The sequence below is a fragment of the Prionailurus viverrinus genome, chromosome B3 (assembly GCF_022837055.1).
Source record: "Prionailurus viverrinus isolate Anna chromosome B3, UM_Priviv_1.0, whole genome shotgun sequence".
Classification (NCBI taxonomy): Eukaryota; Metazoa; Chordata; class Mammalia; order Carnivora; family Felidae; genus Prionailurus; species Prionailurus viverrinus.
Window position 1 is genome coordinate 130917361 of NC_062566.1, and position 57487 is coordinate 130974847.

Consider the following 57487-nt stretch of genomic DNA (forward strand, 5'->3'; position numbering starts at 1 on the left):
GTCAGTTAAGGATGTGGGAGTTAAGAAAGGGAGAGGCAGCCAAATCCAAGGTGGATTGGATACATGAATCTCCTTGAGTAGAAAGGATCATCTGTTGACTTGCAGTTTTTGTAGTGATGGAGTCTTGGGACCAAGCAAAAAACAAAACAAAACAAAACAAAAAAACATTGAAGAAAACAGCATGTTAGAATTAAAGCAGTTGAGGCCCCTGGGTCTCAGTTGGTTAAGCGTCTGACTTTGGCTCAGGTCCTGATCGTTGTTTGTGAGTTCAAGCCCTGCATCGAGCTCTGTGCTGACAGCTCAGAGCCTGGAACCTGCTTCAGATTCTGTGTTTCCCTCTCTCTCTGCCCTTCCCTGGCTCGCACTCTGTCTCTCTCTCTCTCTCTCTCTCTCTGTCTCTCAAAAATAAACAAATATCAGAAAAAATAATAAAGTGGCTATAAGAATGAGAAGTCCAACAAAGAGACCCTTAATAGTTTACCTTAGTCCTCCCTCCAAACCAGAAACTTAACCAGTCATTAAGAGAAAGGGAAGGATTTTGTAGAGCCTCAATTTGAGTATTCATATCTTTTAGTAGTCCTGTGACATTTTTATGATAATCTGGGATGTATACACAACATTCTGTTTTAATAATGGCACATGTACCTCCCTGTGCCATTTGTTTTGCAGAACTGCTTTGCACATTTGTGCAACTTCAGTATTGAGTAAGGAGATGCTGGTTTGTGAATCATTGGGTGCCTTTATGGTATATTTGTTAAGGGCTTCCACATGCCAAATTATACTTTCTAACCCTGCAGATGGTGCAAATGTGGATGCGAATGATCATGCCAATGAAAAAGAGACCACATCCATCTTTGTTTTAAATTGGGAAGATTAGCCAGGGTAGTGATGGTTTTATTAACATGCCCATGAATCCAGGCAAAAACCAAGGTATGATGACCTATACACCCTGGAGAAAGCCAAGGCCATTGATTAGTTCCACATAACCAGTGGGTTCTGTTTGGAGCTAGCCATCTGACTCCAGGTGGCTGTATTCAAACAGAAGCAAACCAGTCAGCCTGGAGTATAATGGTCCAAGAGCATGTTTCTAGAGATAGCCACACTAGATGTCATGTGCCGTTTGCCCAGGTGTCATGGGTATGATTTCTTTGTCCCCAGCATAAAAGTGCCTTTTGACTGAGCTGTCCAGTAGTGGGTGTGAGCCATAAATATGTATCCCAAATTTGATATATACCCTCCTCAGTTATAGCAATAAGTAGGATTTCATAACTTAAGACACTCACTGGCAGGCATCAATTTGTGGGCTTGCAAAGTCAGTTAATATTTTAATAGTTTGAGGGTCTGAGAAAATCTGGGAACGTCCTGGTAAATTCCATGTCTTACTGATCATGAGCCAAGGAGAAACATTCCCATTAGTGATAGATTTATCACAAAACAGGGTATCATTCTGTATTATTTCTGAAGTATAAGTACGTAGAGAGTGCCGATCAGTGCCCTGTAATGGGGAAACCCACCAGGGTAACCTGGATGTACTTGACACGGGCAAGGCTCCACACAGCCAATAAGTGGTTTGATTTTGTAGCTCAGCGTAATGCTGTGTCCATTGTAGAAAGGAATTGTCAGTTCAAATAGGTGAACAGAGAACAAAGAGAAAATATACAGCCTTCCTTGTCATTTGAAGAGGAGTTTGAGGTCTCCTACAAGTTCACGGGAGTAAGAAGGCATGTTAGTTTGCTCATTGGTTTCCTGCGAAGGAGGTACAGCTTTTCTTCTAGTATAGGACTCTGGGAAGGGTGCCCTTCTAATTTTACTGCAGCTCAAATACATATGACCCAATATGGACCTTTCCATTTTGGATTTAAGTCCCCTGCTGTCCTCGATTTCCAGTTTTTTAAATAAACCATGTATGTCTCTGGAGCTTACACGGGTGGACTTTCAGTTACAGTTGAGTCAGGTTTTGGAGGCATGTGTTAGGTATATTCATTAAGTAACTTATGAATTAGACCAGCCTCGAGTGAAGAGTTTAATAGAGCATGGTAATCCTCATCTAACAAGTCCACTGTGACAAGTGGCTTTCTGTATAACTCAGAAGGGCTAAGTCCTTGGAGCAGCTCTCATTCTGAGAAGTCCTACTGTGGCAAGAGAATAACCCAATTTTCCTCATTCTGTAAACTAAGTTTAGTTATGGTGTCATTTACATTTTTTTTCAATGTTTATTTATTTTTGAGAGAGAGAGCTTGAGAGGGGGAGGGGCAGAGAGAGAGAGAGGGAGACACAGAATCTGAAGCAGGCTCCAGGCTCTGGGCTGTCACCACAGAGCCCAATGCAGGGCCTGAACCCACAAACTAGGAGATCATGACCTGAGCCAAAGTTGGATGCTTAACTGACTGAGCCACCCAGGCGCCCTGTTTTTTTTTTTTTTTAATTTTTTTTAATGTTTATTTATTTATTTATTTATTTATTTATTTATTTATTTTTACTAATTTTTTTTCAACTTTTTTTATTTATTTTTGGGACAGAGAGAGACAGAGCATGAACGGGGGAGGGGCAGAGAGAGAGGGAGACACAGAATCGGAAACAGGCTCCAGGCTCTGAGCCATCAGCCCAGAGCCTGACGCGGGGCTCGAACTCACGGACCGCAAGATCGTGACCTGGCTGAAGTCGGACGCTTAACCGACTGCGCCACCCAGGCGCCCCAATGTTTATTTATTTTTGAGAGGGAGAGAGGGAGACACAGAATCCAAAGGAGGCTCCAGACTCTCGAGCTGTCAGCACGGAGCCTGACGCAGGGCTTGAACTCACGGACCGCGAGATCATGACCTGGGCCAAAGTCAGACGCTCAGCTGACTGAGCCACCCAGGCGTCCCCAGGCGCCCCGTTTTAAAGCATGATCAGCTTATTCTGCCTTCCCATAGGATTGTGGATGCCGGGCTGAATATAGAAAATACTTAATTTTTAAAGCCTGTGCTTTCTGTTGAGTTATTTGTGCAGTAAAAGTAGGACGATTGCCACTTTGCAAGGATTGTGGAAAGCCAAATCTAGGAATAACTTCTCGCAACAGAACTTTGATTACTTCCATGGCCTTTTCTTTTACAAGGAAAGGCCTTGATCCATCCAGTGAAAGTATCAACAAACACTAGTGGAAACTTAGAGCCTTTGCAAGGAGGAATTTGTATAAAATCAGGCTGCCGGTCCTCTCCTGGATATGTTCCACGCCTTTGGACCAGTTTCAAAAGTGGAGGAGGGTGAGCTGCGCTTTCTGGATTTACTTGTGCACAAACAATACAGGATCGGCAGACCTGTTTAATTGTGGTTGTTAAATTTACCCCATCAAATATATTTTTAATTAGGGGTGCCTGGGTAGCTCAGTTGGTTAAGCATCCGACTTCAGCTCAGGCGATGATCTCACAGTCTGTGAGTTCAAGCCCCACATCGGGCTCTGGGCTGACAGTTCAGAGCCTGGAGCCTGCTTGGGATTCTGTGTCTCCCTCTCTCTCTGCCCCACCCCTGCTCATGCTCTGTCTCATTCTCTCTCTGTCTCTCTCTGTCTCTCTCTCTCTCTCAAAATTAAATAAACATTAAAAAAATTTTAAATATATATATTTAAAATTATATGTCCTAAGGCATTTTTGCCCAAATGAGTAGCCTGGTGTAAACCCTCTATTACCTTCCATTGGTTATTTTTGAATATAAAGATTTTTCCTGGGGCACCTGGGTGGCTCGGTCGGTTAAGTGTCCGACTTCGGCTCAGGTCATGATCTCACGGTCCGTGAGTTCGAGCCCCACATCAGGCTCTGTGCTGACAGCTCAGAGCCTGGAGCCTGTCTCAGATTCTGTGTCTCCCTCTCTCTCTGCCCCTCCCCTGTTCATGCTCTGTCTCTCTCTGTCTCAAAAATAAATAAACATTAAAAAAAATTTTTTTAAAAAGATTTTTCCTTTTAACAAGCCGGTCCTGTGCATTTTTGGATATCCCCATTCCTGTACTATGTGAGCCTCTTGGTCTGAGTAGGCTGGAGTTATGGACTTTACTGGAGTCAAAACTGATATAAGACTTAATATTTATTTTGTGCTGCCTGCTTGGCTGCATGGTCTGCCAAATTATTTCCTTTAGATTCTAAAGTAGGTGTACTGCCTCACGGAGAGTAATGATTTCAGGCCCATATTTGATTGGGTTGTTATGGCTTGATAATAATCCCCTTTCTTTCCAGATTGCCCCATGGGCATGTAGTATTGGGAAAGCATATTCAGAGCCTTTTGCTCCTTGAAGAGCACAGGTAAGTGCTATTAATTCAGCCTTTTGAGCAGAAGTATTTATTGGAAGAGCTTCTGCCTTAATGGTCTTGATTAAACTAACTATAGCATATCCAGCTTTTCCTTCTCCATTATCCAGGATGCTACTGCCATCAGTCAACTAATTGTCATCTGCATTTTCAATAGGGGAATCTTTTTTTTTTAATTTTTTTTTTCAACGTTTATTTATTTTTGGGACAGAGAGAGAGACAGAGCATGAACAGGGGAGGAGCAGAGAGAGAGGGAGACACAGAATCGGAAACAGGCTCCAGGCTCTGAGCTGTCAGCCCAGAGCCTGATTCGGGGCTCGAACTCACGGACCGCGAGATCGCGACCTGGCTGAAGTCGGACGCTTAACCGACTGCGCCACCCAGGCGCCCCTCAATAGGGGAATCTTTTAATTCAGGTCTGCCAGAGTAAATAAGAGCAGTAATTTCTGAGCAATTATGTTCTAACAGAGAAGTATGATGGCCAGGTCCAGGCTTAAGGGTAGCTGGATTTAAAGTCTGAGAGGTTTTAAGTACTATTTCCAGTGTGTCTAAACGTGTAGCCTCCTGTTTAGTAAGTTGGCCTCCCATCATCCATTGGTGGCCTTTGGTCTCTGAACACTTTGAACCTGATGTGGAGTCATCACTGTCAAGGACTGTCTCATAGTAAGTTTTGAAGCTCCTTCTACCAGGAGGACTGTGGCAGATATTGCTCGAAATCAGCCACTCTTGAGCTCCATTATCAAGTGACTTTGCAAAATATCCCACTGGCCTTGTTTCATTTCCTAACTTTTTAAATGTTTATTTATTTATTTTTGAGAGAGAGAGAGAGAGAGAGAGAGAGAGAGAGAACACAAGCAGGGGAGGGGCAGAAAGACAGGGAAACACAGAATCTGAAGCAGGCTCCAGGCTCTGAGCTGTCAGCACAGAGCCCGATACGAGGCTTGAACCCACAAACTGTGAGATCATGACCTGAGCCGAAGTTGGACTCTTAACCGACTGAGCCACCCAGGCGCCCTCTCATTTCCTAATTTTTGAGTGGGAATTCGCAAAGCTTGTCTCTGTTTTTCTGCTACTTATAAAGTGAAAGGTTCTTCTAAATTTGGTAGAGCCAAAGCCAGGGCTGTTGAAAGTTTAGTTTTTAGTGTTTGAAAGGCCGTCTGCTGGGCTTTTGTCCAGAGTAAAGGTTCTTCCTCGGGGCCTTTAATTGAATCGTATGATCGTTTGGCTAAGACCCCAAATCCAGGAGTCCACAGGTGATAAAAGCCTACCATACCCAGGGAAGTGCAGAACTGTTTCTTTGTAGCTGGGGGGGGTCCAAGATCTAATATAGCCTTTTTTTCTGTCAGTAGACAAGGTACGATGTCCTGGTGTTAGTTCATATCCCAAATATTGCAATTTTTGTCTAGATATTTGTGTCTTTTTAGGGGCGACCCAATACCTCTGTCTGCTAAGAAGTTAGGCAAAGTTGTAGAATTACTATCAGACGTTTCTTTACTGGGACTACAGATTAAAATGTCATCCACATATTGAATTGTAGTCCCTTGTGGTGAGGAGGTTCCACGGAGGTCTCTGCCAAGTGTGGCCCTGAACAAAGGAGAATTTTTTCTAAACCCCTGGGGCAAAACTGTCCAAGTCAATGGAGCAGCCTTGTGGGTTTGAAGGTGAAGCCTGTTCCAAAGCAAATGGTGGCTGTGTTTGCTCACTTAGAGGGATGCAGAAGAAGGCGTCTTTTAAACCAAGTACTGTAAACCAGTTGGGATCACCAGGGACCTGGGTGAGAGTGGTATATGGATTTGGCACTTTGGGATGAATGGCGCTTAAATCTTGTACCATTTGGCTTCTTTTACTGGTAAAACTGGAGTGTGATAAGGAAACTGACAAGGTGTTTGAGAATACCTTGTTTGAGAAATTTGTCAGTAAGTGGTTGTAGCCCAGCTTTTGCCTCAGGTTTTAATGGGTATTGCTTTTTTAAGAGGTATAATGCCTGGGTCCTTTAAGGTCACTTTAACTGGCTGGGCTTTAAGAGCCCATCCTGGGACATCGCAATCCCAGACCTGTGAATTTACTTCCTTCCAGATATTAGAAGGGATACCAGAATAAGGTTTTAATTCCCCAGATGTAAAAGAGAACAAGCTGTCCTCTTCTTTAGTAAGAGCAAACCTGCTTCCTAGTTTATACAGTAAGTCTCATCCAAGTAATGGAGTGGGACAAGATGGAAGGACTGAAAAACATGAGCTACCAAGTGACAGTCTTATACTTACGAGTTAAAGGCATTGTTTGGCGGCATGTTTTAGTTTCCCCCTCTATGCCAACAATTTTATGGCTAGAAAAACAGGTAGAGCCAGAGTGCTGAATAAGAACACAGCTCCTATATCAATAAGATATGGCTCCTATATCAATAAGAAAATTGACAAACTTACCTTCCACATCCAGGGTAACCCGGGGCACAGTCATCTTGATGTCAAAGGGAGCCAGACCAGCCCCAGGGCCCCATCATGCCTCATCCTCTGGTTCCTGCTCTCAGGCAGGGAAGCGAGTTCCTGCCTTCCTCTCTTCCAATGTCACTGGTTTTTGGTTTTTTTTTTAATTTTATTTTTGTTTTGTTTTTTTACAGACAAGACATGGCCCCGGGGGAGAGCCTTTGTTTGGACATTCTTTTTGTTTGTTTGTTTTTTGTTTTTCTTTAAGTTTATTTACTTATTTTGAGAGAGACGGCTACAGTGCAGGAGCAGGGGAGAGGCAAAGAGAGAGAATCCCATATAGGCTCCGTGCTGTCAGCGCAGAGCCTGATGCCGGGCTTGAACTCACAAACTATGACAGGGCTCAGACTCACAAACCGAGATCATGCGTGACCTGAGCCAAAATCAAGTTAGATGCTTCCCTGACTGAGCTACCCAGGTGCCCTGTTGGAACATTCTTTACTCCAATGTCCAGTCTGGCCACACCCATAGCATGGGAACTTACCTGATTCTTTGTCTGATACCGGTTTTTTCTTTGACCCCTGGTTAGTCTGATGTTGTGGGGAACACGCGATAGTGGCAACCAATATTTGAGCCTGTACTTACCCTGCAATTTAGCTCTCTGGTCCTTTCTTGCTTTAAGACCACATCTCTATTACTAAAGACTCCGGTGGCCACCCCTAGTAGGCACTGGGTGGGGGTTTGAGGGCTGAGAGCCATTTTAGTCCGTGTTCAGCAGATGTCAGGTGCCAACTGACATAAAATGCGTGTTTAGTATAGCTGTTCCTTCAGGTGAGGTTGGATCCAGATTTGTGTATTTATGGATGGCTTCTATTAAATGGCCCTGAAATAGAGCTGGATCCTCATCAGTTCCTTGAGTAACTTCTTGAATTTTATCATGGTTTACAGGTTTAAAGAATCCTTCTTTCATTCCTTCTATTAAACAAGTGATCATATGATCTCATCTCTCCCTTCCCAGTCTACTCTCTTGGTATTTCCAGTGTGGCTCGGTGCTTTGGACAGCAGCGCCACCTATTGGATAACGTTCCCTGTCTCTCATTTGCCAGTTCATCAGTGAACTTTTTTTTTCTTTTAACTTGTTTTATTATTATTATTTTTTTTTAATTTACATCCCAATCAGTTAGCATCTAGTGCAACAATTATTTCAGGAGTAGATTCCTTAGTGCCCCTTACCCCTTTAGCCCATCCCCCCTCCCACAACCCCTCCAGCAACCCTCAGTTTGTTCTCCATATTTATGAGTCTCTTCTGTTTTGTCCCCCTCCCTGTTTTTATATTATTTTTGTTTCCCTTCCCTTGTTTTCATCTGTTTGGTCCCTTAAAGTCCTCATATGAGTGAATTCATATGATTTTTGTCTTTCTCTGACTAATTTCACTTAGCATAATACCCTCCAGTTCCATCCACATAGTTGCAAATGGCAAGATTTCATTCTTTTTGATTGCTGAGTAATCCTCCATTATATATGTATACCACATCTTCTTTATCCATTCATCCATTGATGGACATATGGGCTCTTTCCATACTTTGGCTATTGTTGATAGTGCTGCTATAAACATGGGGGTGCCTGTGTCCCTTCGAAACGGCACACCTGTATCCCGTGAATAAATGCCTAGTAGTCCAATTGGTGGGTCATAGGTAGGTATTTTTAGTTTTTTGAGGAACCTCCATACTGGTTTCCAGAGTGGCTGCACCAGCTTGCATTTGAGCCCCTGCCCAGATATGGGTTTTTTTTTTTTTTTACTCCCAGGTCCAGCAACAAGTTAATATGATATATATATCTTGTCAAGTCAGATCAAATATAATAAATACTTAACCCTCAATAAATTGAGAAGGGCTTTCGGAATATTGTCCTAATTGTTGTTTTATCTGAGCCAGATTGGCCATCGAGAATGAGACCTGGACTCTAATTGTGCCCATTTCTCTATTAGCAACCTCCCTAAGAAGATACGATCCAAATTTAGTGAGGCTCCTGGGAGACAGGGAGTTCCACTCCTAGTGTGTCCAGCTGGGCTGGGAGCAGAGGGGTCTTGGGGCTTATAAAGAAGGGGGCTAGTGACAGGGCCAGTGTCCTGTTTGTCTGGACTGGCCAGTAATTCCTCCAGATTTGTTAGGTGGCATGGGTCTATTTAGATATTCATCATCCAGTATGTCCAGACGGGGGTTTGTTAACCTGGCTAGTGGATAGACACATTCTGCAGGAGGCCCTCAGGTCTGGATCCTGATGTAGGGCCGTGAAAGCCTGGACATAGGGTACCTCAGTCCATTTGCCCTGTTTCTTGCAGAAGAGATGTAACTGATAGATTGTATTAAGGTTTAATGTTCCACTAATGGGCCATTTTCCTCATCTTCTAAGGAGTACTGAGGCCAGGCAATATTACTAAAGAAGATCAGGGTTTGTTTGTTTTTTTTTTTCCTTGGATCATGCAATCCGAATTGATTCCAGTGGGTTAAAAGGCATCCCAAGGGAGAGTCCTTGGGGACTGAAGAAGATCCCACATTCCTAGAAAAGCAGAAAATGTCCATGACCAAAAAATCCCCCCTGATTCCCAGGTGGCATCCCACACAGTATATTTAGAGGTTCCAGCTGTCAAAGGCAATCAGAGGCGTCCTTTGAATATAATCGCTACTGATCACCATTCCAACATAAAGACCCCACGGGAGGGATGCCGGCGTCCCCCCTACCCTGCCCCATTGCATCCTGGGCTACAAATGGGTGCCTGGTGAATGGAGCGAAATACCATGCCTTGCCTTGCCTTGCCCTGAAGACTATGCCATGCCATGCCGTGAAGACCGTGCTGTTTTTAACCCATAAAAAACACTCAAAAAGTTTTACAAGAGGAAATTATCCAATTTGGTAACCTCAGTAGTGAGTAGGGGACACTGATGAAAAATAGTAAAGATAGAAGTCCATCATGTGGACTTCTAAGTGACATTCCAACACATGGAGTCTGTACAGCCAACTTCCCTACGAAATGGTCCCCGATTGGGTTTTAATTCAGTCCGGTACTGGTTTCAACAGACTCCCGGCGGAGGCCCCTCGGCCAGAAGCTGCTAGACCAGAGGTGGAGGGGATCACGTTAGGCCAATGAGGAGGAAACCTCACAAGGGAGTCTTTAAGATTAGCAGCCGTCCTAGTGACTTAGGTGGCTGTCCCGTGCCCAAAAGACAGCTTTGTATAAGGACAGGGAGAAAGAGGGGGCATCAAGTTTCTGGGTCTTACTACCATTCTGGCCAGGGTACTAACTTCCAGCCAAAAAGCAGGCTTTCTCCTCCCCATACAGTTAAGTAGCCACAGGCTGGAGGATTGCAGCCTGAGCACTCGACTTGAAAGTGTTCCAATGAGACCACACTCCTTGAAAAGCCCCTGAAGTGAGAGTAAAGGAAGAGGAGAGAAAATACTCACCAAGTTTGCACCGAGACTCAGAGTCCAGATAAAAAGACTTGAAGCCCTATGTAAAGGCACCAAAATGATGAAGTTATAAACTGAGGTTCATGGGCAAATGGCTAAGAAAGAATTCTTGAGACGTTTTTGGTGCAAAGACGTGATTTTATTCAAGCACAGGGACAGGACCCGTGGGCAGAAAGAGCTGTACGTGCAAGTGGGAGGGGTGGCTGATGATGTAGTTTAATTTGTGGAGGGACGGGGGTAGAGGTAACGCAGGTTACTAAGGAATTTTTGTATGCTGAAGCCAGGGTCTTACAGGACCTTTTAGTTTTTAGTGAAGTGTAAACATTAAGACATTAAGGCAGCCGTGAACTTCTTTTTTTTTTTTTTAATTTTTAAAAAAAATTTTTTTTTCAACGTTTATTTATTTTTGGGACAGAGAGAGACAGAGCATGAACGGGGGAGGGGCAGAGAGAGAGGGAGACACAGAATCGGAAACAGGCTCCAGGCTCCGAGCCATCAGCCCAGAGCCTGATGCGGGGCTCGAACTCCCGGACCGCGAGATCGTGATCTGGCTGAAGTCGGACGCTTAACCGACTGCGCCACCCAGGCGCCCCAAGGCAGCTGTGAACTTCTTGAGGAATGCCACGCACTGAGTGTCTCAGGTATCAGGGGGCCGCAAGCTGTAAGGAGATTTACTTTAAAATACACTTTTCTTGTCTTTGTACTCCTCATCAAGACCATGACCTGAGCTGAAATCAAGGTCGGACGCATCACCGACTGCACCATGCAGGCACCCCACAAAAGCACATTTTAAAGCAGACTTTTAAGTATCAGTCTGATCTTTCCCTCTGAATTTCTAAATAAATGATGCTTAAAATTGCCACTTTCTCATTAATTTTAGACATTGTCTACTGACTTTCTATTATGGAAAGTAAGAGATTTAGTACTTTTGTACTAGCCTCTACCTCTGATTTCCTTTGAGCTCCCAGGACAGTGATATGGTAATTATCGGTAAATTGGTAATTGATGTTTACCTTATGTAACCACATCAGCATTGTTCATCACTGAGCCAAGTGGTTGTATTAAGATTACATTTCTTTAAAAAAAAAAAAAAAGAAACAAAAGAAAGATGGGGCACCTACCTGGGTGGCTCTGTCGGTTAAGCGTCCAACTTCGGCTCAGGTCACGATCTTACAATTCGTGACTTCAAGCCCCGCATCAGGCTCTGTGCTGATAGCTCAGAGCCTAGAGCAGGCTTCGGATTCTGTGTGTGTGTCTCTCTCTCTGCCCTTCCCTGCTCACAGTCGGTCTCTGTCTCTCTCAAAAATAAATAAAAATAAATAAAATTTTTAAAAGATTACATTTAAAAAATTTTTTCAACTCTCTATTTTTCTGAGGTTAACAGGTTCCATATTTTTAAAAATGTTTATTTATTTATTTTGAGAGGGAGAAAGAACAAGCATGAGCAGGGGAGTGTCAGAGAGAGAGAGGGAGAGGATCCCAAGCAGGTTCCACGCTGTCAGCACAGAGCCTGAGGTGGGGCTCCATCTCATGAACGCTGAGATCATGACCTGAGCCGAAATCAAGACCCAGCCACTCAACTGACCAAGCCACCCAGGGGCCCCTCCATATTTTTTAAAGTTTATTTATTTATTTAATTTTGTCATCTCTACCCTCAGCATGGGGCTTGAACTCATGACCCCAAGATCAAGAGTTGCATAATTTTCTGACTGAGCCAGCCAGGTGCCCTTCCCCATCAGGTTCCTTATTTTTAATTTGCACATTTTTCTGTTACTACAGAATTGCAAGTCCTTCTAGAACGCATCAGGAGCATTGTAAAACATGCTCCTAATTCTGTGTGCAAGAAAGCATCAAGAATTCTATTTGCTTAGACTCAATCTCTCTACCTAGAGCTCTGTGTTTTCCTGCTCTATTTTTCTCTGATTATTCTCTGTGCCTTGTTTTTTACCTCTGATGCTCTGAAATTAATGAGTTTGTTTGTAGTGTCGTTCATTATGTCGGGCATTCGGCAGACCCTTTCAAAAGCCATGTCTTTAGTTCTGCCAGTTTTTTTTTTTTTTTTAATTTTTTTTTCAACGTTTTTTATTTATTTTTGGGACAGAGAGAGACAGAGCATGAACGGGGAAGGGGCAGAGAGAGAGGGAGACACAGAATCGGAAACAGGCTCCAGGCTCTGAGCCATCAGCCCAGAGCCTGACGCGGGGCTCGAACTCACGGACCTCGAGATCGTGACCTGACCGAAGTCGGACGCTTAACCGACTGCGCCACCCAGGCGCCCCAGTTCTGCCAGTTTTTAAAAGGTTTTTTGTTTTGTTTTGTTTTAATTGATGAATGCCTTCTTTTTGGGGAATCTATTTTCAGAGACCTTTAATTAATCCTCCTGATTTCAGTCCACATCCTACCCCCACCTTTCAAGACAGTTGTTTCTTTAGTGTGTACTGTTGGGTGTACTTCTCTTTAACAATTCGTATTTAACTTCCTTATTTCCTTTCTTTGTCTATGCTCATTCCTGTATCAACTTTCCATCTTCCCCCAAAATGCTACATCTTGCTTTTGCTGTTGCCTCACCTGGCAGTGACTGCTAATTGTTCCTCAAAGTCTGTTCTCCCCTTCGTGCGTGGTTATCAGACCCTAACTTTTTGCCTGGATAGATGCCATCGCAGAAGATGCCAGTGCCCCCTCCTGGTCCTTTCACCCCTTTACCACTTCTGTGCGTACTTCTTCCTGGGCTGCTTTTGCTCCCGACAACCAGCACCCATTTCTGTCTGTCAGAGAGGATTGCCTTCAAGCTGCCAGAGCCCCCACCGCGTGTGTGCCCAGAGAGCTGAAACAATCTTGTTTAGTAGTATGTAAAATGACGCAGATCCCCTGCCCACGTTGTGACAGCTCTGAGGTGGTCAAGATTTCCTCTGCCTAACAGCCAATCGGAATGCAAGAGCCATGAGGGCACGGTGTCTTGTTCATGACTGTTTCCAGAACTCAGAACCATGCCTGGCACATGGGAAGTGCACAAATGTTTTGTTGAATGAGTGAATGAATGCCACAGCAATTATTTCTCTCTAGCAGCCAGAGACAAAGGGTAGCGGTGGTTCCTGACACAGAAAGAACTGGAACAATCTTGGGGGAGAGCATGGCACAGCAAAGGTGGGTAGTCCCAGTTGAAAGAGTCCTCATAGCAGGGGATGGCCAACACACTTCAGGGGCAGGAATATGAAAACAGCAAAGGGAAGGGGGCAAGGAGAATGTGATAGAGCCCCGGGGGCAGGGGAGGGTGGGGAGAGCACAGATTATTTGAAGACCCATAAGGAGGCCTGCTAGAACCACAGTGTGTAAAGGGGGAATGTCAAGAGGTCAGCCTGACCCAAATTACTTAAAAAATGAACTTGTGAGCATTTGGTGACATAGATACAAAATGGTTAAAGTGTCCTCAAACATGCAAATCTTCAGGATAAAGACAACCCTCACATTCCCTTTATAAAAGATAAAGTTAAAAAAAATTTTTTTAATGTTTATTTTGGGGGGAGAGAGACACAGAGTGTGAGCAGGGGAGGGGCAGAGAGAGAGGGAGACACAGAATCCGAAGCAGGCTCCAGAGGCTCTGAGTTGTCAGCACAGAGCCTGATGCGGGGCTCGAACCCATGTGCTGTGAGATCATGACCTGAGCCAAAGTCGGCCACTTACCTGACTGAACCACCCAGGCGCCCCTAAAAGATAAAGTTTTTAGCTGATATATAAAGTTTTAGCTTTGAATCAACGTATTTCTTAGAGCCCACAAGTAGGTGTTGGTGAGATCAGAGCCATTTGGTGGCATCCAAATTCAATGAAATGGTCCTTCTAAGCATTAAGCTATGAAGTTTTGCTAAGATGTAGGTGATCAATTTGAAACTTATTTCAACATTTGCACCCAACCGCAATTAAGGATAAAATGGATATACTGCCCTCATTATGATTTGAGGATTCTAGAATTCTTCATAGGTCCAAGTGGATTCCCACCACTACAGCTGGATTCTGGTGTCTAGAATTGGATAAAATGAAGAAAAAACAGTACTTTTAAAAACTGTTATTAATGTGCTTTGTTTGGCCCTCAAGGTTAAAAAACAATTGAGAAACCACTTAAAAATCAGATTTCAAGTAAAAATTTGGAATTCTTAGCGTCCCTTGGAAAAGACCAGAGGATCCCGTAATAACGTGCCCTTCGGCAGCAGTTAGCTGGAACTGAGTGTCAGTGCCAAGCAGCCCACAAAACAGCGCCTCTCGAAGTTGAAGCTCTGTGAATTCCCTGGGGGATCTTGTGAAAAATGCAGGTTCTGACCCAGTAGCTGCGGCCTGAAGCTCTGCATTTCCGAAAAGCCCTCAGGCGTACAGAAGCTGCTGGTCCCTCGGCCACGCTTTGCATAGCGAGACTGGGAATTAACAATCAGCACAAACGGAAGCAGAAATAAAAAAGCAAACATTATCTTTATTTTATAATCTTTGATATTTAAAATACAACTCATTGAACATCCACATTAACAAGAGAACCGTCAGTGTTCAACAGTGCTTTGGAAGCCCGGCTTTTCCGAGGACCAGAGAGGAAGGCCTGTGTGTGTCTAGTAACCGCAAGAGAGCTCAAGAGGGAGGAACACACCCCGAGGGCCGCACAGTTGGGTCCTGAGCAAACGGCAGTGCCTCAGTGCACTTGTGTCACGGCCAAAAGACAATGCTTTTTCGGGTGTGTTTTGTACTTGAATTTCAAATAATTTATACACAACAGTAATTTTTAAAAAGTTATTTCTAGTAGTCCAGTGTTGTAGAAATTCTATTTTTCACATTCAAATGTACGTTTTTCTCTTTTAAAAAAAACTTTAAAAAATTCCTGGAAACATTCACCTTTGAACTATGCAAGAAACAAGTGAAGCGCTTCCTAAATGAATCAGAAATTTCCACATATATTTCACTATTGCTTCCCATTCCTTGTCTATGAATCCGGTCTTAAGATATTTACTGATACACTATTATTAATTAAACATGCGAGCCAAATAACTGTAAATTTAGAAGTGATGTTACTAGCATTAATTCTTAAAATACCAGAACATTTGGGGGGAACAAAAATAGCACAGATTTTCTTCAAAAAAAAATAAATAAATAAAAATTCAAGAATTAACCAGCCATATCAATGTTTTCATTCATGAAAGCAAAATGAACAAAATATTTTTGTTAACGTAAGACTTTAAAATATAAGCCAGTTCCTTTCTTTAGCAAAAAACACTGGTTTATGAAGAGACCAGGAATAAAGTTTTCTTTTTGAAAATATGAAAAAATGATCGACACTGGTGAAATGATTAGTTGATCCAATCTGGTTTTTCTTAATTAAGATCACATATACAATATCTCCATACTTGTTAGGGCTCAGATACAACAATTTAGAATAGTGGCCGCTGGGCTTCCCAGTTGCAAATAAAGTTAATAGGAAATCATCATAATATTGATTATTGAGTCCTCTCGAGAATTTAAAAACATAGATTTATTTCAACTGGAGACATTTTAATTTCTATCACTATACTTTGCTTATGCACTGACTCAATCTTTTTTGAATCTGCATGGATCTAATGGGCCAATTTTAAGACATTTAATAAATCTTGGCACTCGCATGATACTATTTAAGGAGTATCAAACATGCAGACATTAAAAATGTAATTGAGGCTCTGACAGGAATAAAAATTACTTTATTCAACTTAAGTGAAATAACACAGACTATTGGTAGTTTTACCTATAATGATCTTCAACCAGTTTTGAGCTTTTTTCCGTATTAACTTTGGCATGAATAAAGTCTTAATTAAGAAAAATCAAGTTTTAAAGAAACAAAAAAGCACCTCCTTACATATTCTGTGAATTGTAAATTATTTGACCAAGATCTTAAAAGTTAAAATAGAGTTTACCTGCAGAAATCTTTTCAAACAATGTACATTATTGACATATTTGTTATGTTAATTACTGTAAAAAGTGTTTATTGATGGTTTTAGATCAGAGGTTAACTGCTGTGAATTTTTTTTAACTACTGTGATTTTAAAAACATAAATAACTACTTATTAAATCCATAACCTCTCAAAATATGAAAGTGGTGTTTCCAAAACTTGTTTAAACTTTAAACACTAGCATAGCCACTGTAGGTATTTTATCCTGGTAATGCAACTTATACATTAGAAAAATGATACCAATAGTTTAAATATTAAACATTAAGGTGTTCCCAATTGGCAAAACAGAATGGAAAGCTTTATATAGAGTTCTTAGCAGGACAGTTTTTGTGAATTTCATTGTTTCTGACTTTCTTGCAGGATGATTCCGGTAAATAGCAGTTCCTGATGTGTGAACTATACTTTTGTATAACTAAGTTTTCTGATACTGTAGTTACAGGCATTGGCATCTTTTTCATACTGGCCAATCGATTAAGAAACGGAATCTAAATTAAGTTTAAGCCAATTCAAACAAATTGGCAGTTCCCTAGTCATTCTGGATCTGCCTGCCGAGTATAACATTCATAAGACACTAACTAAATAAACACATTCAGAAATGTATCCAGTGTGTGCTCAGCTCTGCTTAAAAAAAAAAAAAGAAAAAAAATCCCTAAATGAAGATCAACATGCTATATCTCCTTAAGTGCTTTAATAAAGGTGTGTAATATGAGAACTTTATAAACTCTAAGGTTAAAACTTTCTGCATATTTCTTTACTCATTTTTATATTAGGTAGCTCATCCATTTAAGTGTATGAAAAGTCGAATGTAATTTTTCAATGGGAAAACGTAAAAGCCAAATATCCATGGAAAACAGGACAAGCATACTGGGGATAATGGCAGAAATGGTCACTCTTAAAATATTTTGGTTTGTAAATCTTGAGAGAGCAGTACTAAACTCCAATGTCTCTTACAGTTCTAAAGTTTCATAACTCTTCTGAAAACGTTTCGATTCTCAAAAGAAAACTTTAGATTTTAAAGTAAAAGTGTCTAATTTTGCAAGGGAAACTTCAGAAAACTTTATTTGGCACAAAATAATGACTAAAAAGAAAACCTGTCTCTATCCAAAAAAAAAAAAAAAAAAGCTACTTCATAATCATAAAAAGTCATTTTCCCATCTCTTTTCAACTCAGCCATAAATCCTAGATCAAAAAAATTTCCCTGATAAAATGTGTACAGCCATACACTAGTCATGGCAACATATCATCGTTTAATTTTCTAAGCCGTCGGCTGAAATTTCCTAACTTTTAGCTTATGAACAACTCAACATTCAAAAGAGCTTCAACAGGGGGATGGAGAATGAGGGATGGGGCATAAGTGACAGAATCCGAAATGTCCACTTCAGACAGACAATTAATTTCCACCAAAATCATACCACTATATTGACCCAGAAACAAACTCCGTGCATCCCAATCAAAATGTTTATCAAAACTAAAGACTTTCGTATTTACAGACCCAGTAAGTACTGTGTGACTTCTGTAATTCTTTAGCTACTTAAACAAGATGCAAGTGTCAAATCACAGTATAAATTTAAATGTATTTTTGTTAGTAGATTATTTTCATGTTCCAGACCATCATCTCTGGCAAGCTATCTATCCTGCTACAAGATGTACATCAGAAGCAGACATCTACGCTCCGTGACTCCACTGTAAACAGAACGGAGAGCTCCAGGCACAAAAGAGAAGAAAATGAAACTGCAAGTAAATCAAAAGCCAGATTTTGTCTCTCATACATTCATGGTGGGCATTATTTGTTAAATCATACACGGAATGAAACTTGCTCGCATACCGTGCTTCTCCTATTTTTCTCAATTGGAGAAGACAAGGAAATATCAAGGTGCCAGAGAAAGGGTTACAGCAAAGCTGTAAAGGTCTGACATAATTGAGAAGACATTCATAAAGCATCTGGAAAAGGATGTGGTCACATATTTAAAAAATTCTCATTTCTTCTCAAATATTTGTGCAGAGTTGATTTCAGAGTGGAGGAATGCATCAGAATCACGAAACAATGATCCCATCTTAGAGGGCTTAGGAAGCAAAACCTCAAGAAAGATTACCAGCTTTCAAAAGAGTTGTAGAAAAGTAAGGAAAACCACGTCCCAAAGAAATTGTGATCAGAGAAAGTAACAGGAGAAAACATCCAAGGGCACGCCACGTGATTGGAGGGAAAGCAGCTAATCCTTCTGGAACCGTTACTCCTATCAACATAGAAAAGACACTCCTAAAAGGTTAACTTGGTTAATGAGAAATAAAAGCAACTGAAAGATGATGAAAAGCGAGCCAACCGACCAGACCAGAAAGGATGAAAAGAAAACGAACGGAAAAAGTTCTGTGGCAAGAGCTAATTAGCTGGTCTGCAAAAAGATCCAAGAAAAACGCCCTAACTTTAGACATGTTGGATATTGCACACTCAAAAAGAAAAGGAACCTCTAGAAAACCATTTTCAATGTCTTTAATTGCTAAATGCCTCTTTGGCTAGTGTTTGGAGGATCGTCATTTAGTCCTACAACTGACACATTTTGCCATTTTCTCATCTTTTTGTTGCAAACCGCCTAAAGCCTTATTTCCTCTGTTGAACGTTGTTCCTTGGACACATTACGAAAATGGACCGTCTATGCTGTAATCACCCAGGACAATGCTGGAAAGTACGAAGGTCTAAATGATTTGTAAAAGCTATTATTTTTTCCCTTCCGTTTTGAAGTTATTTCTAACAACTTCTAAAGACATGGTCACAGCTGCCTGAAGCATGTCTTCTTCGCTCATAGCATCTCCTGCTGGGAAAGAAAACAAGTGTTATCTCTTAGACATTTCGGGAAAATTCTCAAAGTCATCAAAAGGTAAGCTCCTAGGGGCGCCTGGGTGGCTCAGTCGGTTAAGTGTCCGACTTCGGCTCAGGTCATGATCTCGCGGCCCGTGAGTTCGAGCCCCGCGTCAGGCTCTGTGCTGACAGCTCAGAGCCTGGAGCCTGTTTCAGATTCTGTGTCTCCCTCTCTCTCTGACCCTCCCCTGTTCATGCTCTGTCTCTGTCTCAAAAATAAATAAACGTTAAAAAAAAAAAAAAAAAAGGTAAGCTCCTAGAAAATGTATTTCGGTCTGACCACTACAACTGCCTATTTTGATTTGTAATAGTTGCATAAAGTCACATGCATTCATTTACTGTTTTACGAGTTCTGACAAGTACACAAAGCTGTATAACCGCCATCACCACCCAGGCGCAGAACTGTTCCACTGCCCTCCAAAATTTGCTTATGCTGCCCCTGTGTGGTCAATCCCCAAAATACATTTATTCTATATTTCAAAACAAGGGCATTATGCTGTGAAAGAAAATTGAACTTAGTTGTATATATACGTAATCTGTTCCTTAAACTTTGTTTTGAAATAATTGTTTATTTACAGGAAGTTGCAAAGATAGTTCAGAGCGGTCCCGTGTACCCTTCAGCTCAATTTTTAACTCAACAATTAAACTCAATAATTAAATCCTATGTAACTACAGCTCAAACCCAAACTTGGATATGCCATCGGTACAAAGTTGTGTGTCGTGCCGTGCTATTTCATCATACGTGTAAGATTTTGTGTCACCACCAGCACCACTATCAGGATGGAGAACTGTTCAAGTGTCACAAAGATCTCTTTCCTGCTCTCCACCTCTCTGCCCCGACCTTCCCTAACTGCAGGCAGCCAACTAATTTGTTCTCCACCTCTACACATTTGTCGTTTTTAGAATGTTACACAAATTGAATCACACTGTAATGAGATCTTTTGAGATTTTCTTCTGCACTCAGCATAATGCCCTTGAGACTCATCCAAGTTGGTGCATGTATCAACGGCAGGTTTGTTTTTAGTCCTGAGTGGTATTCCACGGTGTACTACTGTTTGCTAGACCATTCATCTTCCTGTAGCACAGTGTGATTGTTTCCGGTTTTTGATTGTAAGAAATAAAGCTGCTTCTATGAACATTTGTGTACAGGTTTTTACATGGACGGTTAAGTTGTCATATCTCTGGGATAAACGCCCAGGAGTCTAACTGCCAGGTTGTATGGTTAGTACTTGTTCAGTTTTTAAAGAAATCGACAAATTATTTTCCAGACTGGCTGGAATAGTTGAAATGTAGAAACTTCACCTCCTTTTACATCCTTTACTCTCCCAATATTTTCTACATATACACCAAACACCAAATCAATGTTCTAATTCTTGCTTCGATCATTAAACATAATTTAGAAAACTCAAAAGGAGAGGAACATCTATTGTTTACCCATATTTTTACTATGTCTACTGTTCTTTTTTTCCTTTCTGAGGTTCCCAGATGAATTCTCTTATCATACCTGTTTAGAAAGCTTCCTTTAGCCATTATTGTAGGGTGGGTCTGCTGGTGAGAAATTCTCTTAATTTTTCTCTTCATTCCTGAAGGAAATTTTCAGTGGGAATTCTTGGTTGAGAGTGTCTTTTCAGCACTCGAAAAATGTTATGCCACTTCCTACTGATCTCCATGATTTCAGATGAGAAATCTGCTGTCATGCAAACTGCTGCAGGCAAGATGTCTCTAGCTGGTTTCAAGATTTTCTTCTTTTGTTTCAGTTTGCAAAAGCTAGATTATCATGTCTTGGCATAAATTTCTTTGGGCTTAACTGTTAGAGGTTTTCTCAGTTAAATCTGGAGTTTTAGATCTTTTGCCCAAGCTGGGGTTTTTAGCCATCATTTCTTCAAATACTTTTTCATTTTTCAGCCCACCCTCCTTATCTCCCGAGATTCCCATGATGCACACCTTAGATCTTTCCACTATGGTCCCACGGGTGTCCAAGGCTTTGTTTGTTTTGTCCAGTCTAATTCTCTCTGTTGCTCAGAATGGGTACTTTCTATTGTTCCGTCTTCAAGTTCATGGATTCTCTGTCCTTCCATTTACCTTTGGACCCACCCATTACATTTTTATTTTTATTTATTTATTTTTTTATAATAAAGCCTTTTATTTTTTTTATTTTTTTTTCCTAAATTTTTTTTTAACGTTTATTTATTTTTGAGACAGGGAGAGACAGAGCATGAACAGGGAAGGGGCAGAGAGAGAGGGAGACACAGAATCGGAAGCAGGCTCCAGGCTCTGAACCATCAGCCCAGAGCCGGATGCGGGGCTCGAACTCACGGACCGCGAGATCACGACCTGAGCCGAAGTCGGACGCTTAACCGACTGGGCCACCCAGGCGCCCCACCCATTACAGTTTTAAATTTTAGGTACTGTTATTTTTCAGTTCTAAACTTTCCATTTAGTTCATCTTTGTATCTTCCTTCTTGAAGCTATTTTTTCATTTAAGCATGTTCACAATTGCTCAGTATAATATTTTTATGATAGCCGCTTTAAAAATCCTTGTGAGGGGCGCCTGGGTGGCTCAGTCGGTTAGGTGTCCAGCTCTTGGTTTCAGCTCAGGTCATGATCTCCTGGTTTGTGAAATCTAGCCCCATGTCAGGCTGTGCACTGACAGTCCATAGCCTGCTTGGGATTCTCTCCCTCCCAGTCTGTCTGCCCCTCTCTCGCTCATGCTCTCTCCTTTCTCAGAATAAGTAAAATTAAAAAATAAAATAAAATAAAACTTCTTGGGAGATTAATGAATTCTAACATCAGCGTCATCTGGGTGGTGGTGCCGATGAATGGTCTTTTCTCAAACTGAATCTTTCCTGGCTCTTGGTATGGTAAATACTTCCGATCAAATCCTAGACATCTGCCATGTTGCATGTTACAAGACTGGGTCTTCTCTTCCGGCAGGCCTCTTCTGACACAGTACCAGTGGGGGAGAGGGTGCTGCCTTACTATGGCCAGAGAGGGGGAGCGTGTGTGCGATCATGACTGCTGTGCACACGTGGGACTTCTGGCTCCCCACTGTCCTCCATTAAGATCTCCCTGACTGGAAGGGTACGAATGCCTCCGGACTGCCTCTCGGCGACACTGTGGGTGTGGCCTCGTTACTGCCTCAAATCACTGCCTCCGGATTCTCCACTAGGTCCCTCTGAAACTACCCTGCGAGAAACCAGAGGGACGCCTCATATGGCTGGGTGGAAGTCTAGGCTCCCTGTGACCACAGACCCCATGGGAAAGGGCCCCTCATTCTCTCCTGGAGGAAATGAAAATCCCAGTTCCTCACTTGGCCACACCATCCTGGCCAGGCAAGTTCAGCTCGTGCCTGCCAGCTGGGGATGCCAGTCTATGCTCCCACCTGGCCCGTGCTGATGCGGTGGGGTGACGATAAGGCCAGTTTATGACACTCTTTGGCTGGACTAGAGTATTTGTTATATAAAAGATTATATAAAAGATTCTACTTGCTCCGCAGTCCCTTTTGACTACACAGAGCAGGCTTACTGGGTCTGGGCCATAGCTTCTTCACCAAATCCAGGGTGTGTGAAGCAGAGAGAACCCAGGCCACATGCCACTCTGTGATCCCTCTGGTCCTGAGCCCCCTAAGCAGTCTGTCTCTCCCCTAGCTTTCAGAATTTTCTTATGTTCTTTTGATGTAAGTGTCCGTGGTTGTTAGCTGTAAATAGCAGGAGGAATCGGGAAAAGTACCAGTTCGTCCCTTTTTATTGTTAAATAGTAGTCCGTGGTTTCCAAGTACCACAGACATGCATCCATTCACCAGCCGAAGGACAACTTTTGGGTAGCTCCCAGTTTTTGACAAGTAGGAAGCTGCTCTAAGCATTCACGTACAAGTTTTCCTGTGAACCGAAGTTTACTTTTTTTTTTGCTTACATACCTCGAGCGGGACCTTTGAATCACATGGTTAAGTGCACATTTAAGTTTATAAGAAAATACTAAACTATTTTTCAAACTTTTACATTCCTACTAACAGTATAGGAGTGTCATGGCAACCCTGATCCTAGTCAGCACCTGGTATTGTCAATTTTATGGTTTTATGAAGCCATTCTTATAATAAGGTGTGTAGCTTTAATTTGCATTTCCCTAGGGAAACCTGGGGGGGCTCAGTCGGTCAGATGTCCGACTTCAGCTCAGGTCATGATCTCATGGTTTGTGAGTTCAAGCCCTACTTTGGGCTGTGTTGCTGACAGCTCAGACCCTGGAGCCTGCTTCGGATTCTGTGTCTCTCTCTGTCTCTGCCCCTCCCCTGCTCATGACCGCTCGCTCGCTCTCTCTCAAAAGTAAATAAACATTAAAAATTTTTTAATTTGCATCTCCCTAACGATTATTAATATTGATCGTATTTTCACATGCTTATTTGTCACCCATGGTGAAGTATCTGTTCAAATCCTTTGCCCCTTGAGTTTTCTTATTTCAGTTTTGAGAGTTCTTCACATGTTCTGCTTACAAGGCCTTTGTCACATAGTTGCTTTTTCACTCACCTGGTACTACCAGGAACTGACCAAAGTTTAAGACCTATTAAACCAAGGCCTGATCACTAACTCTCGATTTCCTATTATTTAGACTACATTTGGGTGTTTTCAGTTTTCCAGGTGGTAAAGCGTATCTTCCCCCTACCAATATTCTTTATCTCCGAGGAACTTTTGGAGGGTGTATTAATTACTGTGAAGTCGCAAGTATTGTTTAGAATTTTAAAGCAACATATCCACTGAATGCTCTAGTCTGCCTGCCTCTTAATCTGAGGAAATTTAGTAGATTCCAAATTCATACGTGAATTTCAGTGTAATTCAAGAGGGGAGAAAAAAGCCTGTCAAGCCAAAAACCACATGGAGCCCGTGTCAAACACAGCACAGTCAGGGAGGCATACCTGGATCGCTGCCCAGTGCACCTGAACTTGTGGTTGGCCTCTCGCGTGGGTGGGAAAGCTGTGCTGGTGGATGCTGCTGCTGCTGCTGCCTGAAACATGTGAAGGTGAGTGTATGTTAAAACCCAAACCCGAAGAATAAATATGCCACGAGAAAAACTGCGCATGGAAACTAAATGGTTCCACAAAACAAAAGAGTCACTGTCATGACCTCCACAAAAGAAGGCCAGAGCAATCACTCTGATATATATTACTTAAAAGTAGCACAGTGCTGATCCTAGGAGACCCAGATATAAAATCTGAATTATCAAATTAATAGGTAAAGATTTTCACCGCGAAATAACACATAAGCAAAAGCATTCGCTGGCAGGTAGGTGTTTTGACTTACAGATCCTTAGTATTGTTGGAAGTCGCTGGAAATGAGCACCTTTGAGAACATTAAGCATCTCAAATTACCAAGCTAGTTAACATGACCTTCCCACGGCTGCCTTCTTCTTGCCGTCCGGCTCCAAGCTTCAGCGTGTCCTCAGAGCATGTGGGTTGCTGCCCAGCCCACATACAGCAGCCAGCAGCCATTCTCACTGTCTCCTCACTTCCTTTCAATTTTGGCGTCATCTTAGCACCACCTGATACTCTTCTGTTTGTCTCCCTCTTCAAGCTAACAAGAGCACAAACCTTATCTCACTTCCCAAGTGACTAAAACACCGCCCGTCACATAGTGCGCATCCACCAAATACTTGATAAAGGGAAAGAAGTTAAAATAACTTTTTAAGATGCGTTATCAAGTTGCAGTACCATCTATTATATTAAAATAAATTTTCCCTGGATTTTTTGCAGAAGGGAGAACGACGTCAGAAAAATCCACGTTTGAAAACATTTAAACACGATGGTTATGATGTAAGTATGTAGGGCAGTGCCCTTGTACTTAAAGAATATACGCTAAAGTACTGAAATGTAATGGCAAGTCATGTCTGCAAGTTATTCTCAAATTCCTCAGAAATGTCCACAATTAGGGAATTTGGGTGAGTATAAGGAGTTCTGGGAACTAGTTCTGCTTTTAAGTAAATTCAAAATTATTTCACATAATACATACATAATATGTTTAAAATTAAAAAAAAAACATAAACAGCTGACACTCTGCAGTGAGAAGCCATAGCTTTCAAAAAATGCATAGAAGGATTTTTAAAGGAACCAGAATTTTAAATTTGCCAGCAACTCTACAAATAGAATAGCACACGATGTCTTCCAGAGTCTCAGTCTTCTGTTTTAAATATGAGCAACAAAGAAAACCCAAGCATATTGCCGTCTGCCTCAGTTTACTCTCAGGCGTGCGTGGCTAACAGTGCACGAGAGGGCAGGTTCCCAGCAGCCCATCCCGACAACAGGGTGTGCACGAGAAAGCAGTCCGTCCCGGTAACGGGGTCCGCCTCTGCAAGGCAGGAGGAATCAATCCTGGCACATCAGATCTCTCCGCCTGCCCTTTTCCCCCTCCGGCCAAGCCAACATGTCAGAACACAAGAGAGTGGTAGGTGAGACAGCAGCTTTAGAGGGACAGTCTTCATCTACTTTAAATTTATGAAAAGTGAGAAGTAAAGGAATTGCCAGCCTTGAAACAGTCCTGACCCCTCTCATATTTGCTGACACAATAAGATGCAACATGTGCAAACAGCAAATCAGTACCCACTCCCACTGTCTTCGAATGTGCCCTCAGAATCAGAGGCTAGAAAGCTAAAAACACCACCGGAGGTCACTGTACAGCTAGGATGCTGGTAATCAACCGAGCGCTCGCAGAAATGAGGCACGACCATCTTCCTGCTGCTTTGGTGGTTCTCTGCGGGCAAGTCAAGTCATGGAGCCGGTCCCAGGATGCGGCTTCCCGGCAGCCGCAGTGGGGGCTGACTTCCTGTTTCCATGTCTAGGCAACCGTGGTGGCAAGCTTCCAGACCCTAGGATCACAGCTATGGCAACGTGTTCTTGAACTCCGTGTCCTGATTTCCCATCCTCCCAACCGGGGCGGTTGGTTGCACTCTTCCAACAGGCTGGTCTGTGGAATTCTGGAAGCCTGGCTACAGCCCGCACCGCCCGCTTGCTCTTCCTAAGACTGCGTAAGCCCTGAGTCTCTGTATTAAAACCTTTTCTGCTCAAAATACCTCTAGCATCTTGTTTCTTAGAGTGAATCACATTATGCCGTGCCACCGAAGCAGTGGCTCAGGTGTTAGACAATTAAAAAAATCATAGCAATCGCGACCATGGAAACAATGCCCAGTAACTGCCTCTTTGTTGGGTAACACTGTTTTAGTAACAGGAGGAGAGAATCTGCATCATTTCAGAGCTACACTTAGAGAAGACGATGATGCTAACACATTTGTGGAATACTTTACGGTTTACACAACAGTTGTACACGCACTAATTCAATTTGTGAATGCAGTAGGTTTTATACTGACACTGCTGGTGTAGTAAGAGATTCACTTGGGCTTTTATAATAGGTAAAATGGATTGAGAGATTACTACTGGAAAAAAAATACGGCTGTGAAAACATTGCCTGACACTCATTCATAAACTATGACTTTGTAACAGGTAGATTTTTAAACAGTATTTTTATGTTTGATCAAGCATGAATATGGCGGTTACTACATTAGGCATGAAGCTTCAAATAGTCTATAAGAAAAAAAAACTATTAGAATGTGTAACAAAATAAACTATTTGAATAAAAAAAAAAAAAAACCCTGAATTTGAATTCAAAATTTGTTTGAATAACAGCACCAGGGTCAGTTTGGAGAGGGTCAGAGGGAAGAGCATGATAACCTTAGAGCCAAGTTCCCAGAGACAGAAGCTAGAGAGAACCTGTAGGCCTAAAAATCAGGAATTCTGGTGAAAGGCCTAATATTTGAAACTACAGCTGTTCCTCAGCTCCTTTACTACTGAGTCTAACAAGACTCTGGATGCTACGCAATGGTGGACAGAAACACCAAGAAGTTCGTTCTGAACTTTTCTCAGCAACTTGTGACTCTATAAGATATTCTCTAGTTCTCAAATTCCCACCGATATTTTGAAGGTCAGGCCAGGCTCAGAGGATGCCGCTGGAGCTGGAAACCATCACTGCCCACGTTCCTTCCCAATCCACTGTCCTCCAACCAGGAAGGAGCCCCACTGATGCTCAAACATTTAAAGAAATAAATTTTTTTTTTTTTAAATTTTGAGACACAGAGAGAGAGCATGCGCACATGATGGGGGAGAGGGGCAGACAGAGAAAATCTTAAGCACGGGCTCAGCACAGAGCCCCACACGCACGGCTCGATCCCATGACCCTGGAATCACGACCTGAGCCTAAATTAAGAATTGGATGCTCAACTGACTGAGTGACCCAGGCTTCTCCAACCTAAAATAATTTTTTAAGTAAAGAAGGGATTTGTTTTTCTACTTTAAATTTTTTTTTTTCCAACGTTTATTTATTTTTGGGACAGAGAGAGACAGAGCATGAACGGGGGAGGGGCAGAGAGAGAGGGAGACACAGAATCTGAAACAGGCTCCAGGCTCTGAGCCATCAGCCCAGAGCCCGACGCGGGGCTCAAACTCACGGACCGCGAGATCGCGACCTGGCTGAAGTCAGACGCTTAACCGACTGCGCCACCCAGGCGCCCCCCTTTTTTTTTTTTTTCAACGTTTATTTTTATTTTTGGGACAGAGAGAGACAGAGCATGAACGGGGAGGGGCAGAGAGAGAGGGAGACACAGAATCGGAAACAGGCTCCAGGCTCTGAGCCGTCAGCCCAGAGCCCGACGCAGGGCTCGAACTCCTGGACCGCGAGATCGCGACCTGGCTGAAGTCGGACGCTTAACCAACTGCGCCAGCCAGGCGCCCCTGTTTTTCTACTTTAAAGATGTTTTCCTTTTCTTAGATCTACTTGTGAATCTTGCAGTTTGTCTATAAGGTAGGTCTGTTTGGACCAATTTGTTCTGGCAAAAAATAGAATGTGAAATAAGCATGATAGAAGTATCATTTGAGAACCGTTCTGGAAAGCAGTTTAGAAATCCATACCAAGACCTTAAAAAATATTTCTGTCCTTTAACCCAAAAACCTCAGAATAACTGGAAGAAATGGTGAGAAATTTGAGGCATGGCATCAGTACAGGATTGTTCACTGCACTATTAATTATATAACTTTTTTTTAACATTTATTTATTGTTGAGAGAGAGACAGAGACAGAACACGAGCAGGGGAGGGAGGGGCAGAGAGAGAGGAAGACACAGAAGCTGAAACAGGCTCCAGGCTCTAAGCTGTCAGCACAGAGCCCGATGTGCGGCCTGAACTCACAAACCGTGAGATCATGACCTGAGCCGAAGTCGGGCTCTTAACTGACTGAGCCACCCAGGCGCCCCTGCACTATTAATTATAATAGCAAAAATCAGAATATTACAAAGACTATTTACTATTATGGGAAATGGGTGTAACTAATAACACCATATACGTGTGTCTGTGTGAGTAGAAGAGAATGTGTCAAAATACTAACATTAGTTATTAAAATAAAGGATTTTTAAAGTTTATTTATTTTGAGAAGAGAGGGGAGGAAAAAGAGAGAGAAAGAGAGAGAGAGAGAGAGAGAGAGAGAGAATGTAAGCAGAGGAGGCGCAGAGAGAGAAGGAGAGAGAGAATTTAAAGCAAGCTCCTTTCTGTTTCAGCACAGAGCCCAACAAGGGGCTTGAACCCACAAACTGTGAGATCATGACCTGAGCTGAAACCAAGAGCCAGATGCTCAACTGACTGAGCCACCCAGGCACACCAAAAGTTAGGATTGTTTGATTTTGATATATCTTAAAATAAATTTTCTCAAATGTAAGTTTTTATCTAATTAGTTTCACTTTTTTTTTTTAAGATTTTATTTTTAAGTAATCTGTACACCCAACATGGGACTCGAACATGGGAGTCGCATACTCCACTGACTGAGCCAGCCAGGCACCCCTTAAGTTATTTTTTAACACTAACTAGACATTTGATGACATTACAGAATGATTAATAATTATCATATAATAATTATTAACAGTGTGATGACAGCATTTGGCAATATTAAAAAAAAAATGGATGAAATGATACAATAATTTAGATCTGTTACCAAATAATCCCAGCTTGGGGGTGGGAGAGTGGAATGCATGAGAGATGGGGTCACAGAAAACCAAGCCTGGCCACGTGCTGGCATTTGTTAAACACGAGCAATGGGTAAACGGGTTCATTATGCTGGTTTCTCTACGTTTATAGATATTTGAAGTTTATCATAATTAAAGAATTTAAAAGTTCACTTTAAAATTTGAAAGGAAGTGAAAAGCACTAATAAGCACAATTTTGAGATTTTATATATAATTAAATCCATTAACCTATCGCTGAATAAAGACTAGAAATATCTCACATTAAGAGGATGTCAGTTGATCAGAACTTTCCTTCATATACTTCTGAGTTGTAACTTAAACAAACAAAACAAAACAGAAAACAAGGTAAATATTATCTTCATTACACCATCATAATGCTCCACTATTTCAGCTCCCACTAATACTGCCAATTATGATTGTGAGACGCTTCTCGATTATAGAGATGTTGAACTGGGAAAATACATACATCTCAGAATTGATGAAATACAGTGAACAGGCCAGATTCAGCTGCTGGACTTTTGGTTTCTGACCTGGGATCCGAGGATCTGTACAGTCTCTCTAAATACTACCTTGTAACCTCTTTTTTTTTTCCCCATTAAAAAAAGAAAAAGGGAAGACGAGTTGTGAATGGTAGTTACTGGAAAGGATGATAATTTTTATTTTCTAGTTTGAGAGCACTGACAGATTTAGGTTTTAGGATTTATGGTTTGCCCCATGTCCCTGATGCAGACAGGCCCGCAGTAACCCCTGAAGTGGCAGTAAGAAGAACAATTAACCACCGTCTGTATCTGGGTGTGTGCTCCCCGACCACAGTGCTGTTTTCCCTGTTAACTGACAGCAGAACTTTGCGAGGTTGCTCAGGTCACCAAGAAGCACATCCAAAGGCATTGTTCTTGCTTTGGTCCATTTTCATTTTCGTTTGATGACTTACATTTGACTGGGTTTCCTTCACCCTATTTCATATAAACCCTATAATTAGTATTGAGGCAAAGACTTTCCCTAAAACTACGTATCATTTCAGTTTATTTGCTCTAAATTAAAAACAAAACAAAACTCAGATGTTCACAGGGTTCAGGTAGTAACCAATCTTTTAAAAGGAGAGAATCTTAAGTAAAATAGTTTAAGCCAAAGCTCTATATGTAGAGATTGCAGAAAAAACAGACAAAGTACACGTTAAATATGCAATTTTAATATTGTACCAACTACTTTACTTTTCAAAGTAGGCTTCTCTTCTCTTCCGTAGCTCTTCTGAAGTAAGATGTGTACCTGATGTCTGTGGAATATCTTGGGACACATTTCTGGAACTACCTGAAAAGAAAACAGAACAAAAAAAGCAATCATTTTATTTACCAATTCAAGCGATGCTATGTTTATGCTTTTTGAGCAAGCTTTCACAAAAGTGTTTTTCTTAAAAATATCGTGCTATGTTGTAACTAGAAGAAAGTCTCATGGACAAATCTGAATAAGGCAGTTCAAATATAACCTGTGTCCACACCCATCTGTGACACAGTGGACGTAAGGATGTGAGTCCAACAGCCAACCCATTAGGGAGAGCCATCAACACCACACTTGTGTTGCCCTCTTTACCTTACTAGAAATGCCCCAGCACTTTCCACGAGAAGGAACGAGAAGTGGGTGACTGTAAACCCATTCTCTATATTCCGATCTCCTACGATATTTGCATGCTGTAACAGCTCAAGTGTGTGTCCCAGAGATCCTGCCAAGATTGTGAAATAAGGTGGGAAGCAAAGCAAATGACACAAAAATATCTAAAATTATAAAGAGCTGTTGTCTGTCCATTACTGGGCTAATCCAGCAGGACTCTACTAATCAAAAATGGGACCGCACAGATGAAGCACTCCGAGCTGTGCCAGGAGGTGTGAGAAGTTCAGGACAACACACAGGATAAAAAGGATAATCTTCATAGTAATGGAACCTCAATTTTATTTAGGTATTTAAGAAATCCCATTGAATCATCTCATGAGGAAAATAGAAGGCTTGGGGCGCCTGGGTGGCTCAGTCGGTTAAGTGTCCGACTTCGGCTCAGGTCATGATCTCACAGTTCGTGGGTTCAAGCCCCTCACTGGGCTCTGTGCTGACAGCTCAGAGCCCGGAACCTATTTCAGATTCTGTGTCTCCCTCTCTCTGTTCCTCCCCTGCACTCGCTCTGTCTCTCTCTCACTCTCTCAAAAATAAATAAAGGTTAAAAAAAAAAAGAAAGAAAATGGAAGGCAAATTTCCACATTAATTAGATGAAAACAAAACTGCCAAAAACCCACACATACTTTTCAGTAAGCTCTTTGAGCTACCTGCCAGACAACTCCCGCTGCCTGGATTCCCGAGGGGAGACATCTTCACTCTCCTCTGCTAGTGAGTTTATGTCACTATCACGGTGGGTCCATGAAGTGGGCTTATGCTGTAAGGTACATGGCCACTAAGTGTTACACTTTTGAAATATTTTCTACCCAGGCCTTTTGTATCCAACAGCATACATTTGCAAAATAGCAAGTCTGGGTAAGAGCCCCCCCCCCCAGCACCCCCCAATCCCCCCCCCCACTTTTGCCCACAAAGATTAACCTCAGGTTATTATTGTTCTGTTACTACAGTTTTTTGACCAAACGGAAAAACCAGACTAAAAATATATCCAATCCTAATATAACTTAGTTTGTTAAAAGGTATTTACATTACAAGAAAACTAAACAAACAGCTGACTGTCGTATGTCCATAGTCACTGCTTCTAGAGTAATTGTCAAAGAACTTCTACCAACAATACATTGACTTCCGGGGGAACTAAAGATGATCTGACTCAATCCTTCAACAACAAATGAAGGTGCGGCCGAATGTCTGTACCTTGCATACTGAGCTGAATAGCCCTGCGGAGATCTGCTTCTTCATCTTCCATGTCGATTTCCTGGCGACTCAGTGCCAGAGCCCTCTGCAAATCTTCCTCATCTTCGTCTAACATGCCTGACCCATCATTTGCTTCTAAGACTCGTTCCAGATCTGTTTTCTGAACTCTAAAGAACAATAACACTGATGGTAACTGCAGACCAGTCTTCTATTTTAGATAAAACAGAAATATTTATAAACCAAAACATTTTTTAAATAATTTTTTAAAAAAGATTTTATTTTTAAGTAACCTCTATATCCAACGTGGGGCTTGAACTTACAACCCCAAAATCAAGAATCGCATGCCGCACCAACTGAGCCAAAGGGGTCCCCAAAGAGTTTATAGAAGTCAAAAATTACACATTTTCTGGCAGATAATCTAACAACCTAAAGACTGTGCTGTGCTGTGCATCTAAGTAAATAAAGTAATTCAAATAGTCAATTCAAGTTTGGACCAATAAACTTCACTAAAAATATAAAAGGTCTAAAAAAATCACCAACAATAAAAGGACCACACATTCAATGTAAGCAGGAGAACGTTATTCTTGGGGCACTTGGCTGGCTCAGTCAGTAGAGCATGATCTTGATCTTGGGGTTGTGAGTTCGAGCCCCATGCTGGGTATAGAGATTGCTTAAAAAAATAAAGTCTTGAAGAAAAGGAAGGAAGGAAGGAAGGAAGGAAGGAAGGAAGGAAGAAAGGAAGGAAGGAAGGAAGGAAGAAAATGTAATTCTTATAATGAAATATGAACTACTATCATATACTCCCTACTGCAGGGTTCATCTCACCTCTGTTCTTTCAGCTGTGCTAACTCTTCTCCAATGAGTTTTGGTCTGTGCATCTGTTGGACCCTGATCATCTGTAGAAGTTGGTCAGCTTCACAATCTGGCAGATCACCCTTCACAACAAATATAGAATAACCTAAAAAGAAAAAAAAAGGCAAAAATAAACGAAAACAGCCAGTAAGAGATTAAAAATAGATTTAAAATGATAGCAGATAGAAAGGCAGCACAGTCTAGTGGGAAGAACACAAGTTCAAGAGTGAGGAAGACCTGGGTTCAAATCCCGACTCTCGCTGATCTCAGACAAACTACTGAAAGCCTCTGGGCCACTTCCTTCATCTGTAAGATGGGAACAGCCATCTCACAGAGTGACTGTGAGAAATAAATGGCATAATGTCCACAAAGGGCCCCTATCAAAACAGTGTGTGACCACATACTCTGCTCACTAAACGGTATCGGAGAGGCGGGTGAAGGAGTGGGGAAGAGCAAGGAATTCGGAATCAGAGTGTCAGGGTTTTGGTCCTAGCTCTTCCAATTCCAAGACCAAGCATGGTCTCCGGTAAAACGAACAATCTATAGAAATAGCTGCCCCCCCCCCGACACATTCTCTCTCTCTCTCTCTCTCTCTCTCTCTCTCTCACACACACACACACACACACACACACACACCCCTCCTTGCTGAATATATGAGCTGGGAAACCAATGCTCAAAATCTAGCCAAAGTGTTGATGATGTGGTTCATATTTTCAAAGAATTATACTGATTCAGTGAATTTTTTATAAATGTCATCTTAGAAAGCCAGATTTTTCCCAGCTAAATCTTCTACACAAAAAATGAACATGGGTAGACTATACCTAAGTCATTCTGATCAATTTAAGCTTTTCTACCATAAGTTTTTCTTAAGCTTTGGTACTTATTACTGGATATCTTTTGTGAGTATTAAAAGATAATGAAACAAACAACAAAAGAACTATTAATGGAAAAAATACAAAACAGCACATTAATATTTATTTTTTCAACAAGACATAATACGATTAATATACTTTAAACAAGAACAAATGTGCTCAGAGTTCAGATGGTCTAGAACGTTGTACGCCAGTAAAATTGTTTCTAGACCCTAAAGTAAATGTGTCAGCACCATGGCAGTCCGTGAGGAGCATCATGAAGAATAGACACTCAGTCTTGGTTAGGTGGCACAGTAAATACCTCTGGTTTTATTTGAGACATATGCCGGTGAAGACACCAAAGCGTGGTAAGAGGGTGTGCTGTAATATGCGTTACACTTTTTAAAAAGCACTCTGGGCTGCTTTATCAATATAACGTATAAGAACCAGAGTGCAAGAAGACAGAACCTTACCTAAACAGAAAACCTGAGGGACAACATATATAGGGAAAAGAGACATAAATTTTTTCCAGACATGTTCAGTTTGAAATGCTTCCCAAGTGGAGACATCAAAGCCAGGAGTCTGGCGTTCAGGGTAGATGTGTAGGCAGAGGATAAAAGTTTAGGAATTATGGGCACGTAGGTTTTATTTAGAGATGATATTTAAATTTTTTTTAATGTTTATTTATTTTTGAGACAGAGAGAGACAGAGCATGAACGGGGGAGGATCAGAGAGAGAGGGAGACACAGAATCGGAAGCAGGCTCCAGGCTCTGAGCTGTCAGCATAGAGCCTAACACGGGGCTCGAACCCACGGACCGTGAGATCATGACCTGAGCCAAAGTCGGACGCTTAACCGACTGAGCCACCCAGACGCCCCTAGAGATGATATTTAAAATAACAGGACAGCAAAATAAAAATAATAATAGGACAGCCCATAATCAAGAAATTGTCCAAGGATTGTCTCTAGGTCACTTCCAACCATAAGAAATTGGCAACAGTAAGATCCACAAAAGGAAATCTGAAAGAAGAAGCCAATGAGATAGGAGGAAAACCAGAGCATAGTGGTCTGGAAGCCAAGTGTGGATAGTGTTTCGAAAAGGAAGGATATACTTAGGAACAGAAGTTTAGGCATGAAAGAAAAAACATACTAGAATATGATATCAAAGAAGTAAAACTACTATAACCCTGAATGTGAATTGGAAAGAACAACATGACAGACAACCAACCCAGCAGCAATAAGCACGCTAGTACCCAGACTGAGCTTTACACATCATTATTAAAAGTTAAGGCAAGAAACATACAAGGTAAGCCTGAAACATCTTGTCTTATGAGAAAAAAAGCCTTCAAAAAGCTACAGTGGTCATTTCAGAAACTGAGGAGTCAATTTCAAAAGGTACCCCCTCATGCAAGTGGCACAATTTGAGTACCGATATGAATAATCACAATGGACTGAAACACACGAACTACGTTTTGATGGATTAGTTTACCATCACAAATCAAAACCTCTTTTGAGAGAGCGCGAGCGCACGTGCATGGGCGAGGGGTAAAGAGATGGGCACAGAGGATCCAAAGCGGGCTCTGTGCAGACAGCAGTGAGCCTGATGTGGGGCTCGGACCCACTGACTGCATCCCACCAACTGCGAGACCATGACCTGAACGGAAGTCGGACACTCAACTGACTGGGCCACGCATGCGCCTCCCCCTTTTTAATTTTGTTAACTGGTTACCTTTGGAGGAAGTGCACTATGAAACCAACTCATCTTAAAAACCTATAAAACGGAAGAATATTTATTCTGCTTTTCCTATATGAACTATACTTCAGGAGAACCAAATAACTGATGAAAGTTTATTTGTATAAAAGTATGCAGCGAATATGTGAAGACATCATGGGAATCTAACACCACCATTTTGCAACCCTGAATGAAATAATCGATCCAGGCACCGATCATCAGTGGTTGCTCAAAACACAAAAAGAGAGCCAACCAGATGTCAAGTGTCACCCCATCTGTGAAGTTTTCCAAGGTCTCCCCACCCTGCCCCCAAATCAACCTGAATCTGATTAAGCCTCAGTTCTCAAGACCAGATTGTTGGGTATTCAGGGCTCAGAGCAAAATAAAGATGTAATCAGCAAAATTCAGAGTGTGGGGAAGAACAAATGACCCAGTTTTTTTTTGTTTTTTTTTTATAAGTTTATTTATTTTGAGAGCGAGAGAGAGAGAGAGAGAGAGAGGGAGAGAGAAGATCCCAGATAGGCTTCATACCATCAGTGCAGAGCCCAAGGCAGGGCTCGAACCCACTAACCATGGTATCATGACCTGAGCCAAAATCAAGGGTTGGACGCTCAACTGACCAAGCCACTCAGGCACCCCAACCCATTTTCTTCAAAATAAATAAATAAATAAATAAATAAATAAATAAATAAAATCAAGGGGAAAAAAGATGTAAGGAAACCTACAGTTAGACTTGGAAAACATATCAATCAATGAATGCAATTAGTGAAACTCATTTCAACCTAGTTAAACTGTAAAAATCCTAAGACACAACCAAGGAGACTGGAGATTTGAACAGACTGGGTATTTGATGTTATTAAAGCACTGTGGCTCAATTTTTTGCGTGCTTATAGTACTGTGGATATACATATATTTATATACATACACACATATATATATATGCACACACACATATATATTTAAGAGTGTTTGCTTTTAAAAATTTAATTTTAAAAAATTTGCAGAGAAAATTAGATGCTCAAAATTAGCAGGGGAAGAAAATGTGTATAATAAGATTGACCATGAGATAACTGTTCAAGCTGGGTAAAGGGTACATGAAAATTCATCACCTTATTTTCTCTACTTTTTATTTGTTTGAAATTTTCAATGAAAAAGTTTTGTTCTATTCTACATGAGGGTATACTCAACTCCACCCTCAAGATGAGGTCAAATAAAAAGAAGACTGAGAACCGAATACAAATGTGGAGGTCACTGATGAATTGAGAAGGCAACTTTTTGGTGAAATGTTGGCTATGACAATGTAACTGGAATGAGTTCAAAAACAGGAGACAACACACTAGAGGGGACTCTAAGGAGAACATAAAAATGGGAGGCAGCTGGCCTTTCCTGGAGTAAAGAGAAGCTTTTTCTTATTTCTCTGCTGATAGGAGTAATACAGAAAGAGGGGGACAGTGACCATACAGGCAAGTAGAAAAGACAAAAGCAAGAGCAAAGATCCTGAATAGGTGAGAGGAATTGGGATATAGCCCCAAAGTGGACAGGCTGGTCTTGGTCAGGAGCAGGGGACAATTCACCTATTTTAATAGGCTCAATGCACAGGCTGGGATACAGGCATGTTGATAGATTGGCATAAAGATGGAGTTCTCTTTTCGTTGTCTATTTAAAAAAAATTTTAATGTTTATTTATTTTTGAGAGAGACAGAGACAGAATGCGAGTGGGTTGGGGCAGAGAGAGGGGAAGGCACAGAATCCAAAGCAGGCTCCAGGCTCCGAGCTGTCAGCACAGAGCCCGACGCTGGGCTTGACCTCACAGACCTTGAGATCATGACCTGAGCTGAAGTCAGATGCTCAACCAACTGAGCCACACAGGTGCCCCTCTTTTCATTGTTTCTGTTTTGTCAGAATACAAAGGAAGGTCATAGCTAGGGGTCAGGAAGAGGTGAGTGGTTAGAGATTTGAAGAGAGGAACTGGAAAATAACCATCTTGGAGAGTGGCAAGTGACCTTACTATGAAAACACAGTAGCAAGGTCAAGTAGCCCTAAAGGATCATTTGAAATTTGTCATCATAAATTTAAAGCAAAATCAGTCACCCCATTTTACGTAGCCACGTTCAGCTGCTCTGATGCAGGAATGGACAAGCCCAAGATCTAGTTTTAACCAGGGCTGGCATTTTGTCATGAAAGTATAATAGAGGGAAGGAAAGAGGAGTGGAGAAACGCATCAGATTGATTATAATGATGGGTTACAGAAATAAGCAGGGTCAGACAGGAAGTAAGGATATAAGGGGAATGTTTGGGTAGGGTTTAAAGAATTGTTGGATGCAGAAAACAGAGAAAATATGGTATAAAGATAGGCAATTGTCAAAGACTAAAATGCTTGTAATTGGGATTTGAAGGTGATACCGTTGCTGGTAATGGCAAAGGCAAGATGAAAAAACTGGTCTTTGAAAATAAAAATGCACGGAATCGGATGGATTTTTGTGTAGAAATCACTAACAATGATGAAGAGTTCAAGTTGAGAGAAAACAGTGAGTCAGACCCTAAAATATTCCATGGAAAAAGAGGATCACAGGTGAATGGAAAAGAGCAGGAGGTAGAGTTTACTCTCGTGCCAGGTATTTTAGAGAAGCTGGAGTCTTTAGGCAAGAACAGTGGCCTGAAGAAGCAAGAAGCAAGAAGCAAGAAGAATACCCCCACCCACCACGCCTGGCCATGGAGTCCGTGGGGTCTGGAAGGAACAAGAGCCATTACTTAGTGGGGTTGCTAAGGCAGGAGCAACCTCAGGGGAGGGCCAAGTGTCAGTACTCTAACTGGATGGATAGTATCATCCAAATCACAGATTACAGTTCACCAAGAAAAACATAAAGATGGTTTCACTGCCCCTGCCATAAAAACAGTATTGTTATACTTACATCTAATAGAGCTGGTTTTATTAAGCTACTTTCAAAGACAATATTATAAAAATTTCAGTCTTTATTTACCTTCCTGTTGTAATTGAGCCAAGAAAAGTGCAAGGTATGTGTCTGATATCAATTCTGGACCCGTCAAGAGAGAATTCAAGTTGAACCACTGGAAAAAAATTTTAAGTATTTAAGTTAATGTACATTATAAGTAATAGGGAAGTTCCATATGTTAAGAATAAATACAACCCATCTAAACTTACTAAGGCTATCTAAACACTGAAAACATGTCAAACCAAGATTTTTAAAAAGTAATTTAATAATATGATTTTTAAAAACTGAAATAAATGTTGCAGATTTACCAGTATTAAATGTTTTAAAAATAAAATTTTGCAGGGTGCCTGGGTGGCTCAGTCAGTTAAGCATCCGACTTCGGCTCAGGTCCTGATCTCATGGTTCGCGGGTTTGAGCCCTGCATTGGGCTCTGCGCTGACAGCTTAGAGCCTGGAGCCTGCTTCGGATACTGTGTGTCTCTCTCTCAAAAAATAAATAAACATAAAAAAAATTTTTTTTTAATTAAAAATAAAATTTTGCTTGGGGTGCCTGAGTGGCTCAGTTGGTTGGGTGGCCGACTTCGGCTCAGGTCCTGATCTCACGGTTTGTGAGTTCGAGTCCCGCGTCGGGCTCTGTGCTGATAGCTCAGAGCCTGGAGCCTGCTTCAGATTCTGTGTCTCCCTCTCCCTCTGCCCCTCCCCTGCTCATGCTCTGTTTTTCTGTCTCAAAAATAAATAAAACATTAAAAAATTAAAAAAACAAAACAAAATAAAATAAAATTTTGCTTTAAGTCATAAACTTTGTATCTCCCACCCCAAAAAAGAGTACAGAAATTGATACTACTTTAAAGTATCTTTATTGATAGGTATAATCAAATCTTTTTTCAAAGTATCAGCCCAACAAAACCCTAATCACATTATACTGAAGAAAAATGAAACCAACACAAAGTCTTCCCACTACTGGTAATATTGGCCAAAAGATTCCAATTGTGAGAAAAGTAGACATTCCAGGAAGGGAATTCAAAACCGCCAAATGATTTTACAAGGATCACTGAGCCACTGTCACATGTAATTAAAATCACTTAGTCACTATTTTATAGGATTCCTAATGTAACCCACAATATACAAAAGTTTCCAAAGGGGAGACCAAACATCATGACCAACTACTTTTCCTGGATTTTGACAGAGATTATAGTACTTTTCCAGTCACCCATTTCTCCAAAGAAGACATCCCAAGATGGCCAATAGACACATGAAAAGATGCTCAACATCACTCACCATCAGGGAAATGCAAATCAAAACTACAATGAGATATCACCTCACAGCTGTCAGAATGGCTGACATCAAAAACATAAGACTCAGGTGTTGACAAGGATGTGGAGAAAGAGAAACCTTCCTGCACCGTGGGTGGGAATGCAAACAGTATGGAGTATGGAAACAGTATGGGGTTTCCTCAAAAAACTTAAAAAATAAAACTACATTTCGATCCAGTAACTCCACTACTTGGGTATTCTCCCAAAGAATAAAAGCACTAATTTGAAAAGACATATGCACCTCTGTGTTTCTTGCAGCATTATTTACAACAGCCAAATTATGGAAGCAGCCCAAGTGTCCACCAATAGATGAATGGATAAAGAAGATAGGAGATACACACACACACTCTCACTCTCTCTTTCTCAACGGAATATTATTCAACCATAAAAAAGAATTAAATTTTGCCATTTGCAACAACACGGATGGATCTAGAGAGTATAAGGCTAAGTGAAGTAACTCAGAGAAAGACAGATACCATAGGATTTCACTCATATGTGGAATTTAAGGAACAAAGGGAAAAGAGACAAACCAAAAAACAGACTCTTTAAAAAAAAATTTTTTTTTTAATGTTTGTTTATTTTTGAGGGAGAGACAGAGTGTGAGCAGGCAAGGGATAGAGAGACAGACACAGAATCCAAAGCAGGCACCAGGCTCTGAGCTGTCAGCATAGAGCCTGACACGGAGCTCGAACTCACAAACTGTGAGCTCAGGACCTGAGCCGAAGTTGGATGCTTAACCGACTGAGCCACCCAGGCGCCCCAAAAAACAGACTCTTAACTACAGAAAACAAACTGGTGGTTATCAGAGGAAGGTGGGTAGAGGACAGGTTATATGGGTGAAGGGGACCAAGAGTGCACTCACTGTAATGAGCACTGAGTCATGTACAGAGCTGCTGAATCACTTACATGTACATCTGAAACTAATATAGCATTGTATGTTAACTATACTGGAATTTTAAAAAATATAAATAGGAAAAAAAACGTTTCCAGTCATCTTTTTCATAATACAAGGACCTCTAACAAAAGAGTGTACAGTGAAAAACATAACTGTAAACAAAAATATAAATTAGAGCCAAATATAATAAGTTAAAATTGGACATTTCTTGTATTTATAAAAGATTAAGTAATTTAAAATGTGAAAATTCAATTTTAAACTAAAATTTGTAAAATCTCTCAAAATAATGATGCAAGTTTACATGCAAATCACCAAAGGAACTTCTGGAACCTAAGTCTTCAGATCTTAAAAAAAAAAAAAATCCAATGATTATACAGGAAAGGTAAAGAATACTTGATCATAATTTTTTAAAGATATAAATAAAAGCCGAAGGTTAAATAATCTTGGCAGTGTCCTCTCTGCTTTCTCCTTGGAGCTGACCCCCACTCAGGTCAGCCTCTACTGCAACGCACCTCCTTACTTGCTCTTTGTACAACTCAGGAGGGACCTTTAGAAATAATCGGGTCACAGGACTTAAAAGGACTTAAAACATAATAGCAGGGTTTCTATTTTTGAATTATCTTTTATTGATTTAATCAGTGCACTCATTCTTGATTTCATTTTCCTTTTTGCTTCGTATTATTTTATTTTCCAAAAGTTTTGTGGAGCTATAACTGACATGCGAGAAACTGCACATACTTAAAAGTGTTCAATTTGAAGCTTTAACATACGTGTACACCCAAGAAACCATCACCACCACCGAGAGTTTCCAGGGCCCTTGTGATCCTCCTCTCTCACTGCTCCTCACCTTCCTCATCCCCAGGCAACAGCTGGTTAATCTGCTGTCATTACAGATTAGTCTGCAATTTCCAAACTTGTATACAAATGGAACCTTACAGTACATAGTATTTTGTATCTGGCTTCTTTCACTCAGCATAATTATTTTTAGGTTCACCCACGTTGCTGAACGTATCAATAAGTTCATTTCTTTTTATATTGGACCATTTCTAATATTCCTCTTTCCAAGATTCAAAACATTTTTTTTAAGTTTATTTATTTTGAGAGAGACACAGACGGTGTGAGTGGGGGAGGGGCAGAGAGAGAGGGAGAGGGAGAGAGCGAGAATCCCAAGCAGGCTCCACACTGTCAGTACAGAGCCTGACGAGGGGCTCCAACTCATGAAACCGAGAGATCATGACCTGAGCTGAAACCAAGAGTAGGCCCTTTAACTGACTGAGCCTCCCAGGCGCCCCAAGATTCAAAATTCTAATAAAAAGGGCTTTTTTCTTAAGTTTATTTATTTTTGAGAGACAGAAAGGGTATATGGGGGGGAGGCGCAGAGAGAGAGAATCCCAAACAGACTCCACACTATCGGTGGAGAGCCCGATGTGGGGTTCAGACCCACACGAGCGAGACCATGACCTGAGCCAAAACAGAGTCAGATGTTTAACCAACTGAGCCACCCAGCCGCCCCTAAAAAGGACTTTACATAATTGTTTCAAAATAGTGTCATGTATCCAAAGATCTTTGGTAATTATCTTAAAAAATAACACCTTAGGTACGTTTCTTGATCTTAAGAAAGGCTTGTTCAAGACACATTCCGTGTTCTTTTAAAAAAATAGAGTTTTATGTAGATGTACGTATTATATCCACATAGATTTTATGAAGCCTTATGTATTACATGACATTTTGGAATGTGGATAATCTTGATATGCTAAAGCAAACATGACTGAAAACTTTTTATTCATGCTGGATGCTATTTCAGGCTTCATGACGCTACTGTATGCCGAGAACAAATCTATAAAGTCATAGTTAACTGGAAGAACATTTTTATCCCATAAAAACTCACTAAAAGTGACCCCTTCTGTACTGTATTAAATAGAAAGCTTTTCTTATGTAGTTAAATTGTACAGTTGACCCTTAAACAACGTGGGGGGGTTAAGGGTGCTGGCCCCTGGCACAGCTGAAAATCCATGTATAGCTTGACTCTTCAAAAAACTCAGTACTAATAGCCTACCGTTGACTGGAAGCTTTACTGCTAATGTAAGCAGTTAACACACATTTCGCGTATGTACTGTATACTTTTTTTTTTTAAGTAGGCTCCATGCCCAACGTGGGGCTTGAACTCACAACCCTGAAATTAAGTGTTGCATGTTCTATCGACCAATCAGGCACCTATGATATACTTACTTTCACAATAAAGCTAGAGGAAAGAAAATGTTACTAAGAAAACCATAAAAATAAAAGGAAGATCAGAAGGAAAATACATTTATAGTACTGTACTGTAAAAAACAATCCACGGATAAGTGGACCCATGTAGTTCAAACCCATGTCGTTCAAGCATCAACTGTGCATGGTTGTTACAAATAAACCTATAAGGGAAACTGCTACTGTCTTTGAAAAGAGAAAATTTCCATTAAGATTAAAACCGTACCATACACACACGTTACTGGTAAATTTCTTCATCCGTGAGGTATCGATCCTTTACATTTTAGTTGCAAATGGAGGGCAAAATGAGAAAAAAGACAAAAGGAGAAACATTACCTGTTTTCCTAATTTTCGAACTGTAAACCAGTGTTCTTTGTAATTGCATATGAATGACCTTTCATTTCTAGAAAAAGAAAAAAATGCATACACAATATTAAGTTGAAATAACAGAGTTCACATTCATTTAGTTTATCTACTAGCAAGTATTATATAAAACATGATAGTTTAGGATTGTGCTTACAGTGAAGCATCACAGATTTTGAGAAATTACAAAATAGCATTGAAAACAAAACCAAAACCAAAACCCAAACAGTAGAAATCTCTCTGCAGGTTAGTGATGCCACATGCAAGAATGATGGCACCACACACGCTTTAAGGATCAGTCCTGTGCTGCCTGACACCGAAGGGAGGAGGGGAGTTAATAGGCAGATGTGCATGGACATCCCCAAAAGGTGTCACAGCGAACTCTGAGGGAATGAAACAGGGAACATCAAGCAAGACAAAAGCATTCAAAATATGCTTTGCTTCTTTAAGAAATTATAACTTTAAAAATCAAGTTTAGAAAAAGCAATGTGGAAGAGCAAAATAAAATCTTACATGGGATCGATCCTGAGCCTCTGATACTCTGGACTGTTGAAGAGAATTAGTTCTAAACCCCAAACCTTCAAGGCATTGCTTATAACCTGTTTTAAAAAAAAAAAGCAACTTTTCATGAGCTAAACCATTCAATTCCAAATTAAGTAGCGCAGCCATGTTAGTTGCATAAACAACTGTACTTCATAATTTTCCCTAGAAGGCTATGCTTTTTAAAAAGTATGTGTATAAATACATCATTGAATCCATAAAAGAAAAAACGTACCTATAAAAGAGTCCTTTTTACACTAGGTTTCTGGAACATTCCAGAGAACCACATAATTCTGAGATAAAACTGTCTCAAAAATCCAGATGTATATTCTACTCAGTATTCTTCTTTTTTTTTTCAATGTTTATTTATTTTTGACAGAAAGAGAGAGACAAAGCATGAGCAGGGGAGGAGCAGAGAGAGAGAGAGGGAGACACAGAATCCGAAGCAGGCTCCAGGCTCTGAGCTGTCAGCACAGAGCCCGACGTGGAGCTCGAACCCATGAGCCGTGAGATCATGACCTGAGCCAAAGTCGGACGCCTAAGTGACTGAGCCACCCAGGCGCCCCTAAGTTTTATTCTTAAAAGTAGTCCACTACATACACACAATAATCTGGCTGCTCCGGGTCCTGCTTTAGAAAAGTTATATTCAACTCACTACCTGGTATGTCAGTAGTGATGAAAATTTTGTCTATTAAAAATGGATTCTTCCTGGGAATTTAAACTGAAGCTTTCAGACTTTGAACTACCATCATGGGTTTGTAATTCGTAGGAAAAAATAAATAAATAAGCCTGATTACTTCCAACTGTCTGGGGGAAAAAAAAGGACATTTCTGAAAATTCACTCTCCGCCCTCCGAGGCAGCCAACAGAGCAGCAAGTGAACCAGGTGCCAGCTAGCATAGATAAACAGTGAACACAACGCAGGGGGCAGACGTGAACAGGCACCAAGACCAGCGTCCCAGTGTCGCACAAACAGGCAACAGCAAGCGCAGGGCCCGCTCGAGCCTCCTCTAGCGCTGCGGCAGCTCTCACCAGGTACCGCCCATGTGGAGCAGCGCTGGACGGAGAGGCTACTGAATGAGGGGTCCAGGAGGACAATACAGGGGGACGGAACAGGCTCCTCGAGAGAGCTTCTGGAAGAACTCTGGATATACCTCCCGGCTGTTAGAATGAAAGACCCATGGATAAGGCAAAAGAATCTCACAAGTACATACACATTCACCCACAGAATTCAAGGGGAGCCGAAAGTTTAAAAAAAGAAAGAAAGCAAAAGCCACAGACCATAATAAAGGAATCCAGTCCTGGTACGCGGATTTAAATGGAAGGCAGTGAGGTGCTGCATTTTCTCAAATTTATCCAAGATGTAGCAAGTTTGAAATACTCTTATTGGAACTACGGTTAACAGCATCCAAATGTAAATTACATAGTCTTCTTTCAAAACGCCCTACTCTAAAATGAAGGTTCTACAATCTTAATTTTCATGTTTATCTCTACAGAAATCTAGTGCTCTAGAGTATGATCTTACACTTTTTCCCCCCAGTTTTTTCCTTGTGTTCTATGGCTTTATTTTTATTTTTTAATAATCTCACACTCTTAGACACAATCTACTAGAAGGACCGCTGAAGGTCACATCATTACAGCGACCGTGAAAAGAGATGCTGTGAGAAGAGATGCGTATCGACCACATCCTCAGCGCGATCAGTGCCCGGACATCAACAGCCCTTAGTACATGCTTCTAACCACTTACTTGAATAGAGAAAAAACCACTGTCGTCCATATTTCCCGAGGGCTGCTGTTTATTTCGGATGGGTCGTTGAGGCGGGGGTGGAGGGTGGGGAGAGAAGGATAGAAACCGTCATTGGTGTGCATATTTAAAATAACATCTTGCGCGGTCCCGTTTATGAAGTCAAGAGCATAGTTATAACCGACAAGTCAGATCCCCATAGGAAGAATGCTTCATCCTTTTCTAAAGGGTACCCACATTTTTTCAGAACCTGATTCGGTGAGTTGAAAGTCAGTACCTGTAAAAAAGTGCGATAGTCCTCACTGGTGACTCCTCCTTCTGCCATTCTCATTCTCTCCTCTTCGTCCAGCTGATGGGCAATGGAAGACAGCTCCACAGGGCTAAAATATTCTCCTTGCAGTAGGTTATTCAAGCAATGTTGAGCACAAAGTGAGCCTTCTTGCTAATATTTTCAAAAGAAAAAATTCAAATGTGATTTGCTGAACAGACTTGTACGGTATCTTCCTCTCAAGAGGAATTTAATCACTAACGCAGCCAAACCGAGGCTTTTTGGCTTTCAACAGCAATGATTTACGAAAGTACCTGAATTTTCATTTAACACTTGTTTTATAATTTTACCATTAAGGAAACTACAATTATTTAGCTCTATGATCAAAAACTTGAGAATGACTTCTATAAACAAACAGCATTCTCTACAAATATGCCAAATTTCACATTTCACTAGAAACTACTCTATAAAAACATTAGCACCTCTCATTGTCAGTACCTAAAATATATCTCTTTGGAGGTTCCATGGAAAATTACTAACACTGAAAGCGAAATTTTAATCCCTAGAACATGTGTGTTCTTTTAATGAGATAATCTACTCGATCAAGAGGCCTGAGTGGCTGAGTCGATTAAGCCTCTGACTTCGGCTCAGGTCATGATCTCACGGCTTGAGTCCGAGCCCCATGTCAGGCTCTGCACTGACAGCTCAGGGCCTGGAGCCTGCTTCGGATTCTGTGTCTCCCTGTCTCTCTGCCGGTGCCCCGCTCATGCTCTGTCTCTCTCTCCTTCAAAAATAAATAAACATTAAAAAAATTTTTTTGAAGATAATCTATCGATCTAAATGCTTATTCAAGGAGTTTCAAATCAATGAACAAAGTATCTCAAGAATTGATACAGGTAGGAAAGATCCCGCTCGACGTTAATGAAGACCTGTAGCCAACCGAACCAAGGTTCTCTTCGGGGAGCTCTGCACAAAATGTCTATGCAGTATGTACAACAAGCAAAACTTCCCTAAACCACACCTGGAGCTCGTTTCTGAACAAGCCAGCAAGGAGGGCTACATCCAAGGAGGCATCACTGGCTTTGTATCGTTGGGGGGGTGGAGGGAGTACAACTTCCCATGGGCCCCAGGGTCTTCAGCTGCTGGGCAGCTGGCCCTCACACAGTTGGCACCCCAAATGTAAATCCGAGCTGCCTTGGGCGCCTGGGCGGCTCAGTCGGTTAAGCGTCCAACTTTGGCTCAGGTCATGATCTCACAGTTTGTGAGTTCGAGCCCCACGTCGGGCTCTGTGCGGACAGCTCAGCACCTGGAGCCTGCTTTGGATTCTGTGTCTCCCTCTGTCTCTGCCCCTCTCCACTCGTGCTCTGTCTCTCTATCTCTCAATAATAAATAAACATTAAAAAAATTTAAAAAAACAAATAAATCCTGGCTGCCTGGCCCTGAACAGTCTGCTTATCACCCTGCTCCCCACAACAATGTCACTTTCCCATGCTTGCCCTGGAAGAAGGGAAACTCACTGGTGAAGGAGATCCCTTCCTGTGAACACAGACCCCTCTGTGGAATGATGGCAGAAGATGAGAATACTTTCTTCTCCCACTAACCCTGACCCTCTAAGTTCTCCTTTCCTCCACTAAAGTCTATGCCTTAACCCAGCCTGTCTTACCTTGTACGATTTGCTCTGTCACTCAAGAGTGACACAGAACTCTTTGGTGACTCCAAAGAGCAACACCTGGTGAGACACATATTTCTCCTGGTTCTAGGAACAAAATTCAGCTTCAGAAAATGATACAGGGTATATGTATGCAATGGAATAGGAAGGCAGCATTGAGAGAGTCTGAGCGCAAGATAGGGAGGGGGCCAAGATAAGCTTATCTTCATATTTTGGTATAGAAGTATCTTGAAGCTGAAGACAGTATCCCTGAAGTCACAGCCACATAGTGCAAGAGAAAGTGTCTCCACCTCTTTTTCCTTCTACTGTATTCCTACCTCTAGAAAGAAACTTCCTCTGAACACTACAACGTGAACTGAAGGAATACACAGCCATCCTACTTATATTCTACTGAAAAACGGGCAAGACAAACAAGTATTCACAAACAGACAAAAAGATGCTCAACGTCATCAACCATCAGGGAATGATATATTAAAACTGCAGTATGTTACTACTATACGCTCTCCAAAATGGCTAAAATGTTGGAGATTAGAGACATCAAAATACCACTTGTGGACATGCAAATTAGTACAACCACTCTGGAAAACTATTTGGAGTATCTACTAAAGCTTAACATATACGAACCCTGTGGTCTAGCAATTCCACTCTTAGGTATATAATGCCAACAACAGAAATGTAAACGTACATTCATCAAAACACATATAAAAATGTTCCTAGCACTACTACTGGTAATGCCCCACCCTGAACCATCCAGGTGCCCATCACAGAATGGGTAAACTGTGCTCTTTTCACAAGGGAAAACTATATGACGATGAGAATGAATTCACTACAATGACCTGCAACAACACAGACGAATCAACGTTAAAGAAGATAGATTCAAAGAGCAGCCGCTGTATGATGCCATTTATAAAAACTCAAAAACAGGCCAAACTCATCTATGACGTTAGAATTCAGGACAGTGATCACCCTCACAAGGGTGAAGGTGGGGTGGAGGGACAGTATCTGGAGGAAGGCCTAAGCGGAGCAAATAAATATTCTGTTACCTGATCTAAGAATTATTTACACATGTGTTCACTTTGTGAGACCTCACTGAGCTGTACTCTTATGGTGTGTGTACCCTTAATGAGCGTTTGTTACAGTTAAAAAAGTTCAAATAACAACCACAACAACTCTGCTAAGATACAGGTATTTCACATATCAAGAGCTTCCTTTTTTTACGTTTATTTATGTACTTAACTTTTTAAAAGTTTATTTATTTTGAGAGAGAGAGAGAGAAAGAAAGGCCACACACGCATGAGTAGGGGAGGGGCAGAGAGAGAGAGAGAGAGAGAGAGAGAGAATGAATCCCAAGTAGGCTCTGCACTGTCAGTACAGAGCCTGATGTGGGGCTCAAACTCATGAACTGTGAGATCATGACCTGAGCTGAAACCAAGAGTCGGTCCCTTAAATGACTGAGCCACCCGAGCACCCCATGTTTATTTATTTTTGAGAGAGAGAGAGAAAGCTCATGCAAGCAGGAGAGGGGCAGAGAGAAGGAGACAGAGGTTCCAAAGGGGGCTCCATGCTACCAGCACAGAGAGAGTCTGATGTGGGGCTAGAACTTACCAACCGTCAGATCATGACCTGAGCTGAAGTCAGACGCTTAACCGACTGAGCCACCCGGGAGCCCCAGGAACTTCCTACTATGGTCACCAGACACCGGATTTTCTGGGAACAGTCCTAATGCAAATTTTCTGTCTGGCTGTCAGGTTACATGCCTCAGTTTGGTGCTCTCAAACTATGGTCGTCACATGTAATACATATATTGAAATAGTGAAGCCAACTATTTAATAAAAAATTCTCTCTCTAAAAAACTCGCTTTGGGGTGCCTGGGTAGCTCAGTCACTTGGACAGCTGACTCTTGGTTTTGGCTTGGGTTGTGGGATTGAGTCCCACGCTTGGAAAATTCTCTCTCCCTCTGCCTCGATTCTCCACTCGATCTCCGTAAAATAATTTAAAAACCTAGCTTTGAAGTACAAAAAAATAAGCACTTGATCTCAAACTTTGTCTAAGTAAACTGTCACAGGAAATAGCAAGTTCTGTACTTCTAATATGATTTAATAGAAGAAAACAAATTGTTCAGTCCAAATTTAAAATCACTTTTTAAACAAGGTGAATCAAATTCTACATGAACCAAAAAAAAAAAATTGTACAAGTGCCCCACCTAATATTATCCATTCCCAGCCCACCAATTTATCCCCACCCACCTCTTCCTCGTGGAGCTTTAAACCAAAGTTGGATAGAAGTTTATATGTGCTATGGTCAAAGTTCAGTAGCATCGAAATGCCATGATTTTAGGCCCAGACTTCTTGTATTGGGATCAGAGAATGAACGATCTATATGTTCAGCTTTACCGAGGTATTTTACAAAACCACAGAGGGTTTTATAAAATACACTTACACAGAGGGTAAGTGTAACCAAATCATTCTCTCACCGTCCTTAAAGTCTTCAGGACCAACCTGCAACGAGTTCAAATTCCCACAGACACTACTGATTACAACGGAAACCAGGCATAAACCTTCAGGTGCACTCAGGATCGGCCTAAAGTGCCCACACAATCAACCTATGACTACTTCTTCATCTCATCTCAGTGACGCTAAGCTCTCACCCCCTATGGCGAGGTCCAGCAAACACAAGTATCTGAGTAACAACAATGGTCGGCACTTCCCTAGTACATGTGCCAGGAAGCATTCCAAGTGTTTATAACTGAGGTAGACACTTCATTATCCTCACACCACAGAGGAGGAAACTGGAGCACAGAGAGATAATGAGTAACTTGCTCAGGATCGTATGGATTGTAAATAGCAGAGCCGGGATTCAAACTCAGGCAGAAGTGAAGTCTGTGCTATTATTACTTCCTCGAGCCACTCATTTGGAATTGGGTTGTCCCTAGACCTCCACTATCCTCAAGACAGCTAGAAACCAACAATCATAAAAAGGCCAAATGAATAGCAGCAAGTCAAAGCTCAGCATCTTCTGGCATTTTCATTAATTTTAAACACAATCCCAACAAATGTGGCTACACTCTCAATTTACATTAAAAGTACCAATTTGGATGGCACTGTGCCCACACCAAGAGCAGTTAGCAATAGAAATGGTAACAGAAATGACAGAAAGCAGACATCAGAACTAAAACAAACACCAAAACACCGGGCAGTTAGTGGCCATTTAGTACGAGGGTTTGTTAGGGCTTGGCAAACTCTAGCCAATCGGCCAAATACAACCTGCTCCGGTGGCTAAGAGTGGTTTTTATGATTTGAGATGGTTGGGTAACACACCCACACACAAACAAGAACATGTGAGAGGCAGTATGTGACCTGCAAAGCCTAAAATACTTACAGAAAAATGGTTTCTTTTAGATAACTACCACCATACACATCTTAGAAGCCCAAGAAACTCTCTTAATTCACTTAAATATTTATTGAGCAACTATGTGCTAGGCACCATCTTAGGCACTGGGGATTTACCACAGAACAACTGTTAAATTTACATCCTAACTTAACAAAGGGCACTCAAGGTGGCGCCACTGTGAAAATGGGGAAACCAACATTCCCAGAGGAAGTAGTTGCAAGGCAGGCATCTCTATATACACAGCTTCCTTACGGCCTACGCTGGTGCTCTGACAAAGGTCATATGTATGCGGCAGACGGGGAAAGGAGGGTGCTGAAAAACGGCATATTAAGCTCAAACATTCCCAGAATGGACTGTGTATGAGATTCACGACGGGCCCTGTGGTTATAGGTATTTTCCATACTCTTTTTTTTTTTTTTAATTTTTTTTTTTCAACGTTTATTTATTTTTGGGACAGAGAGAGACAGAGCATGAACGGGGGAGGGGCAGAGAGAGAGGGAGACACAGAATCGGAAACAGGCTCCAGGCTCTGAGCCATCAGCCCAGAGCCCGACGCGGGGCTTGAACTCACCGACCGCGAGATCGTGACCTGGCTGAAGTCGGACGCTTAACCGACTGCGCCACCCAGGCGCCCCTACCATACTCTTGAAATATGCCTAAAAAACTTCAAAAGCCCTCATCTGTTAAGTACATATACGTTGATAAGGATAAATGTATTCTGTAAGTACCTTTAAGCCTACACAGATGTTGATAATCGAGAGTGACTTCTTTCAGGAAAAGTAGACCTTTATGAGGCTAGCACCCAGCTACTAAACCACCCAGGTTTAGTAGTTACCTTCACTGAAATCTATCCCAACAGTGCCAATGGCTGTCAAGCAATATCTGTAAAAATATGTAACTCTCAAGAGGTGGTGTGGAAAAAGTTTAAAGTCTTCCATTTGAAACATCTGGTCCTATACCAAAGCTTTTGAAAATTAGGAATAAAAATATGTATATGGAGGGTTCTCTTCATTCAATCTCCTTAGCCAGGCAACTAAATTTCTCTTGTCCAAGATTCATCAATCACGTCAATCAAGTCAAAAGATTAGTGGTAACTATAGGAGTCCTTCCTCCCCCCCCCAACATAAAAACTGGTCTACTCCAGTGCCAAAACATTCTAAAATGTTTTCTATAAAGAAAAGCATTCCATTGAACAACTTGTTTAGATCCATCCTGTGTCTCTTTTGTCTTTGGTGGCTTTGTGTGAATGGATAAATGATCGTTTACAAGTATTTAACAAAACCAAACCCTGCTGCTCCTACTAAACAAAAGCCTCCCCGACAATCCTTTCCAAACACGAAACTATTATGAAACAATGTATCTAACATGTGCCAAAGTTGTCCTGGGGAAGGTTTCACTCACACCCAAATAGCTTGTTTCTCCACATGCCACCAATCGTATCTTCAAGTGCGTGGTCGTTAAAGAATAAAAGCAAAACAGGCTAGGTGAACGACAACAAAATTATTCCAGTCTAGTCCTGGTAACTAATAAGGAAGCTGGCCTCCTGATCCGGAAAGATGCAACTACCAAAAGAAACGAAACCTAGACATCCCGTAACAAAAACTCCTGTGACGACTTCCCTGTTCAGGGGCGCTCAGGATTTCCTACCTCACTTCCCCAAGTGTCAGGCCCTACGTGGGACGAACCAAGGTCCCCGCCCTAGGGAGGCTCAGGGACCCGGTGCAGGAGGACAAGAACACAACCCCGGAGATCTAAGTGTATGGGAGGTTCCAATATAGAACAGAGGAGCCCAGAGGAGGAAAAGTTAATTCTGCCAGAAGTGGGACTGAGGGAGTGGGGTGGAGTTGGGGAGGGTCGAGGGAAGGGTCCAAGAGGTGACTAACTAGAACCTAGAGAGATTGGGGGAAAAGGGAATGGAGAGTGAAGCCCCCGGAAAGTGGAAGGGAAGCGCGGAAGCTAACCCATTCGGTGCCACCGCACTCCCGTGCCCCCATGGTGTCCCCGGCCCTGCCCTCACTCCCTCCCAGCTGCCCGGGCGTCCCGAGCCCCGGACACCTCGGGCACCGGCCTCTTTGGCAGAGGGTGCGGTGGGGGCGTCGGTGAAGCTGCCCTCCCTACGAAGTTCCCCCGCCCGGCGAGGCTGGGATGGGGGCGATCGGGCCCCCGCCAGCTCTGCGGGAGGAGGCTGTACCGCGCCCTACCGCAGCCACGGCACAACAGACAGCTCCCCACCGAACGCGGACACTCACTTTCTCGTGGAAGATGGACTCCATGTTTATTTGTCTGGAGCCAACGGCCCCCGCGCCGAACCACCCCCCTCCAGCCCCGCCCCTCGGCCCCACCCCTCCGCCCACCCTGCCCCGCCCCGCCTCGAGCCGCCCCTGCCCACGTGCCTCGCACAGACCAATCATCTCCGAGGAAGTGAGTCACGTGGAGCGAAGAGCTAGTGAACGCCGGGGCGGTAAATGCGAGGGCACGTGACCTGTGTAGCGCGTCCTGCGATCTCCCTTTATCTGGCCAGCTTGGGGGGGTGGGGGTGTTGCAGCGCCACCTAGGGTCTGGAGGATCTCCGCTTCCCACCCATTGCTATGGATTTTTAGGCTGTTAGGGGTCTGGACAAGGAATACCTGGGTTCTATGTTCTTTTATGTTTTCCACTTTGTGGAAATATGCTTATCATATTTGCATTTAATTATTTAATATCTTTCTCGTCCTCCCCCACTGAAAGCCGGATTAAGAAAAAGACATCAATGGGGCGCCTGGGTGGCGCAGTCGGTTAAGCGTCCGACTTCAGCCAGGTCACGATCTCGCGGTCCGGGAGTTCGAGCCCCGCGTCAGGCTCTGGGCTGATGGCTCAGAGCCTGGAGCCTGTTTCCGATTCTGTGTTTCCCTCTCTCTCTGCCCCTCCCCCGTTCATGCTCTGTCTCTCTCTGTCCCAAAAATAAATAAACGTTGAAAAAAAAAAAAAAATTTAAAAAAAAAAAAAAAAAAAAAGAAAAAGACATCATTGCATCCCCCAACACCTAGCACTTGTGTAAAAATGTAGTTAATACTTATACAGAGCTTACTGTAGGGTAGGCATTATTCTTCTTAAACTACTTTTGCATATATTAACGAATTTAATACAACCTTTGATGTAGGTGTTGTTATGATCCCTATTTTACCTATGAGGACACTGATGCACAGGGAGATTAAGAAAAGAAGGGTGAACAAAGTCAACTGGTAAGTTGCTGTGCTGGGGTCCAAATCCATACACCTTGTTATTATTGTCTGTGTTCTGGCCCTGAAGAGGAAGCATGAGTTGGAGGAACTGAAAAATCCAGTAAAATGGGGGGAAGGTATTTGAGGAAACTGAAGGAGTAGGGAAGAAGCAGATTTTGCACCTTGAAATTAAGAAAGGTATGCTTTAAAAAAATTTTTTTTTTAATTTTTTTTTCAATGTTTATTTATTTTTCGGACAGAGAGAGACAGAGCATGAACGGGGGAGGGGCAGAGAGAGAGGGAGACACAGAATCGGAAACAGGCTCCAGGCTCTGAGCCATCAGCCCAGAGCCTGACACGGGGCTTGAACTCCCGGACCGCGAGATCGTGACCTGGCTGAAGTCGGACGCTTAACCGACTGCGCCACCCAGGCGCCCCTAAAAAAATTTTTTTAACGTTTATTGATTTTTGAGAGAGAGAGTGGGCAAGGGGCAGAGAGAGGGGGACAGAGGATCTGAAGCCGACTCCGTACTGACAACAGAGAACCCAATGTGGGCCACCCAGGTGCTCCCAGGAAGGTATGCCTTTTAAAGGCAGTTAGGGAGTTATATACAGTTTTTAAAGGAGAAGAGACATGCTCAGATTTGCATTTTATAAAGATCACTAGCTACAGAAAAGAGCTGACGCTGTCGAGGGAGCCTTAGGAGAGCTGATGGTGTTTGGACTAGAGTATTGACCTGCAGTCGAGAGGAGACTGTTTTGAGAGATAATGAGGAATCGTGGAGACTCAACAGAACTTGGTGACCGTGGGAAGTGAGGGACATAGAAACATTAGGGATGATGTCTGGGTTTCTGCCCTAGGCAGCCACTGTGGCAGGAGCAGGAGGAAGGGCAAGGTTTAGGAAAGAGAAGATAGAGGTTACCTCTTAGAGATGTTGAATTTGACAAACCTATGATCCATGAGAAAAGTAATGGGTGGGCACATAGATAGATGATAGATAGATAGATAGATAGATAGATAGATAGATAGATAGAGGCACCTGGGTGGCTCCGTTGGTTGAGCTCAGGTCATGATGTTGTTGGAGCCCCACTTTGGGCTTGCTGATGTCAGCCTGTAAGTGCAGAACCTGCTTTGGATCCTCTGTCCCCTCTCTCTGCTCCTCCCCCGCTTGCACTCTTCCAATAAATAAGTATTTTTTAAAAGATAGATAGTCTGGAGTTCAGGGGTTTGGTTTTGCTATAGAGCAGGGAGTTATTCACAGGAGTGAATAAAATCATCTAGGAGAAAAGGAAGAGCTCGAGACGAGGATCTAAAGCAGAATCTTGAGGGTAGAGAAAGAGTAGTGGAAGAGAAGGGAGGAAAAAGCAGGGGAGTGTAAAGTTATCAAAGCCCTGAGAAGGGAACGTTTCAAGGAGCAGTCAGTATCAGTTGCTGCCAAGAGGTCCAGCAACATCAGGACTTAGCAAGATTCCACTAAATTGTGTTGCTATGGAGACTATTGTTGACTTTGGTGAGTGCAGGTTCAGAGGAACACAAGGGGCAGCAGGAGGTCAGGAAATGGAGAGTCCAGTGAGGACTGGGTGCTCTGGGATAGGATTTAGTTACCATTTATCAGATGATGCTGTGTGCACAGTCCACCATCCCATATTGGGGAAACAGTCCATGCATGTTCTTAAGGAACTATGGACTGACTGGGGAAACAAATCATGATCTCACGAAGTGAAAAAATATGCAAACCACTTTTTTTCCTGATTTTTTTTAAAAGAAAGTTTGTGTCTATGTACAGAAACATGTGTTTACTTTTTTGCTTATATACATTACAAATCTCTGGAAGACTATATAGGAGACACAGAGGTTACCTACATGTTTGAGATGGGAAGGGAACTAGGCAAATAGGCAGGGGTGGGAGGGAGACTTTTCACAGTATACAATTTTATTCTTGATTTTTGAACTATATTGTATTACTTATTCAGAAAAAAAAATGTGATTATATTCATTTTATATGGCTACCGCAGCAAATCATCACAAACTTGGTGGCTAAAAACAGAAATGTATTCTCTCGTTGTTCTTGAGGCCAGATGTCTGAAACAAAGGTGTCAGCAGGCCCATGCTCCAAAGCCACAGGGAGAAATCCTTCCTTCTTCCAGCTTCTAAAGGCTCCTAGCATTATTAATTAGTTGGCTTGCGGTTGCAGAATTCCAACCTTGGCTTTGGTCTTTACGTGGCCATCTTCCTTCTGTGTGTCTCTGTCCTCTCATAAGATACCAATGATTGGATTTAGGTCTTACCTTAATTCACGCTGCAATCTTTAACTAATTTCATTGGCAAAGAACCTACTTCCAAACAAGGTCTTTGGTTCTGGGTGGACTTGAGTTTTGGAAGGACATGCTTTAACTCTCTCTAGTGAGTAACTGCTTACTAGGATGAACAATATGCTGAAGGACTCATTGTTTCGTTCCCTCTTAAATCCTCCCGGCAATATTCAGTGATGTTGAATTAATACTAATCATTTCATTAGGGCTTCCCCACCTGTTGAGCATGTGATTAATAGGGAACATTGTAAAGTGAAAAGACTGATGCCTGGGAGTCAGAATGAAAGTTCTGGTTTTGGCTTTGCCATTGAAACAGTGTATGATCTGCATATTAAATGTGTTGCATTTCCTATTCTTATAATTCCACTTGTTATTCAGCACATCCTAAACTTTTAACTTTGTAAGATAACTCATATCATCCTTCAAAACTCAATGACTATACCCTATAGAAAATGTTCCCTGCTTTCCACTGAATTTAGAAGTCCCTCTCCCCCTTCTGAGCTCCTGTATGTGCCTCTATCATACATAGTCACTTTTACACAGTATCATAATAGTTGGTTTAACCATACATCTTCCCCAACATCCTATAAATGTCATGATGGCAGGGCCCATGTCTTATGACCATTTGGTAGTTGATGTCTTTCAAATGAATTAATGAAGCCAAGTGTCTGGGAATGATTCGTGATTCCCTAACTCTTCCCCCTCCTTGCATTGGTCAGTCCTCAAATGTTGTGTATTCACCGTCTCCCCTCTTTCTTCATTGCTCCTGGTAGTTCAAGCCCTCTTGGTCTGTTGTGTAGCCAGCCTGGTTTGAGGATTTCTGAATTGGTCTTCTAATTCCAGTCTCAATAGGTAAGATTCATAGTACTGTCAACGATCTCTCAAACATGCAAATCTCATCAGTTTTTCTTCCTTTTAACAAATGGAATACTACTATGTGTCAGGCACTAGGACCGTAACCGTGAAACAAACAGTCCCATCTTCATGGAGCTTATATTGGGAGGGATCTTTAAATACTAATTACACAAATCTTACTCTAAAATCCTTCAGTGGCTTCCCATTGCTGGCTTAAAAAGCACTTAGTGACCTGGACCAACTACCTGTCCAGCTGTATCTCCCAGAATTCCCCCTGCTCATCACACTAGCTGCTTCCCTTGATTTCCAGAGTCTTCTAACGAAGTCCTTTGTGCCACTATACCTTGCACATGCCTATAGGAATGCACTCATTACGCCATACTGGACCTATTACTTTATGTGCTACTGAACTATTAGCTTTTGAGGGGCAGAGGA

General features: G+C 41.9%; 1 protein-coding gene and 1 long non-coding RNA gene across 7 annotated transcripts; one reads left to right on the forward strand and one right to left on the reverse strand.

Moving 5' to 3' along the window:
* Positions 1–14607: 14607 nt before the first annotated feature.
* Positions 14608–53013, reverse strand: ATXN3 (ataxin 3). 6 transcript variants are annotated; one of them, XM_047861956.1, is made up of 11 exons: positions 52934–53013; positions 45635–45799; positions 45361–45405; positions 43588–43673; positions 43048–43114; positions 38285–38372; positions 32695–32827; positions 31870–32036; positions 30231–30327; positions 23883–23971; positions 14608–18929 (listed from the first exon to the last, which is right to left on the reverse strand). In XM_047861956.1, exons 1-11 carry the CDS (start codon positions 52955–52957, stop codon positions 18835–18837), a joined length of 1056 nt encoding a protein of 351 aa, XP_047717912.1. In that variant the 5' UTR covers positions 52958–53013; the 3' UTR covers positions 14608–18834. The 6 variants fall into 6 exon arrangements, with proteins under 6 accessions (XP_047717912.1, XP_047717911.1, XP_047717916.1 ...); XM_047861955.1 differs by having other exon boundaries at positions 14608–18932; XM_047861960.1 differs by lacking the exon at positions 52934–53013 and adding an exon at positions 52088–52239 and having other exon boundaries at positions 14608–18932.
* On the forward strand, positions 18877–25831 carry LOC125167609 (uncharacterized). The gene is made up of 3 exons (XR_007152841.1): positions 18877–18995; positions 24717–24776; positions 25799–25831. It is a non-coding gene; the product is annotated as an uncharacterized LOC125167609 (long non-coding RNA).
* Positions 53014–57487: the final 4474 nt, after the last annotated feature.

Coding starts and splice junctions, on each gene's coding strand:
- ATXN3 (XM_047861955.1), bottom strand. CDS start 52,957: ATGGAGTCCATCTTCCACGAGAAA. Junction 45,406..45,634: donor ACTATCGCACTTTTTTACAG/GTACTGACTTTC, acceptor CGAAATAAACAG/CAGCCCTCGGGAAATATGGA. Junction 32,037..32,694: donor GCACAGCTGAAAGAACAGAG/GTGAGATGAACC, acceptor ATTGTTCTTTAG/AGTTCAGAAAACAGATCTGG.